A 70,571-nucleotide genomic window follows, 5' to 3' on the forward strand; every position below is an offset into this window, starting at 1 on the left:
TTCAAATACTTACTACAATGCAAATATCACGTTACATAATGCACAGAATAAAGTAAATAATGCACATAAATTTACAGGTTAACTTTATGCATAAATCATAGAGGACACATAATGCACAGAATGGCCTACAAAAATGCACAGAGTAATCTTAGCCATATTGCATACAATGAACCAAATAATTCTTACTGTCAATCCATATTGTAAAGAATCTATATTCAATCGTCAATCTGAATCCTCTGAAACAACACAGACAACACACCATTTTAACAGCAATATAATGCAAAGATAATGATACATAATGCACAGTATTGCCTTAAAAATGCACACAGTAATCTTAGCCATAATGCATAAAATGACCCAAATAATGCAAGCTGTCAAATCAATTTTTAAATAATATACATTTAATCATCAATCTGAATCCTCTGTAACAATACAAACAACACACCTTTTCAACAGCAATATAATGCATAGATAATGATACATAATGCACGATATGCCCAAAAAAATGCACACAGTAATGTTAAATATCTTATTCTCTAGCACGGTTAACACAAGCAACACACAGACCTGGGACCATTATTATACACAATAAACTAAACTGATACTGAAAAACACAAGATGCGACGACAATCTACCTGCATCCTGTGAGGCTTGCGAGCGCGGACGTCCTCTTTTAGGCATTTTGAACCTGGCATAAAACAGAAATATAAGAGACCTAAATCCATCCCCATTTAACACAACACAATATCTACATCAGGATAATCAGTTACAACCAATTGTCGAACAATTTATTTCGGATATTTTTGCGCCTCGTCGCATTCAAAGATTCAATTTTTACAACATGGGTCTGCCAAATCACTGAAAAAAGACGCCTAAATCACTGTCGACACATACAAACTAGAAATGAATTGGTGTTTCTGAGTATATGTTATCGGCGAGAGCTACTAACTACGAAATTCGGTCGACAAAATCACCAGTATTCTCCGGCGGCGCTGGGAGGGAGAATTTTAGGGTTTCGGCTGTTGAGAAAGTGGAAGGAGTGGCTTGGGTTAAGTGGGTAATGAATGAAGAAAGAAGTAGAAAGGGGTCGTTTCAAATCCCCCGAATTTCTCGACTACCAAAAATATGGCGGTTCATATTTGGTTAAAATGTCTAGATTAACCCTATACTGCATGTACCATCCTTCTATAATGCAACACGGAAGTAGTTTTATTGACACATTTTGATCCGTCGATTCCCTACATCTAACGGTTATTATTAAGAAAGAAAAAGGATGTAAGATGTGAAAAGGAGAATAAGGTGCCCCTATATATATATATATATATATATATAGGGGCACCTTATTCTCCTTTTCACATCTTAGATCCTTTTTCCTTCTTAATATTACGCGTTAGATCTAAGGCATCAACGGATCAGATTGATTCTATAAAACTGGTTCCGTGTTGCATTATAGAAGGTGGTTGTATGCATTACAGGGTTATTATTGACATTTGACAGAAAAGTAACTGCCACATTTTGGTATCTGCGAATAATGCACCACATGGTCACGAGTAATGCATATAATTGACTATATAATGCACAATATGTGAACTGCAATGCATACGAATAAGATGTACCATGTTATGATGTTTGGACACACGTTTCTTGTTTCCCCTAAGGGTTTAATAAGCTTAGGGGCTAGGGTATAGTACGTAGACACGTAAGTAATCTTCACATGGTAACGAGTAATGGATATAATTGACTATATAATGCACAATTTGTGAACTGCAATGCATACGAACAAGATGTGCTGTGTTATGATGTTTGACACACGTTTCTTGTTTCCCCTAAGGGTTTAATAAGCTTAGGGGCTAGGGTATAGTACGTACTCATTAATAACAAATTATAAAACGATACGAATAATTCACCAAATTGTCACGAGTAATGGATGTTATTAACTATATAATGCACAATATGTGAACTGCAATGCATACGAATAAGATGTACCATGTTATGATGTTTGACACACGTTTCTTGTTTCCCCTAAGGGTTTAATAAGCTTAGGGGCTAGGGTATAGTACGTAGACATTACTAACAAATTGTTGTTATTGGAATATACGTATGTGCATTATTTGGTTTAGGTAGTGCATTATGTAGCTGTTAATTATCATTATCTCAGTATATTATGCATTATTAGAGGTATTGTGTATATGGGTTAATCAACGGATTGAAGATTACATACGTGCATTTAGTAATGTCTACGTACTATACCCTAGCCCCTAAGCTTATTAAACTCTTAGGGGAAACAAGAAACGTGTGTCAAACATCATAACATGGTACATCTTATTCGTATGCATTGCAGTTCACATATTGTGCATTATATAGTTAATAACATCCATTACTCGTGACAATTTGGTGAATTATTCGTATCGTTTTATAATTTGTTATTAATGCGTACGTATTATACCCTAGCCCCTAAGCTTATTAAACCCTTAGGGGAAACAAGAAACGTGTGTCAAACATCATAACACATCACATCTTGTTCGTATGCATTGCAGTTCACAAATTGTGCATTATATAGTCAATTATATCCATTACTCGTTACCATGTGAAGATTACATACATGTCTACGTACTATACCCTAGCCCCTAAGCTTATTAAACCCTTAGGGAAACAAGAAACGTGTGTCAAACATCATAACACAGCACATCTTGTTCGTATGCATTGCAGTTCACATATTGTGCATTATATAGGCAATTATATGCATTACTCGTGAACATGTGGTGCATTATTCGTAGCGGTTTCCAGCCATTATTAGATTACTATTGTACCCTCATAATGCACAAAATAGGACAAATAATGCAACACGGGATTAATTACCCAATGTTGATCTTGACCGTCCATTTCTCTAATCTAATGGCTGATATTAAGAAGGAAAAAGGAGGAAATATAGGAAAAGGAAATGAATACATCCCTATATATATATATATATATATATATATATATATATAGTCCTATTATTTACATTTCCACTCTTAAAGACCGAACTAGAGACCAAATTAGGGCCCTTAGATCTAGATTTGAATGGATGAGATTAAACAATGTCTCATGAATTTTGCTACTTCATTATGTAAGCAATATACTTCAAATCAGGGGTATTTCGGTCAAATTACATCTAGGCTAAAAAAAATTCCATGCTGCTTCTCCTCATTCACGCCGCTCATCTTCTTTCTCATCTCTCTCGTTTTCTTCTTCTCCAAATCGAAGAATACTTCTCCAAATCAAAGAATTCTTCTACAAATCGATGAATTTTCTTCCACAAAGCGACGAATCTTCTTCTTCAAAGCGACGCTCATCTTCTTCTCAAAATCAACTCTCACTTCTACAGCAAATCGACGCTCAAACGCTGCTTCTCTGCCAAAATCGACGACTCCACAACTTCCTCTTCTACAATCGACGACATCTCAAGCTGATTCAAGTCGATTAACCACAGATTCAAAATGGTTGACACACGAAAGTCGTCGATCGATAGTCGTTGATTAACCACGGATTCAACATCTATATCCGTCGATCTCAGCATCTCTATCTCTCTATCAGCCGACGTCCACATCTCCACGCGATTTGAAATAGTTGACACCAAATTCATCAATGGAAGGTGAAGGTTTATATTATATTGTTTTTCTGAACTTCCTATTTTGAAGTCTATGGCTAAAATTGCTTCGATTTACTGTTTCAGATGGACGCCGATTGCGTTCCGGCAAAACGTTATGCCTCATGTAATACACTGTATTGAAGTTTTATATTTTTCAAACTTCTACTTTACTTCATACTTTCTTACTTTGGTTTCTGATTTTTGCGTAATTAGTTCATCAATCAGTGGGTAACAAGTTCAATTAGGGGTGAAATATAATCGTTTGCTGGTGGCTAATTCGCAACATCATTAGTATTACTTCAAGTCCAATTTATGTCTTCATCATGTTTCCTGTTACTTCATTTTTCAGACTGTTCATAGTACTTCATTCGTACACTTTATTACTTCATTCATGTTGCATGTTACTTCATTTGTACACTATATTACTTCAATCATGTTGCCTGTTACTTCATTTTTCAGATTGTTCATAGTACTTCATTAGTATACTTTATTACTTCATTCATGTTGCTTGTTACTTCATTCAATAGGTCTTGTTCCTCATATGTGCAAATCAGCATTATTATGTTGTTTGTTTTTGCTTCAAGAGAAATGCTATTGCTGTAATAGACAATTCTGCAAACGGGATGACAATGACCTCACAATAAATTATGGTCACATTCCAGAAACATTGGTTTGTATTCTTCTCTTATGATTGAATTTTATAGCACATACATATGAATACACATAACTATAAATGATATGTATTTGTTTTGTACATGCAGAGATCATACTTTTGTCACTTCCTCACCAATAATGGTCTCCATGCATATTGTAAGCTCGTGTCCAACTCCAAAATGCAGAGATTGAAAATGCCATGGAGGATAACGTTGAAGATTGTGGAGTATTTCTAATGCGGCATATGGAAACGTACAAGGGTGAGCGAGAAGGTTGCTGGAATTGTGACTTGAAGAAATTCGGGTGTGCTTCAGAGCTTTAGGGCTAAATATTGTTCGACGCTGATGTTAGCCGAAAACAGCCACGAAAGCTTCAACAACAAAATTGTTACAGCAGCGTATTACGAAGAGGAAAGCAAACACATTGAAATTGATGTTGAGAAAATGATTGCAACATATTTAAAGAAGAAATGATCATTTTAGTAGATCAAATTTTGTATTCGACATACATCTGTTATGAGCATTGAATAAAGTACCACGCTTTCTAATGTTGTTCATTATTAGCCTATACTACTGCATTTGGTAACAGATTTAGTCCATTTCAGAAATCTTAGTTCATTTCAAAGATCTATTGACAAATGGAAAACATTTCATATAAAGTAAGATTAATAATCTACTCCTACAATATATTTTGTCTATTCTCTTTAAGCTTGCAAAAAGTCTAAACAAATTCAAATTCAAAATGTAAATGAAGTAAGAAACTACATGATTGAAGTACAGAAGTAAGGGAATGAAGAACATAATTATCCGAATGAAGTAAATTTGGAACAGAACTACTTGAACTAAATAGAATAACCAGCCTTAACATCGGATTTTCCTCTTTAAATGTTGTTCAATATTAGCCTGTAATACTGCATTGGGTACCATATTTAGTTCATTTCAGAGATCTTAGTTCATTTTTGAGATCTATTGATTATTGATGAGTGAATGACAAATGGAAAATATATCAAAGTAAGACTAAGAAAAACATTATAATAAAGAAAAAATAAGTCATATAAAAACACTTCAGTCTATTATCTTTAAGCTTGCAAAAAGTTTTAACAAATTCAAATTCAAAATGTAAATGAAGTAAGAAACTACAAGACTGAAGTACAGAAGTAAGAGAATGAAGAACAGAAATATCCGAATGAAGTAATAAAACAACCAGCTTCAACATCCAGAATTGATCCAATACTAGCTTCTTCATTATTGGTCGATGAATATCCATCTTCAACCGCAGAATTTGTCGGTGTTTTTCCTACTCCATCTTCAACCGTAGAATTTGGACACTGCAGAAATGAAATATGCATAAAAGCATTTGATGTCCTACTGGAATGGAATGAAGTAAAAACCTAGTTCAATGAAGTAATTATGTTTTTGAATGAAGTAATAAATCTATTGGAATAAATTATACTATTGTTTACACTTAATAAAGTAAAAACCTAGCTCAATATATTACATGCTGGAATGAAGTAATAAACTTACTTGAATGAAGTAAAAATCAACTAAAATGAAGTAAAAACTAACTGGAATGAAGTAAAAACCTAGTTCAATGAATTCGAATGAAACATGTGTTAAATCATTTGAAAACCTACTGCATGCAATGAACTAAAAACATGTTTGAATGAAGTAACGACTCATTTAAATGAAGTAGTATTTAATGAAGTAAAAATCTGTTCATTTTCAATATATTACGTACTGGAATGAAGTAATAAACTTACTTGAATGAAGTAAAAATCAACTGAAATGAAGTAAAAACTAACTGGAATGAAGTAAAAACCTAGTTCAATGAATTCGAATGAAACATGTGTTAAATCATTTGAAAACCTACTGCATGCAATGAACTAAAAACCTGTTTGAATGAAGTAACGACTCATTTAAATGAAGTAAAATGGAATGAAGTAAATTTTGTTCATTTCAATATATTACGTACTGGAATGAAGTAATGAACTTACTTGAATGAAGTAAAAACCAACTAGAATAAAGTAAAAACATTTTCATTTTAAATTTATTAGATAATGAACTGAAGCAATAAACTTACTGTAATGAAATAAAAAACTACAAAAATGAAGTAATACCTACTGGAAATAAATTACTTCATATTGATCTGTTTATTACTAAAAGCGTGAAAAAATCAAATGAAACCTACTGGTGAAATAATTTACTAATGCTCTTCTTCTTCTTCTTCCTCCTCCTCCCAGTACTGCTAATATTACTTCATTCAATCTGGTGATTACTTCATTCAGATAATCTATTACTTCATACTGATATATTTATTACTACAAACGTGAAAAAATAAAAAAATATACAAATTGTTAATATGAGTTTGCATGAAGAAGAGTGCCAATTGGTGTTTGTAGATCATCCATAATCAGAATTCTTCTATGAGATTCTGAAGGTAAGCTTGATAAGTAATCGAAATTCTGATCTCACGAAGTAATCGGAATTCTGATCTCACGAAGTAATCGAAATTCTTCACGTTCGGCTTCATTGTGTAGATATCTCCAGCTTTATATTCAGAGATGAATCACGATTTGATGCAGATCGCAATTGTTGAATTGATGAAATTGCAAAACGATCGATGAAATTGATGAATTGATGCAGATAGTGAATTGATGAAGGCGAGGGAGACGATGGAGATTTAAGGAGATTACATTAAGAAGATCGATGAAGATCGATGGAGATTGAAGAATTTGATGCAGATCCAGAATTTGATGCAGATCACGATTGTTGAATTGATGAAATTGCAAAACGATCGATGAAATTGATGAATTGATGCAGATAGTGAATCGATGAAGGCGATGGAGGCGATGAAGGCGATGGAGACGATGGAGATTTAAGGAGATTACATGAAGAAAATCGATGGAGATTGAAGAAATCCGCAATCGAAGATTTGAGAAAGATGAAACACGTATTTTTGGAGAGTTAATAAATTGATTTCCTAAAATACCCTCAACAAGTTTTTTAAAATAAAATAATGAAATAATGGTAAATTAATCCTAACCACAAGATCTAGAAGATGGAGGGCCCTAATTTGGTCTCATATATATATATAGGTGTTTGATCAAAACAAGTATCTCCTTAAACAAAGAAATGCAGACCGTTTTTCAGCCTTTGGATTTGATTAGATCATCTGTTTTTAAAAAGATCTGGCGGCTTAGTTAATTCCAGGTTTTTTTTTATTTTAATCAACTATAATACGGTAAGGTTAATTAAGTAATTATATATTTTTTGTTGGTTAATTGATCTCCTATAATCTAACAATCTATATTACCACTATCAAAGAATACACGTCAATTCTGGTTTATATCTATTTCAACTGCATCTTCTCCGTGATTCATCATTTGTAGCCATTCTTACCCCAAATTTGCAGTGTAATACTTCCAGAGTATTATTTTCAAGCGTCAAAAATATATCATCATCGTTCGAAGAATAAATCTCCATTTGCGTTCCAGTTTAATCTGTTCAATTTGTGATTATATTTAATCATAGTTTGCAGTTTCCATACTGTAAAAATGGAATCCGAAACTCTTCCTACTTCGCATGTAGATAATCAATCATACTCCGATGACGATGTTGGGAATGCAGGTTATGGTCATTGTCTTCATTTTCATTTGTTCGCTATGCTCCGTTTCACATCTTTTAATCTGTTTATTTCTCCGTAGGCGTTTCCGTGAAACTTTGCAAATATATTATCTGATCGTTTTGTCCGATATGCTTCTATTTGTGTATAGTATGACACATTTTCATATTTTATTTATTTTTAGTTCTGTGCCAATATATAAGCCTATTATGACCTAATATCATCCTACCCCCAATGTATGATGGTTTTTTTGTTAATATCCATCATACTATGTTGACGTTTTTGAGAATACTGTTATCGTCATATTTTTTTATTTTCATTAGGTTGCTATGCTACTCTTCATATTTTCTAATATGTTTATGTCGTCGTCATTGTTTGTGTGAATTTTTTCAAACGGTTTTTTTGAGCGTTTTTCTCACTATGCTTTGATTTTAGTATAGTATGACTCGTATAAGATAGTTGTATGAGTTGTATGCCACGATTTCCACATACACACTCTCCTCTCAACCAAAATCAACAAAAAAAACCATGGCCTCCTCCGCCACCACCGTCGCCGGCGGCGAAAATCACCACCTCACAATCCAAAACATCAAGGTCCAGCAGCTCCCGCACCTCTTCCACACCCTCCCCTGCATCCGCAGCCACCCAAACCCCCTCTGACTCCAACCCCTTCTTCCACCTCTCCTCCGAATTCTATGGGGCGGCCGACGCGCCTTTAGGCGCGACGACCGGTGCCCTGCGCATCCTCGCACAAAACTCGCCGGAGGGCCTTCCGCCCCAAAAATGGCGTCCGCCTCGGGGCGGCGGCGGAATGGGGGCGGCCGGCGCGCCGCCCCTATAGTGGACACCCTTATATTAGACCATTAACTATTTTTTTAGGAAGTATTATATACATACATAATATTATAAAATAGTCTAATGGCCAAAAATATACTACTGATTGTAGGCAAATTCAAATCTTTACCACTAACTTTAAATATAGTGAAATATAGGAGTATGAATTTTTAGCTTGCAGTCAATTTCTTATAAAATCAAATTTCACCTAAATTAAATTCAAGGTGGCATGTTATAACATCCAAAACTATGTCATTTTGGTCTGATGTGTGGCTTGTTCGTAACTCCTAACTAGACAAATAATGCATCATTCTTAAAAAGTTACATAAAAAATCAAATTACATATGATAAGACTATCCAATTAATCTTTAAAATGGCATCATTTTAATGTGTTGACCCGTCAATTCAAAAAGAGGGAACATCTTTTTTGTTCCACGAACTTTAACAAAGTATCATTTTAGGTCCGTGAACTTTGAAAATATCATTTAAGGTCCACCAACTATGAGTTAGTATCATTTGAAGTACTTTTTACTATTTCCAAGTTTTTATGGACGAAAATACCCTCAATACCTTAAAAGGTGTATATTTTTAATAAATTTATTATATACTCATATTTTTTAAAAATATCTTTACAATATATTTTTGACAAATTTTCTAAATATAATTTGACCTTCAATATTATCATTTAATTTTGTGACATGCAAGAAAAGATCTTTATTCAATTTTTTATTATTAAAGAAAAGTTCTTTATTCAATTTAAAAAAAATAATATAAAAAATTGAAGAAGCAATTTTACTTGCATGCCACAAAATTAAGTAATATTTAAGGTCAAATTATATTTATAAAATTTATAAAATATATATTGTAAAGATATTTATAAAAAAAATATGAGTATATGATAAATTTATTAAAAATATACACCCTTTAAGGTATTGAGGGTATTTTCGTCCAAAAAAAATTGGAAATAGTAAAAAGTACTTCAAATGATACTAACTTATAGTTGGTGGACCTCAAATGATATTTTCAAAGTTCATGGACTTAAAATGATACTTTGGCAAAGTTCGTGGACCAAAAAAGATGTTTCCTCATTCAAAAATGATCTAATCATCTCATTCTCGTCGTTTGCAATTACCATTGAACTTGTCACTTATATCTCATTTTGCTAGAATACTTGATCATAAAAGAATTGAGTTTTCTCTCCGTCCCATTCAAGATATCCACATGAGTGGCACATTATTTAAGGAGAAATTGTTAGGTATAGTAAATGAGAGAAAAAATTTGTTGAATATTTTAATGAGAAGAGGGAGAATAATGATTTATTTCTATATATAAAAATTAAATATTTTGAGTGAGACAAACTAAACTAAAAATATAGACATCTTGAACTGGATCAAGGGAGTATATATTGAAAGTTTGTGCATTTTTTTATCACATTCAAAGTTGGTAGTACTGGCAGTTGGTGTATTTTTATTAGTATTCATAACAAAATATTTTATTGTATACTTTATGTAACCATTATATTTGAGCATTATTTTCATTTAGTTTATACTGATATTATTTTTTGTTTTTTATCTGATTTATATTAATATTTATAAATAATTATAAACATCATTAATATTCCAAATTACAAATAATATAAAAATCAATACCAGATGTGTAACTTTATTTATTTTGAAGTTATAAAACTGAACAAACTAAACTTTAATTTTTTTTAATTTGTAAATTAGTTATATTTCTAACAATTTTAAAAAATTAAACTAGATGGATAAAACGAAAAAAATAACTAATTCGGATACATCAGTATAACTTATAACATTTCTCAATCTCTAATACTAGTATAACTTATGACATTTCTCAATCTCTATATAGGAGTATTCCGAGTATATTATAATACTCCTAGTATTAATAATTATTATTGACTTTGGCTGGCCCCTACCAGGCACCAGCAATTAATTTTCAAGTGTGCATGTGTTAACTAATCGAAGTATGGAACTATTCAATAATATACGATTACGTATACAGTGGAGGTATTATTTTTTTGTTGTAGCACAGATTCATAATCGTTTTTTTATTTGGTAGATTAGTTCGATATCAAATAAGCCTTGAGCCTCGAGAGGGTCACTAATGAAATCTTAACTACTCTATTTACCTCATAAGCCATAAGAATTTCTTTTTGCCATAGTGGGTAGCTATTGGAAGGGGGTTCTAATATAATTTCACAAATAAAAAAATTACTAATTAATAGGACATACCAAATAAAATTATTTGATATACATAATCAAAATAATTATTACTCTAAGTATGGAGTTTATTTATTATTTTTAGTAAAATAAATTGGAACTCATATTTAATGGTGAACTACAATAGCAAACCGAGACTCATAATTTCATATACATAGAGTAGGCGATAAGATTCATAGTGGTAATATAGTAACTAACCCTTGTCCATAAGAATATACACTTTTGATTGAACATGAGTTTTAATACATAATTGATAAAATCAAAGAGAGAGATAAAAAAAATTAAAATATTGTTAATGGATAATAGATCTCATATTTTCGTAGGACGGAGAAAGTGTATGTTAACGATGAAGTTGTCATCACTCATCGTTAAGTAACACGGGCTCATTAGACGATCAAGCCTAAAAATACACATCCGATATCGCTTTAAACATATTGTCCGGTTTGGATTACATACAGTCCAACTAGTTTCAAAAGTTTTTGTTTTATGGCGAAAGTTAGTTAATGCTAAATATTCATACCTTATTTGAAATAAGTTGGATAAACAATTGACACAATCCGGAATCGAATCGGGCAGCCATGACCCGTGACCTTAAATCAAAATCAGGACTAATATAGGTTACTTGATTCGAAATTTCCCACTTTTTATCTACTTTTGTTTATAACCTTCCTACTTTAGAGATCCTTAACTGAATCAATTTATCTTCAAATCTTTTTTTTTTCCTCTTCATTAAAGAACTATTAAACCACTTCATATACTATGTACGCTCACAATTTTCGGCAGTTCAATGATTTCATAGAATCTTTTGATAATTAATGGTTATAAAATTAAACTTTAGTTCTATTTTTGACCAACTTTTCCGACATTAGCTACATTTATAACCTAAATTAAGATTATTTAGTCAAATTAAAATGTCATAATTAAGACTAGAATATGAAAGTTACTGAAAAAGACTGGAATTGAAATGTTAGAGGAAAAGATTAATGTTTAAAGTGTTATAAAGAGGAAAATATATCAAGAAGTTCAAAAGGAAAGAAAGAAAAGTGAAATGAAAATTGGAAAGGCAACATGAAATGGCAGATTAAAGTTTCAAAACGGCAGTTTAACTAAATTTACAGAAAGCAAGAAATAATTTTCTTATTATAGTAAGATAAATTTATGAGTGATGATAAACAACTAAATTTTGTACAACCAAAATAAGGTTATATTAATAATTTGATGTATTAATTATATATTTAAATAATAAATGTAGTAAGTGGATAAGTTAAATGATAAACCTATTTTTTCAAAATAAATTAGTTTTTGATGTATTAATTATATATTTAAATAATAAATGTAGCAAGTGGATAAGTTAAAAAGACTTATTAGCCTTTAACCTCATTTTTATTTTTATATTTGAATTTCCTTTCTATTGTTTTTAAAATTTGAATTAAAGTATACACTAATTACATTTATGGTTCCAAAAAAGTAAAAAAATTATACACAAATCATAAATATATGACCATAATATTATGCACTTTTCATGTAGTATATATGCATCTATATATTTTAATTAAATGCATAAATAAATTTATTTTTTTCAAATAAATTAGTTTTTGTGGTACAAAATTTGGTCCTTTATTACCTGATCCGCACGAGGAGGTTGCAAAAAAGGAATCGACCCGTGACCCGAATGCCACGTGGATCATGGTCGCAGCCTGACCCGGTTGTCCATTCAATATAGGCCCACGTGGGCGGGCGCGTTTAGATTTTCCCGCAATCTTGTCAGCTCCCACCCGCGCTCGACGCGTGTGTTCGCCACGCTCCACTTGTCCTTGTACCTCCCCCTATTTTCTTCATCTTCCCAATCTCAAATTACCCTCGCAAGAGAACCCTAAATTCCACAACAATTTGGTTATTCCTTGATTCCTCAAATGAACCAAATACTGTGATTTTTATTAGAGAATTTCCAAATTAGATTGTTCGAAGCTTAGGGTTTTTGGAGAATGGGCAAAAACGAGAACGATTTGCAGCTATCCATTTATAGGCCGCCGATATTCACCGGCGGGTGTCTGGAAATCCGCCTCTTCTACGTCCGTATCTCCCCCTGCGCGGTGGAGAATCTCCCGGAGCAGCTAAAGCTCCGCCACCTCAGGCGGGAGGTCGGCGTTTCGCTGGAAATCAACGGCGCGCGCGCCCCCTATTCCGACGCCGTCTCCATCACTCTCCGCCGCGATCGCGTCAACAAGGATTCCTCCGAGGTGACGTACGTCAGCACCGATAGCGTCAAGGTATCGGGCCCCGCGGAGTTCGAGGTGTGCGAGGAGAGGGATGATTTGGATTTGATTCTGTGTGGCTCGCTGGAGAAGGCTCACGCGTGGAGCAATGAGACCGCGCTGGATAACGATTCGAAATCGGGGTGGAGTATCGAGTGCTACGCGGCAACACCTATTACGAATAAGAGCTCGGCGATCCTGCAGCCGAGGAAAGGAGGAGGCTCTCCATCCATCGAGGTGTATGTAGCCGGGTGTTGTTCGGGAACGCCTGTGATTTTGATGAAGACGGTGTTGGTTAGCCCGCGCAGGAAAACGAGGCAAGGAATGATGCTTGATGCAATTCCCGAGGATGAGGTGATGGGGAAGGAACAAGGAAATTTGTGTAATGGGCTGGTGAGACAGCGAAAACTGCAGGTAATTTTAGATTTAGGCTTAATGTTTTGGAGTTGAGAGTCTCTTTTATGAAAAAAAATTGGTTGGGTATTTAAGCTAAAATTAATTTGCTGGTGTGAATCTCTGCTTTTATTCAATGATCTAGGATATCTTTTCATTTGTTCAGTGTGTAAAGGAATGTACTGTAGCAAATTTGATAGGCTGAAGCTGAAGCAATTACTTGCAAAGCAATATAGGGAAAACAAAATTAGAGTGGGCTGTTATGAATGAGTAGGGTATGAGTTGGGACTCTACAGTTTGATATATTCTCCTACAATCAGGTTATAAATTGTTTATTTACTTCCTGATGATGCATCTTAAGCGGTGTACCTCATGAAACTGAAACTTAATTTTGGGCTGAGCATAGGGCAGGTTATAACTATGATCCCGTGATTATGGCCAGCTTTTTTCAATTGGCAAGTCTTTTTGGATGTTCTTTCTGAAGGCAAAAATATTTTCATAGTATATACTACTGGTAATTATCTTAATAGTTTAATGTTGAAGGAAACTCTGTTTATGTCGTCTCTTAGTCATGATATATAATAAAAAAATAATTTTCAATATCTACTACCACGTATAAGAAAAGGAAGACAGAAGTTCATGACCCAACAGATAAGTCTTACTTTCTTCTTAGGAGGGGTGTACTTTGGTGATACCGTGATAGCATGGATTGAACCAACTTTGAACTTTTTGGACCATGTAATCCTTCAAATACCCAATCATATGTATTGTAAATCCAAGCTATCATCCAAAGTGAACATACTTCATATATCTTTCGTTCTGGTTTGTACTTTGCTGTTGCCGGGCTCTGAGAGACCCCCAGGGTAGGCGCCTTAGTCCCATTGAGGCACAGGGCATCCCTTGCCCATTCCTAAATTGTCTCGGACTAAACTTGCCTAGGTTGCTTGGCCGTAGCCTGTCACTAGCGCCTTTTTAGAACATTCCCATTGTTCAATGGATGTTTCAAGCGACAAATAGTTCTGTTGTTGAGACCTGCATGTACAAACTTTCTTTTTTGGCATTGTTACATCCTGGAAATAATGTATTCTTACAGATTGATTAATGGAAAATTTCCTGGCTATCAGCATAGCTGTAAGAGTAGACCAATATTTTTCATGATCCAATAAATTGTGTATTGGTTGCAAGAAGCCAACCTAGAAAATGAGCTTTGGATAAGGACAGTTGTTAAAATTTATTGATTTTAGGTAAAAGGTGAGTACAGCATCGAGCTTATGTGAATACTTGTGCTTTAGAGTAAAGGGTCTTCTCCCACAACCACTCTACTTATATAAAAGTTTTAGTGTATGCTCTATACCTTATCATTTTATCAGACTTTCCAAATGATTGAGGAACCCTGTACCTTTACTATCCATCAACAATGTGGTTCAGGATCTGCAGAACTAGTTAATAATTTAACGATTATTCGCCGCAGCTAATCAAAAGTGTAACTTATCTTCTATAGGTATCTTCAGGACCCCCCTGTCTCAAGATTCTGTGTACAATTTGTAATTGATTAGGGCTCAAAATTTTTGCTTTTATGTATTTCACACCTTTTTCCATGTAGTGGTTGTAATTTGTAAACTGGCCATTACTGGAGAGGGTAGTTTCTGGGTGATAATTTCCATTTTCCTAATAGATTCTTATTTTGTAGTACTTCCAAATTAGTAAGCAATAGTAATGAATTTGGGGTGGTCGTCTACTTTAAATTAAAAGGCAACTAGATGTAGAACTGTGCTCTTGTTTACAGTTTGGATTATCTCTCATACTGTCATACGTTCTCATTTACATGGTGCAATAACATCAGAGATCACATGAGTTTGAGCACAAATTTGTTAGGAATGAACATAAGAAATCTGGTCCCTGTAGGTTAATTATAGTCAACTCGTAAACCTTTGAATATATGCACTGCAAGTATCTCCTGCACATGTCCGGGCAAAATACTAGTAAGTGGAGCTGTGGAGTGAAATGTTGGACAAAACAGAAGCACATAGATGACTTTGTAGAGAGATTTAAGAAGAACTCTTGTCTTTACTCCATTCTTGTTTCTATTATGCCGCAGAACAGAAACCGTGTCTTGATATTATTCTTTAATATTTTATTGGTGGGTTTTGTTCTGCAGTTGATGGCGGCTAATATGGATGATGAGGAGTCAGAGGGGAAAGTTGCATACAGCTATTACTCCGAGGATATGTACCCTGGTGAAGATGGTCAGCTCTCGTGGTTCAATGCTGGTGTAAGGGTTGGTGTGGGGATAGGACTAGGGATGTGCCTTGGTGTTGGAATTGGTGTCGGGCTGCTGATGAGATCATACCAAGCCACGACTAGGGGTTTCAGGAGGAGGTTCTTTTAATCTGGTCATCCTCACTTAGGGAAAAAACATAGGAAATCAAATCATTGGAGATGGAAGCATACCACCGCCATAACACAGCTAAAAAGTAAGAAGCTCTATAGTATATAGCGTATCACAGGGTTGTTTGATAGTTGTGTCTTGTAGAAAGGGTGCTGCTGCTTTGAGAAAGGACGTCGTTTGACAATGTGTGTGCCACTGGGAAATGTTAGTGTAGCGAATGTGATATAATCGGGCCTTGTGTGAAGAAGTACTCTTTGTGTATCTTCCCTCTTGCTGTATATCGTCTTTTCCCCCAACAGATCATTTTTGTGTAGTTATTTTTTTTTCTTTTTTTCTCTCTGCAAATCCAGACAGACATGTTAGCAGATTTTGCGGTACTAGGTCGTTGCTGCTTTTGTTGTAGAGTTGTAATGCATTGGTGTAGAGTTGTTTGTGTTGTTGGAGATCATTGCCTTTTTACTTCATGTAAGGACCGTATAGCTATTGCATAATGATATTGAAGCGCTAGGTAACACTTATTTGTCTCTGTTGTTCATTTACTAGCGCACATTAAGTTTTTCACCGGATAAAGCTAACAAGAATAAGAGCTTGTAACTCGGATTTTCGAACCGGTGTTTGCTTTGGCTGGTCATAAATTTTGACATAGACTACGGAGTATTAAATTAACGATATAAATAATTGAATTTGTAAATTTATAAAATTCGAGCTAAAGAGTCATAATGGAGCCACAGTTTTGGCTATATTTAAATCTTGTGATAAGACAGAAGAGTCATGTGATTCGATTTAAATCCATATATATTTATCAACGTGATTTTGCTACAGTAAATAGTACTCCTACCTAGCAATGAACTCCACGTGAATTTTGCTACAGTTCACCACCCCGCAACACAGCCATGTTCGGGGTTGGGCCTCAAACCACATATGCAATACAACATTAGATCATCTACGAGCTGGCGGATGAGCGACCGGCGAGCCGCTTGTTCATCGCGCTCGTCCACTATTGCAACTGGCGTCCCGCTTACGGACAAGCAAGACGGATGACCCCTCATCCGTCGTATAAGGCGCTCGTCCGGTGTCCGTCGGCTCGTCCGCTATTGTGAGCTCCCGATGGACACCTCGACGGACTAGCGCCTTTTAAAAAAAAAAAACTCTATATATACGGCTCGTTTCGGTTCATTTTCATTTGCACCACTTGTATTAACGAGTTTCTCTTTCTCTACTCTCATTTCTATTCAAGATAAATGGAGCACCACGATAGCGACTCCCCAGTCACTAGTGAAACGCAAACTACCACGTTCCCGGTTGGAAGTGGAACAGGCGTGATGCCCCAGATGCCGGGGATGATGCCCCAGATAATGCCACAGAACTACAACATGTACTCTTGGCCCCAGATGGCAGGGATGATGCCCCAAATGGCGGGCATGAGTGCCGGCACGACCCGTATGAGTGGGATGATGCCCCAGATGATGACCCAAATGAGCGGGATGATGCAGGGGTCGCCCGGGGAGAATGTCTATCGCCCCACTATTGATTTTTTTACGGGGGCTTCCTAGACCTATACTCCACTGGAGTCTCAGTACACTTCTGCTGAGACATTCTCACTGGAGGAGTTGGGTCTATCTCCGGTTAAGGTGCCTCCCACTCAGAGTCCACTGGCTGCAGGACGTCTGGGTAGTTCGAAGAAGAAGGGCAGGGGCAGGGGTCGCGGTAAGGGCAAGGGGGTGGCGGGTGAGTCCTCGCAGGCGAGGGCTGGGGCGGAGGAGGCGGATGACGATGAGGAGGAGAAACGGCAGACCGTTTGGAGTGAGGAGGAGTATGTGGCGTTGTCGAAAGCTTGGATTAATGTCTGCGATGATCTCATTCGCTCGAGCAACCAGAGAATCGACAACATGTGGAACCTCATCTCCCAAGCCTACTGTGCGTTTAAACCGGCGGATGGAAGGTTTCACACGGCTGAAGAGTGTCGGAAGACATGGGACCGACTGAAGACTGTTGTCTCCCAATTTGCCGACCTATACGAGAACAACGGCCGCATGCTTAGCAGCGGCTATACCATGGAGGATGCGAAGAGGATGGCGATGCAAGAGTTTCCCGAGCGTGGCAAACACGGCTCGTTTAACCACTGGAACTCCTATGTGGTGCTGATGGAGTCAGCAAAGTTTCGGGCGGGTGTTGCCGCTGGCTGGCCGAAGCGGCAGAAGATCAACATCAACGGCGACTACAGCAGCAGTGCCGGTTCCACCGACCTCCCAGAAGATGCCGAAGATATCCCGACCCCTCCCTCGTTTAACCGCCGTCGTCGCCCGATTGGGCAAAAGACGGCAATGCAGATGTCTAGGGGAGGCACCAGCAGCGGGTCCCAGGAGGTCCAATCGGCAGCCCCTATAGCAGTCCAGTCGACCCCCGAGTTCTCCCGTATAGTGAATATCCAACAACATACGAACATGATAGAAACCATAAAGGAGTGGAGAGCGACCGATGACCCCATACACAAAGAGATGTTACAGGGTGTCATCGACTTGATTAGGCGTGATATGGGGCTCCCACCCATCGGCGGTGGGGGAGCATCTGGGGAGTCCGATGCCGCCGCGACTGGCCTAGGGGACGATGAGGAGTGAGAGGGGGGGTGCGTGTGTCGAAGCTTTGGGATGGTTTTTTTTTCTCTTTGAACTATGTATTTTTTTATTTCACTATGTAATTTTTTTTAATTATGGATGTTTTTTTATTCATAAAATGTTCGCATTTTATCTGTATCCGAGTTGAAATTTTAATTCCGTATTTAAATTCCGTATATAAAATGTGAATTTGTTTGTTGGGAAGTCCTAGTGCTTGTCCTAGTGATGTGACAGTGGGGTGAGAAGTCCTAGTGACGTGGCAGAAGGTGTTTTTGGAAAGTCCTAGTGCTAGTCCGTGGGGAAGTCCTTCCTATTGTGGATGCTCTTGGGCCTTGTGGCCCACTACATTACTAGAATAAAGGATTATATAGAGTGAACTACATAAAAAGTCTCTGATGTTTCCATTTGTTACTGATAAAAAAAATACCGCCACAAGACTCTGACCTTAAACATAATCACATATCATGTTTTTTCGGACTAAAAGACCCTTCAGCCCTAAAAGGACATTATGGTCATATCACATGGAGTTCTGCAGTGGCAGCCTGCAACCTGTCGCGATTTGACGTCTGTGCGTCAGCCGTCAGTTATGATGTCTATGCATCAGCGGCGGTTTGTATGCAGTTACACCACATATACACGCCACATATACAATACTCCATTTGTGATTTATCAAATAAATTTCAAAAAATTCACAACCCTTATTTTCGGTCTTCACTCTCCAACCCCGCCTAAAATTTCACAAAAAAGGCAGTTCACTCTTCACTCTCCCACCCGCCTAAAAATTTAACAAACTTTGTTTTCACTCTTCATTCTCTCTGCTCCCCTCTGTAAAAATCTATCTTGCGTGAATGGCGCCTAAACGGAAGCGCTTCTGGATCTTCAGGCGCATCGTCGTCACGAAATTCGTCTCGCCGTAAAAAGGAGCCCACCCCCCGCCATCGCCACCACACTGGCGACCACCACCGAGACATGCACCGATGGTCGTAGATGTGGATGAAGAAACCTGGGATATCCGAGATCCTCGGCTGGATTTTTTCGTCCCAGAAGATGAATATAGTAAGTTATGTTTTTAATCCTCAGTTTGTGATTTAGGGTTTAGGAAATTGATTTTTTGTGAATATTTTTTGGTCATCCGGAAATTGATTTTTAATCCTCGGTTTGTGATTTAGGGCTCCGGAAATTGAATTTTTTGTGAATTGTTTTTTGGATGTTTTGGTTTGATTTTTGATTATCCGATTATTGTTTTCCTTAACAGGGGAAGAACCTGGAAAGTTTTCAGTCGCTTTCCATCATGGAGGTTCATTCTTCTTTACCAAAGATGAGAAAAAAGTATGTTGGTGGGTATTTGACATACTTCGATTTCTGTAACATAAACCATTTCGAGCTCATAGACCTCTCGAGTATGGTGTTAAAGTTGAAGTATGATAGGAAGATGATATGTGAGTTGTATTATTGTGATCCAGAGTACAATCATGACTGCGAGGGGGTTTTAATTGGCGGCCCTTTGTTGCCCATTGTTGAGGATACACATCTAAAGGATTTCCTTAAAGTGGCGGCTACTACGACAAAGTTAGTTCACATCTACGTTGTGGAGATATCCCGGGCTGACGCTATATTGAAAAAAATGAAGGATGAAGCGCAAGAGCTTCTCAGATTCAGGGCGTCGAAAACCCCAGGAGTCATTATTGAAGAGATTGAAGAAACCGAGCCAAATATGCCAAAGCAAAAACCCAGAACGAAGATGAGGCAGATGGGTCAGTTTCAAGGGCACCGGAGTAAGTCTTTGATGGTTGGCTGGTATGATAGGGATGTTGAGTTCGAGGAATATCTTACAAAGAGTTTAGAAGATGATCGTGCTCAGAGGAAGATGGACGTGGAGGTAGCTAGTCAAAATGAGGCGAAAGCATTTGAAGCGGTATCATCCGAATCAGTACCATCCGAAGCCCCGATCTCTGAGGTTGGAGAAGTACCAGTAGCAGCACTAGACGTTGAATCTATAACAGAAGTTGGAGGAGGATATGTTGGAGAAGTTGGAGGTGGAGACTCCCATGCACACGTACCAGAGGTAATGAGTTGTGATTTACATAATTGATTTAGTACCTCATTTGTGATTTTGTGTACATTTTGTGTACCTCATATGTGATTTAGTCTCTCATTTGTGATTTTGTGTATTGTAGGATGTAGCCAGACCTTCATATGTGGACCATTCCAATCCGATTGGTCCAAGTGTCCATGTTGATGAACCTGCAACCGAATCTGAATCTGTAGTTCACCAACCAGATTCGGATAGGACAGGAGCATTTGTAGATGAAGACGTGTACCAACCGGTCATGGACGGTGGTTGTCAACCACAGCCGGACATACGGGTAGACAATGAATTCTTTCCAATCGTGGAGGACATTACCCATGAATTGTTCATGTCCGAAGCTGATACCCATGTGCAAGAGTCAGCTCCAACTGAAGCAGCGTCTGAAGAACCCGTACCAGTTGTAGGAGAAGTACCCCATCAGGTTGTTGAAGATGATGTTTATTGTCCTTCGTTCGATTATGTTCCCGACGGATGTCATCTTCATAATGAGGGGAGTAATGAAGATTATGATGTTGATGAGGTCGGCCATTTTATCTCGTTGGCCAACATGTGTCGCGATGAACAGATGTTTACCTCATACTACGAGTCATTATATAGGAAACAACAACCGGAACAGGAGCCAAGAGTGGAGTGCGGAGCCGGAGACCGAACCACAAGGGTCTGGACAGCAGTCTGGTGAAGGTAGCGGAGGACAACAGTGGAGTGCGGAGCCGCAACGCTGTGGCAGTCGCGAGGATCAGGATTGAATAATTGCGGTGATCAATGTTGGGAACCTTAAAAGTGTAAACAATGGTGTTGGTTTTTGTTAGTGTCTTGAAGCCTTTTTTTGGTCAAACATTATTCAGATATTAAATTCTATGCTTGTTAGGGATCATCATGGGAAGACCCTTGTATTCAGATATTAAATACTATGCCTGTTAGGGATCAAACATTATGACTATGTTTTTGTCTATGCTGTATGACAAGGCTCTTGTATGTAGTTGTAGTTAACTGTATGTTTTGTCTGTATTTTATGACTATACTTTTGTGTATGCTTTATTTGTTGATATCTACCTATACGTATAGTAATTGAGTACTGCATATTTTAACTTTGTACGTAGGGTGTTATTTCACAAAAAGTTTTGTGCGTCGGGTGTTATTCAACAAAAAGTTTTGTACTTAGGGTGGTATTTCACCAAAAAATGCGTGCGTCATTCGTGATTATAAAACTTCAGAGTGTTAGTTTAATGTACCTATTCGGGAACTTCATTCGTCATTGTAAAACTTCATTCGTGTACAATAATTAAAGTGTCACTTATTTACCCCTTATACTTACAGTGGAATTTCAAAGGGTTAGTACCTAAAAATCCCCTTTACTGATTGAAGAAGAAAAGTGTTACCATTACATTGGGAAAATAATTACGCATAACAACAATATTACAATCTTCATATTTCAGGACATTTTTTTGCTTTTAACAATTTCTAAATTAAGACGTGAACACTCCTCAGCCTTCATGCTCAATTTTAACTTCAGATCTTCACATTCGTCACTTTTCATGTGCAATTTATCTTCAAGAACACCTTCCACAATATTCTTGCATCGGAGTTTGATGTGTATTTTTTGAGCTTTTATATCAATGAACTAATAACACACAAGCTTAATAAATTAGCTCTAAAATTACAACCTTTCTGCAAGAGTACAAATGTAGTTGTAGTAAAAGAGTGTCGAACCACAAGGAGGCGTTTGATTATTTAACAAGAATTGAGAAGATTAAAAAACTAAATTTAAGAACTAAAGTACGAAAATGGAGAAACTCAAGAGATAAAGAACATTGCTCCCAACAACATTCGGATGAATCACTATTGTATTGATTCTATATTCAAGTTCATAAGCAATTGAGAACGATGACCAATTTTACACTCTAAAAGTATTGAACATACTTAAAGAATTATAGTACTAATGCTAGCTGAACACATAGCCAAAAGTACCTACTCATTAGACTATTATTCCCGCGAAAGCGCAGTAAATATTAGACTAACTTCTCAAAGCCAACAAATATTATGGTTAGCTGAACACTTAACACATAAACATCTTCTCACAAACTAAACTCCCACGGATGCGTAGTAAGTAATAATTCAACTCCAAAGACTTTTTTACATCAATATTCACTTATGCATTATCTCTGAACAAGGTAAAATTCATAAGTTCTTCATCTATGTTATCATCCAATTTTCAAGTTGAAGAGACATTAGAAAGAGGCAAATAATATACTACATTAGATGCATCATAACATAGCATATATAAAATGCAAACCATAGACGAAAACCAAAGCAAATAATTAAATATAGAATCTCTACAATCAATTCATCCTACTAGTGTTAGGAGCAATGAAGAAAAACTAGCCACACATGCTAAAGAAGAAAAACCGTAAGACTAATGGTGTTCTCCGATAGCCGGCGGTAGTCAGTCCCCGAGATGATGAAGATTGGATGCCGGATCCTCCTCCATTCTTCTTCCTCTTCTCCCTTCTTTTCTCTCCAATTACCCCTCTCTGTTCTCCCCAAACGTCCTTTTCTTTTTTTTTCCAGCAAAACTGCCGAGAAACTGCCAATTTGCAGTTGGAAATTGATTCACCCGGCTGGGCGAAATTAAAAGGGAAAATCGCCTGACCGGGCGTTTTCGTCTGGACTTCGCATGCTTGTCGAATCTCACCCGACCGGGTGTATTTTTAAACCAACAAATCCACCCGGGCGGGTGATACTCTCTGGAGTCTCCACGCCTTACAAACCTCACCCGGGCGGGTGTTGGAATATCTACTCGGGCGGGTTAGTGGCTTTGCCGAGTGAAATTGCAGAAGGTGGTTCTGTTCGGAGCATTGGGCGTCATTTCCGATGGATTTCTGGTGAACTTCTAGCTTTTTACATCCTAAACAATGATGGAAACACGATATGATGAGTCGTAATTAACATAAAGATGTATAGTCTAAGGGGGAAAATGTAGGAAATATGCTTCGCATCAGAGTTGTTCTTCAAACTTGTCTCGTTCGAGCTTGATTCTTTGAAAGTAAGTGTCTTGGCTTGGCGATAGACCCGCATCAAACCAACGGAAGAATCTGCAATCATCTTCCTTCCATATTGGACAACGATAGTAACGTCGACCAGGATTAACAGCCGTCTTAGATGTCACAAGCTCAGCCTCAAGATCATGAATACAGTTCACAATCTGTGGACGAGGCCAATCCCAATTGAAACTTGACCCGAACGATTGAGAACTTGAAGAAGACATTGCAACGACCTGAATTGGAAATTAAACCCAAAACATATTAAAAACTTATACGTCATTATTTATGAAATGAAATCCCCAAACAATTGCACGACACAGCCTAACACACATAAACCCTAAATTGAATACAACCAGATTCAGCTGCAAAATCCACCCAAATTCAGCTACAAAATCGACCCAAATCGGTCAGAGTGCAAGTTACCTAAATTGCGAGCTCAAGCTTAGCTATAGAGAATGAATTGAAAAATGAGTATACGGCGGTAGGGATCACACGCATTAGACGAAAGAAAATGGGAGGATGAATTGAAGTGAGAGAAGAGAAATTAATTTCATACCCTTAAAATGTAGAGGGAAGTACACAGATTAATTCAAAGATCAACTTTAATTTGAAATGAAATCCCAAAAAAATTGCACGACCCAGCCTAACACACATAAACCCTACATTGAATACAACCAAATTCAGCTGCAAATTCCACCCAAAAAATCGACCCAAATCGGTAGGGATCACACGACGAAAGACAATGGAAGGATGAATTACAGTGCGAGAAGAGAAATTACCTAAATTGCGATCTGACAACAAAGTATACGACGGTAGAGATCAAACGAAGAAAGACAATGGAAGGTTAAATTACAGTGAGAGAAGAGAAATTAATTTCGGACACTTAAATTATAGACACTTAATTTCAGAGACTTAAATTAATTTCAGTACACAGCCTTGGGTAACATGGGAAACATCAACTTTGATTTGACAAAAGTGCAGAGCTAATGTCTGCAAAAGAGCAGCTGTGTGCAGAGTAGGCCTGCAAGAAAGAGTAATATGACTGAAATGCCCTGCAAGGCATAAGGGTTTTTTAGTCCAAAAATTGGCTACAAAAATATGATATGTGATTATGTTTAAGGTCAAAGTTCTTGTGGCATATTTTTTTTGTCAGGAGCCTGCAGTGTAACAAATGAAAATGTGAGAAACTTTTTTTAGGTAGTTCACTCGATTATTTAAACGAAAATTAGCGGAAATTGGGGGTGAAGTGGCAAAAGTGAAAATACACGCAGATGGAGTGATAGTACTTGAGTGGGGTCTCTCCCAACTGGAAAGAATCAACTCTTCTATAAATAGCTCCAACTGCTCATTTTTCCCAAATTTTCGAAAAGAATATCTGAAGCTCCCCCCTTTCTTCACGCATACCAGCCAAAAATTACGCCTCCGCCAAATTACTATACTTCAGATTGACTGTCTCTCAATTATATGTGTGTGTGAGAGATCTCCGGCAGTAATGCCTCAAAGCGGCGGCGCAGCCGCCAAATCTCAGCCGCTCCCTCTAGTCGTGACGCTCAATTGCATCGAAGACACACTTTTGGAGGAGGAATGCCTCAGCTGCGTGGCGGAGGTGGAGCACGTGTCGCTCAGCCGGCTGGCGGAGTCGCGGATCGAATCGGCCACGGCTGTGCTAATCCACTCGCTCTCGTTACTTCCACGCGCCGCGCAGCGCCGCTTCCGGCCGTGGCAACTGATTCTGTGCCTCGGATCGTCCGACCGCGCCGTCGACTCGGCTCTGGCCTCGGAACTTGGGCTGAACCGGCTGATCCATGTGGACGTGAGCCGGAGCGAGGAGGTGGCGGACACTGTGATGGCGCTTATTTTGGGGCTACTGAGGCGGACGCATCTCCTCTCGAGGCACACGCTCTCGGCTTCCGGGTGGCTCGGCTCGGTACAGCCGCTCTGCCGTGGAATGCGACGGTGTCGTGGATTGGTTTTGGGGATTGTTGGTAGATCCGCCTCTGCGACGTCGTTGGCTAATAGGAGCTTGGCGTTTAAGATGAGTGTGTTGTACTTTGATGTTCAAGAGGTATGCTAAGTTGTAAACATATGTTTCAATTTCAATAAAATAAAGCTTATGGACGCAGCTTTGTATTGTTTGTCAAAGTTGTATGGTTGGCATACAGATGGAATTTGGAAGATTGTTTTTCATACTGACATATAGTACTTATACATAGTTGGGGTTTTATATGATTTTGGTTTCGAATTATGGAAATTGTAATACCCCCTATTACTGAGCTGTGCTGCTATTAGAAGATTCTTAAGATTGTAAATTACTTAAAATGTTTTGCTGTCTCTTCTAGATAATGTTTTTTGCTCTCTGATTCTACATGTGCTTCCAGCGACTAAGTTTATACTACTCCATGTTATATAGTTGTTGTGTGTTTCTCTTTATCAGTGTTATCTACATTGTCGTAAGCACTAGTCTATGAAATTAGTCCTGCACTTTGGAGAGAATGTGTTCCATGATCAATTAGCTGATCTTTTTAGACTGTTCAACTTAATAGTAGCATTATCATATTTGGAGTCTCAGAGTTCCACGGCACTTTTTTTATGGTTAATTAAATATATTGGTGGTATTGATTTGGGGTAGTTAAAGTTAACTTGTGACATAATGACATATGGTTTAAATATTTGATCAACCATCTGTTCCTGACATATGTATGTAGGGAAATGGTAAAATAAGTAGATCTTCCTTAACATTTCCCGCTGCTGCTAGAAGAATGGATACACTTAATGACTTGCTTGCTGCAAGTGACCTAATATCCCTTCACTGTGCTCTGACTAATGATACAATTCAAATCATCAATGCAGATTGTTTACAGCATATAAAGCCTGGTAAATATCAATTACTGTTCATGAGGCTTTTTCAGAGCTTTGTTTTTGGAATATCTCTCTTATGAGTTAATACTTCTTTGAAGGGGCTTTTCTTGTAAATACTGGGAGCAGCCAGCTGTTGGATGATTGTGCTGTGAAACAACTTTTGATTGATGGCACGCTTGCAGGCTGTGCCCTTGATGGTGCTGAAGGTCCACAATGGATGGAAGCCTGGGTATGATGAATAATGTTATAGGGTGGTTCAGAAGTTCACTACATTTTTCTTATTTGCTTGCTTGCTTTTATGCACGATTCCTTTTTCTTTCAAAGGTCTCATCTTCATTTCCTTGTAGGTGTTGATCCTGCTAGAAAAATTACTTCCAAGATCCTATCATTACTGTTTTATCTCTGTTTAATGTCCAAACTGATACTTCTATGATCTGATTTCAGCTAAGGGAGATGCCCAATGTTCTAATACTTCCTCGCAGTGCTGACTACAGTGAAGAAGTGTGGATAGAGATTAGGGAAAAGGCAATTTCCATACTACAGCAATTCGTCGTTGGTAATGCCATTCCAAAGAATGCTGTATCTGATGAGGAAGATGAGGAGGAAAGTGAGTTGGAGAGTAAGAACAAACATAGTCCCATGCTGGAGAGCGAAACTTCATTCCAAGGTTCAGCGAGTGAGCTACAGGCAGAAAGTTCCCAGAAAAAAGTTTTGAATCAGTCAAAAGATAATTCTCCCCAAAATCAAAGCTCTGTTTTGTCTCAAAGTAATATGAATAGATCTGAAACAAAGCGAAACAGATCAAGTAAGAAGGCTAAGAAGAAGCATGGCCGGCAAAAATCTCAGAATAAAGCAGATGGCGCATTGACATTTGAGAAAGAAAGTTCTTCATATAGAGAAGATGATGCTACTATGAGTGGCACAGATCAAGTTCTGAGTTCTAGTGAAGATTCAAGGAATAGGAAAACACCAGTTGACTCAAAAGCAGAATTAACTCCAGAGCTGCCGCTAAACTCAAGCCGAGAACTTGTTAAAAAATCGGGTGAACTGCTGAAAGATGGCTTCATTGTATCTTTACACGCAAGAGACCATCCTGCACTTCATGTCTCAAGGCAAAGAGTCAAAGGTGGTGGGTGGTTCCTGGATACATTGTCAAATGTCACAAAAAGAGACCCTGCAGCCCAGTTCCTGGTTGTGTATCGAAACAAGGTACTTAGATCAAAAGCTACATTTTTTTACTTTATCCCATTCATCAATTATTCATTTGCTTTGTTGAGATTCATTAGTGAAATAAAAAGGGAACTAGTGCTAGTCCTAGGTTGATATCAGGTGAGAAAAATAACATGAAGATGGCTCCTGAGTTTCCTCGTTTGCTCTTAATTGCAGGATACGATTGGGTTTAGATCATTTACTGCTGGAGGAAAGTTATTACAGGTAGGCTCCTTGATTATGTCATCCACTTTCTTTAATGGTTGTTTTAAGTGGGAAGGGTTTGAATTATTAAATATATAAAAGATTGCAGCTCTATGCTACTGAAAATAGTTCGTGTGTTGGTTTATCAACAACAGCAGTGTCTGGTACAGTTTTACAGGATTTCAAGCAAACCATGATTGAATATTCGGTTCCATATCTTTGTTTTTGAAGTGCTTATGTAAACTAGGCTGTGGTTAAGCATTTGATGTTTTAATATAAGCCAAATATTCTCTCCTGTTATTACATTGGCTACACATTTTGTAAATAGATGCAGTTTCTGTTGCTTGAGCTTTCATGTTGACTTTACAGATAAATAGAAGGATGGAATTCGTATTTGCCAGTCATAGCTTTGACGTGTGGGAAAGTTGGACAGTTGAGGGTTCTCTCGAAGAGTGCAGGCTGGTGAACTGCAGAAATCCTCTGGTACGTCCGCTCTGGCTCAGTATAATTAGATTTATTAATTGTTGCAATGTAGAGCCTTTGATCAATAATCTCAGTACCATAACTGCAATGATCCAACTCCAGGCACTAGGATATTTAGAGAGCTTATTGCGCAAACTTATGCTGAAAATTTTTCTTAAAGTGAGAAGCTGTCAAACCTGGTTTATCTCTCTCCCTAAGATATATAGCAAATATGGTAATTTGCAGGCTGTGTTGGATGTGCGCATTGAAATCGTTGCTGCTCTAGGTGAAGACGGCATCACTCGCTGGCTCGATTAGCTGTTGGACGTACAAATGTTAAAAGTCCTTTAACACATGAAAGACGCATTACATGGATGCATTCCTTTTTACGAATCATCTTCATGAGACAATATTGTTGTAGTTGGAAACATAGGCCTATTGCAATTCAATTCTCAAGTATTTGCATGCTTATTTTGACGTCTAATATACTGAGTGATTTGTCTCAAAGCTCATTCAATCACATTTTGGTTTCTAAAACCGAACCTTGTGGATTAGACACGGGATTTTAGGAAGTTTTATTTTGTGTATTAAGTAAAGGGGGAAAATATAATTTCATATTAACACAAGAGAGAACTTGTTTCAAAAGTAAAAATGTGATATTTTTAGTAAGACAAACTAAAAAGGGACCTGAAACCGGAGGGAGATAGGAGTTCTACCTTTTCAAGATTTTTGGCGTTAGGAATTTTTTAGGGAAAATGACTTGTTGACTTGAACCCCTATAATTGACTTCGTGATATATCTAGTTCGAGTTTTAATTAATTCATGTTCTAATCCTCATTGATTAACTTAGTTATCATTTTGGTTTGTTGGTGAATTTGAGCATCGAATTAAAGCGTGGCCTTTTGATGTATGCTATAAATTTAATGATGTAAAAAATTTAAGATTTTTCCTGTCTTCAAATGATTTTTACTATACACAATATTTTTTTTGGTTATGAGACAAAGAGTATCTACTGATAGATCTAGTATGCTCCATAGCAATGTTTGATCACTTAACCATTTAATTAAAAATTAATGAGTTCCATGCCCTATTAATAATAGTAGTAGTACTACTTAATATTTTTATTAGGTAACTAGATATTTGAGGTTTTGGTTTCAGTTTCCAGTCATGCTAGAATACTCATTCTATTAATGTGTATACAAGTACATGTATTGGTATTTATTTATGTTTCTTGTTTCTTTTTGAGGAAATTTCCAAGGATTAATGGAGTTAGGTATTCAGCCAACCATGTTGTTACATTTATTGCTTCTCATGGATGATTATACAAATAACACTCCCCAGGTTTGGTTTAATTACAAAAATACCTTAATAACTATAAAAACATCACATATCAATTTAATTACGAATATCCTTCAAAGAATTTTAGCCCAAGTGACTTGCTTAGTAGCATCATATGCAACGTGCTTTGGTATTGATATTTTATTTTTTATAATTAGGTTGAGTAGCGTACATGTTTTTTGTATTCTTAGTTAAAGATTTGCATTTTATTTCATTTATACTTTGGTGAAGGTGGTATATATCGTGGATTGCATGTTGAAATAGAGCTTTGAGTTGTAGGGTTTCTATTTTGGGAGATCTGTATCTCATTTCTCTCTCTTCGACGGTGGATCTATATAATTTTGGATGAAGCATGGAGTAATTAAAAATAGTGAACGAATAAGAAGGGAATGAGACTCGTTTTTATTAAAGCGTTGTCGTTTCACATTTTCTTTTCCCAAAAAAAAGAACTTCATATATTGGGACGACGGCCATAATGTTTTTGTTGACCAAAAAGAAAAAAAATGTCCAGTTTAAGGTGACCATGTCTGGAAAATTACATTTCATAAAAGTTATACTATGAATTTTACTATACTCCAATATGAGATTAATGTTACATAAGAACATAGAAGCAAAATTTATTTGTGAATACCTAATGAATATCAAATTTAACAAGTCCTATATAATCATTTTCTAAGCTTGTATCATGAATGTTAAACATATTTTTGTATAGTAGTCTATAGATCATAGTCACTACACTGTTGATTAAAAATATTACTACTATTACATCAATTTAGCATCAGATCAAATTAGTTTAAGAAAATTACTTCCTTCGTCCCATTAAATACTACTTTACGAAATATATGGTTTTCGATACGAGATTTTATGTAGTGTTATTTTGTGCGTTAATGAAAAGAAAGTAAAGTAAGAGAGAGAGAAAAATAGAGATGATGTTATTTCCAATTTAAAAAACATTTTTTTAATAGAACAACCAAAAAAAATTTATTTCCGTTTTTTCATTTGTACTACTCTCTCCGTCCGAAAAAAACCTATAAACTTGTAAATGATAATCGTTTTAATTACAATTGGTAAAGTACGAAAGATGGAAAAAAACAGTGGAAGTAGTCTTAGTGGACTGTGAGATTCACATTATTAGTGGTGTGTAATTGGTTAAAAAATTTCATGTTTAAAATTGGTCTAATTTTAGTGAATGACCTAAAATGATAAAACTAATCCATTTTATAAAGAAAGAAAATATATCTTTTTTATCAAATATAATTATTTTTCTTTATTTTAAGTTTTAAATATCAATTTGTTAGAGTGTCCACAATAGGCCCGCCGGCGACGGTCTATTGCTGGACAAGGGGCGCCGCGGTGGCTTCGGTGGTTCTGCGATGGCCTACTGTGAGTTGCGGCCTCCACCGCTGCGGTCTTCTTTTTTTTTTTAAAAAATTTATTTTAGGTCATCCACTACGCTGTCTCTATACCGTCCCTTAAATACTATTTGACCACTATTTGAGGGCCCCACTGTTCTTTTTTCCTCCATCCCTTAACTAAGGGACGGAACCTGCAACGCTCCGTCCCTTAACCGTCACTTATTCCGTCTCTTAATTACTATTTATTCAATTTCATTTTTTATTTTTTTTCCCAACCCAATTCAATTAAAACAAACACACTTTATTAAAAACACACTTTATTAAAAAACACACAACATAATTTAAAATACAAATTTAAAGAAAAATAAAAAAACTACTCCGCCGGCTAATCATCCTCCGGAGGCGGTCGAGGTTGAGGGGGAGTCGGAAGGCCAAGTTGTGCTGCCATATACACAATTCCGTTCCACCAGGCCGTGAATTGGGCGTACGAGAAGCGGGAAGTGTCCGCCATTGTGGCGGTCATGTACGCCACCATAAGTGTGTCCGAGCCTCCCCGCGAGCCCGATCCCGAGGCCGGCTGGCTTGATTCGCCTCGGCCCTTCCTTGCTCTAGCCGCTTTCGCCGCCTTCGTCCCTTGCGGCCGACGGCGCCCACTCGCGGATCCTCCAGCATCGCCGACCGTACCCGCAAACTCCTGGGATTCAGCCTCAGGTTGGCTGATGCCCTCAGCGGTGTCACCACCAGACGAGTATTGGCCACTCGCCGTATGCTTCGTGCGCTTCGAGGTTGAGCCCGAGCTGGAGCGAAAACCGCCGGCCCACTGTTCCTCATCCTTGACGGCCTGCCAAACATCAACAAATCTGAATTGATGACGTTCGTCCTGGTAGTAGGCGCGCAAAGCGGACGTCAAAATGTCGGTTGCCGTTGCGCCGCTTTGGTAGCGCGCCTCTTCGGCCGAGTAGATGCCGCAGAATTTTTTGACCTATCGGTCGACTCGGTCAAAGTGAGAGCGGAGCATTTTAAATTTGCGCTTGCGGGAGCCTTTCGGCTTTATCTGGTGGTAGACCTCGCAGACCTTTTCCCAGAAACACTTCCGAGATTGTTGATTCCAGACGATGGGATCGTACGAGACGGTGATCCATGCGTTGTACACCGCCAGCGTTTCGAGGTTGTTGTACGGATGCCGGCTTAGATCCTCTTCCTCTTCTTCCTCGTCCTCGCCCGCCTGGGGTTGTACACCGCCTCGGCCACCTCCACTGCCTCGGCCTACTCCCGGCGTGGGATCAACGGGAAAATCCTCCCGGATCTGGGATAATCCCTGCGAATACCGCGGGGCGGAGGGACGGACATATGCATCAATGTCAAAATTGGGTGGTTGGTACCCCCTGGCGTCGCCGAACCCTAGGTCCCCGGCGTTGATGAACCGGAACCGCCCAATGTGTTGATCATGGTCTCCCAATCGCCGAACGCGTTGAGATCCCACCCGCCGGAGCCGGAACCGCCGTAGTTGCCGTCGCCGTCGCCGGACATCTTGAGTTGTTATATGAAAATTTGAGAGAAAATTTAGATGAAAGGAAGAATAGATGTGTAGTTGTGTGTGAAATGAGGATGAGTTTAGGAGTATTTATAGAGTAAAAAAATTAATTAAAAATTAAAAAATTAAAAAAAAAACAAAAAAACGGTATTATTACCGTTACAAAAAAATTTTTCTTTTATTTTTTCTTTTATTTTTTTTAAAATTCGAATTTTTTAAAAAAATATTAATTGCGTCAGCACGTGACGACGCCCACTCGCGGGCCGGCGAGTGGGCGTCACGCACGACGCCGGGTCGCGCCACGTCGCTTAGGCACGTGGCGAGACAGCCCGTCTCTTGGCTCGACGGGACGCGACGTGGGACGAGACGCGGGACGGCGAGCTGCAACGCGTCGCGTCGGGGTCCCGTCTCTCCGGGACGGGACGCGAGACGCCGGCGAGACACGTAGTGGATGGTCTTATGATGATGTGACGGAAGAATTTTTTATGAATGTGGACAAATTTTTATAACTGTGACGTGACTGTTCCGGACGACCATGTACCATGTAATCCCTGCCTAATTTTAATAGTCCTTTGGATGGATGGAGTATAAATTTGTGAATTAGGACATGTGCGGCGTTTTCAAGAATGACTTTGAGGATGGAATAGCAGTGTCCAACGAAATAGAGGCTGACACCTCATCGCCTAAAAGTATCAACCCATCACCCCTTTACCGAAACGTGTGCGGCTCAGATCTTTTCCCTCTTCTCCCCCCTACAAAGTTATTTCCATAAACCCGTCGCAATCGCAATCCATGATTTCCATCTCCCCTCTCACCACCTAAATCCCAACCCCCAAATTTCATTTCAAATCCGATTTGCTGAAACCAGAGCTTGGACTTCTCCTTTATACAATCCGCACGCTGTCATATCTGCTTTCCTCTTCTGTTTCATTACTCTTTTCTGCGTCTCTACATTTCCGGAGTTGAATTTGAAGTGTGTTTGATCTTACATGGTGTCGGTACACCGGAAACCACCGCCGGATCAGGACTTTTCGCATTTGTACATGAGCGGTGATCACTAGAAAATTCCGGCGGCGGATAGTAATCTACTTCCGATGGCCGCTGAAGCGAATGCGTCCTCGGGTTTGGATGATCCGAATAAGAAAATCCGAAAGCCTTACACGATCACCAAGTCAAGAGAGAGCTGGAGTGATCAAGAGCATGATAAATTTCTCGAAGCGCTTCAGTTGTAAGTGTCCCGTCCTTGTGTGGTTTGGTTTTTTATTGGATGAGTGACAAATATCTTGGCCAGCATCCAGCAATGGCGAAAATTAATTGCTGTGCTGAGGATAATGAGATTTAAGAAGAAATTTTGTTTAATTGTTTAAGATTGATAATGTTTGTATGCCGAAATTATTGAGGTTCTCTTTTCGAAAATTTCAATGTAATTTATTGTTAGACTAAGGCTGAAATGGAAAATGAGTCTTTGATAAATTATTGAGTACATTCTCTTACGATATCTGATTTTACTTTCTTCAATTTTAGATTTGATCGTGACTGGAAAAAGATTGAAGCATTTATTGGGTCAAAGACAGTTATCCAGGTTAATTTTAATTAAGTTTTACACTACACTTTAGATGATATGTTGTAATTTAGAGTTCATCAACTTTCAAATTATTTACCTGGATAACCGATATTTTGAGTTATTGTAAATGATTTATGCTCTAAGGTGAAGCATAGGAGACTCCCTTGAAAAAGGAGGTTTTGCTCACTACTTTGTTTTCCTGAAACTAAACAGAGGTCATCTTTCAGATACGTAGCCATGCCCAAAAGTATTTTCTGAAAGTCCAGAAGAATGGTACAAGCGAGCATGTGCCTCCTCCGCGTCCAAAGAGAAAGTCAGCTCATCCTTATCCACAGAGGGCCTCGAAAAATGGTTGCCTATCTTTGATTTTCCTGTGAATTTTATTCTCTCCTTTTCCTTTGGAGCACATCCAGTGACTTATTGGTGCCCCTATGTTCTGTGCAGTTCTACCTCGAACAGCAGGTCCTGTGCAATCTTCGGTTGCTAGAGTGGAGACTGGATACGCTGTAAGGCGCCATCCATTTTCAACTCCCAGAAATCCTATCAGTGGTTCACCTTTGTCTTCATGGAACTACAATGTTGTGCCAGCAGGATGTTTGTCAAATGTTGCAAAAGGTGATTTTTTTATACTGCCGAACACCTTGATCTGCCATTTGTTTTAAGATGTCACTGATGAAATATGTCTTGGTGTTTTAGATGATGTCAGATTAGCCAGTGCTGCCAATAATTATTGCACCAGCAGCAATGATAGCAATCCGTGCATGTGGAAATCTAATGAGATGGATCATGAATTAAAAGCAACATTGTGCAACACAAAGAGAGGTCTGTACCCTACAATCTGTAACTTTACTTTTTAGTTTGAACGTACCTGAGAAAAATGTGGCAAATAAAAACATCATACAAAGATTTAGTTATGCACCATGAAGTGAAGATGATAATGCAGCAGAGCACGAGTTCTGTTCCTCACGTCTGTTATTAGCATTTGTAGTCTGTGAAATCAACATTACTGGTTAAAAATGCAGAAAAACCTGTTTTGTTTGGTTTGAATCATCCATGTTTAAAGTTATGTATGCTGCACTTGTGTGTTCCATGTTGGAAGCGTTGGTATTAGACTACATGAGTGTTGTTCTTTTTTACTACAGTATTAAGACTAAAGTCCAATTTTGGTTCCTTACATTTGCCCTAAAATTCTTTTTGGTCCCATACATTAAGTTTATGACCTTTTAGGCCCTAACATATTGTTTTGGTATATTTTGGTCCCAAACAAGGTCACAAACTTAATGTATGGGAGCCGAAAAGAATTTTATGAAAAATGTACGGGACCAAAATTGGACTTTAGTCCTAGATTATAATTAAGTTATTAAATTGATCAAACATTTTGACTGTTAATTTTAACAGAAAATGGTTAGTTTGGACCAAAACAATATGTTTGGGACCAAAAAGTACCAAAACAATATGTTAGTTACCAAAAGGTCACAAACTTAATGTAAGGGACCAAAAAGAATTTTTGGGCAAATGTAAGGGACCAAAATTAGACTTTAATCTAATTAATATTAATTAGCACCTGAATGTTAGTATTACTATTAAGACTCTGAAACAAAAAACAGACTATTGTTTCTGTTGATACCACATAACTAAAACTTATCATTGGCTTCTTATTAGTGCAGCTATGCCGGATTTTGCTCAAGTTTATGGTTTCATTGGTAGCGTCTTCGATCCGACCACAACTGATCAATTGCAAAGGCTAAGGAAAATGGAGCCTATAAATGTTGAGACGGTGGGTTGAACTGCTCTATAACTGAACAAGTGTTTTGGACAATTTTATGCTTATAAAGTTGATCCTTAGCCTTTGTTTACTAATTTGAATATTCGAGGGGATATCAACTATATCTATTGTTAATCCGATACACTCAGATAGAATTTAACAACCGTTAATCTTGCAGGTACTGATGTTGATGAAGAACCTCTGCGTCAATTTGGTGACCCCTGAATTTGAGAATCATGTGAGTTTCATGTTCTCTATTTGCAGTTCATATCTTCAGCTTTTGCGTACTAAAAACTCTAGGGAATTTTTTGGGTTTTATTTTAAGTGGATTGAACTTTTCCCTCAATCTTGGTTACAAGCACAACATCATACGTCTTGATAACCCAACAGTGACCTGCTAGCTGAAATTCTGAATGAAATCTTCTTGTCTTGGATATCACAGATTAACTTCTAATTAGTCGTTTTACTCTATCGTGTCCTTATTATCGTATGACCTTTATTGTTGACAGAGAAAGTTGCTCTCTTCATATAAAATAGCAACTGAAAATGTCCGTGCTGGGAGTGAGATCCCGTCTGCATAGAGTCCTCAAAAGGCATTATCTGAAGAACCTTAAGAGCTTGTTATGTTCCAAGATTGGTTAGTGTGGTAGATATGTTTTTACTTGTTGCTTTATGGTGATGGCAACCGCTGCAGCCATGGGTGATTGTGTGGTCTACTGCTGAATATGTTGATCAGTGTATTGTATGTATATAACAGGCATGTGGTGATGGTTTTGAAACGCCTAGAAGTTTGTTAGCTTGAGAGAGACAGAGAGAGAGAGTGGTTGATTTGAGTAGTGTTTTTAAATGTTAAGAGAGTAGGTTTTCTGATCTTGTACATTCTTGGCTTCTTTTTATGATCTGTTCATGTAATGTTTTGGTGTTACTAAGTGACTTTGAGAGTGACAGTATGGAATCAAGGTGAAACTGTAAAGCAAACGCCTATGCAAGATGGTAGGAGACATTTGGAATTAGTTTCACATGATCAATATTGATATCGATCTGATTGTTATTTTAAAGGGCAAAATGGGTGTTTTGGATGACTGGCAACTACAAGCTCTCATGCGGACAGTCGCTATGACCCTAGTGTGTTATGGGAAATCAAGAGAGGATCAACAACAGGGACGTGATGGAGGAGAATATCCGGTGATGGTGAAGAAGGCCAAGAAGTATCTGTGGCCGTGCAGTGCAGTGCAGTTGAGAGGCTCACGAGTGTAGTCTGCTACCCGATCTAGAGCTGAAAGGGCGCTCCTACCTGAAGAACTCCTTGTAGAACTCTAGTTCTTAAAGACTATGATCTAATTAAATGAAACTAGCAATGCATATATGCACGATGATGTTATTCAGATGAAATTTTTGACATAGCGACGAGAAATCTTGAATTTTACAGAAGACACAAGTCAGTAACTGGTGGTAACAATATGACCTAAAAAGAGTTGTCTTCATGGCGGCATATCTCCACCTAAAGGGGATGTAAGTTGGGATTCAATATCACAGACATCCTCCACATGAATTCCTTGATGTTCTCTTGAGTAACTGTCGGATGCTCATAGTCAAAGGCAAGCGGTTTAGGGCAAACAAGTTCACTGTTGATATCACGACAGGGTGCGAAGTACGGATGACAGAGAGCCTCATTGACTGCAAGTGATCAAGAATATAAGAGCATTAATGCAAAGAGAGGGGGGCAAGAATAAACAAAAACATGACAGGGCATAGCATAAAAAAGTAGAGCTTTCAAGTTGCATTAAAGCATGCCAAAATGTTTCGGGCAAGATGTCTCCATTCAATACAAGTATATAGTAGAGAGCCAGAAATCACAGAACATGATTATGAACAAAACTTTAGGAAAAAATCTGCTATGCTACTAGCACCAGATGAGGGGCTTCTTTAGACTACACAGTCATTTTTCAAAATTGAGAAGAATATGCCATACTGATGATTTGAAGTCTCCTGATAGTCTTAGCTTCACAAATGCCAAATATATCTCTCGATGAAGGAGAAATAAAGCTATAATAAATTTTCTCTGAAAATTCAGAAATCATAGGACAAAAACAATATTTAGATACATGAGGTATTACATAACGAAACTTCTACCGATAATACCTGTAATGCGCCTGTTTGGGTCAAACACAAGCATTCTCTCTAATAAATCCAGAGCTCCAGGAGCAGCTGTATTCGGGAATCTGGCAGAAAATTGTTGCTTTTGGTACCGTGGGAACTGCCTAAGATAGCGTCGTTGATCATTGCTTCTAAGAAAGCCAAGACTGGCATCATCTGGAGAGCCAATTAGCTTCACAAGATGAAGAGAGACAGACACAACATCAGTACTAAAACAGACACAGAACTTTAAAGACATACTCCCTCCATCCCATTTCAAATGTCTCATTTCTTTTGGGAATGTTTATTTGGGAGAGAATGTTAGATAGGTTATTAGGTGGTGTCCCACCACATGTGTAATGTTTAAAAGGATGTATGGGCTCACAAATTTCAGCTTGAAATGGAAATGAGACGACCCAAAATGGAATATGGAGCATTCCAAATGAAACTGGAGTATAATATAAGTAATTTAAAAGAAAATTTTATGAGAATGAGATAGCAAGGTTGCAGTTTCTAACTCCATACTCGATCTTGCTATATTCACTGCCGGTTTTCCAAACTATTGGCAGACTACCATATCAACGTAAATTAACTGAATTATACTTAATGCAGAAATATTCAGAAGCACATCATGCTTGTGCTACCAGGATTTGTAGAGACGAGCATAACCTCCAGTGTTATTTGACAAAATATTGTCATGTTCCTCGGATGATGTAAATAAATGAACAAGGACGAGTGTACGCATAATATATTTTTTTCCTAATAAAGAATGAACATTGATGCTAACAAAATAACAGCGAATATTGTATCAAAACATAGTCAATTTAGATGGTATGTGTGTTTGGACTGTTTGATCAGAAATACCTCTGTGATGAGCATAAACTGCTGACCAGTATCTCTTCCGGGAAATAAAGGTTCTCTTTTCATCATCTCGCCGAGTATGCAACCAAGAGACCATATATCAATTGCAGGAGTGTGTCCTGAACAATTTAGGAGCACTTCTGGAGCTTGATACCAATGAGTAGCAACATTCGGCATGGAATAAGTACCACATACGATTTTCAGTTTATGATCCCAATTGAGGCACACCATATGCGGTTTAAGAGGACGACACAAGATGTTTGCAGAATGGAGATACTTAAGTCCTCGTAGAATTTGGTAAAGGTAACACTGCAAATTTTATACGAGAATCAGTTGAGTTCCCAGTACTGAAGTCAAGTTTGACAAAATAAAAATACTGAAGGTATGAGGTGTTGTTGGTCTTGTGTTTGTACGATACAGGACAAAATAATCGTGTCCACGACATAAGAAAATGAGGCCAAACCCGGTAATGGTCATCTGTCAATGGTTGGCTGGACTGAATTATCTGGTGAAGATTGGTATCCATGAGATCATAAACATAGTAGACATCTTCGAAGTTCTCTCTCTGTGGTGGCCGAATTATGTCTTTACATGTGATAAACTGTTAAAGAAGAAAAACACAAGATTTAGATGCTGGATGATAGTTGTACCAGAAACTATTCGTCAACACACGATGACACATTAATATAAATTGTAGAAAGATGTCCTGATTAAGTTTTTTTAAAAAGTTATAGCTTAGGTAAAAACAATGGTTATGTGGAGTGAAGTCTGTAATTTTTCGATACATACAAAAAAAGTTGCACAGAATCAATCAAGAGAGAAGATATAAGAGATGACAATCTATAGGATTTAGGTGAAAATGCTCACATTCTGATGATCCATGTCAAGTAGAAATCTGATTTCATGTAGTGTCCTCCTTGCATCATATATGTTACCAAATGCATTGCTAATCTTCTTAATGGCGACTCTTTCACTTGTCAGAGTGTTTTGAGCCTCACTGAAGCAAGTGAAAAAGATTCAATTCCCCTTGATCATTGGAAATACAGAGAAACATTGCAAACAGGATGACAAACCAACATTTTCATATTCTAATTCTAAGACCACGTCTAAAATCTTCCAACAAGCTTCAAGGTCAACGAGCTAATATAACAAATGACACTGTCAAACTATACAAACATCTGCAAAATAATATTTGGAGAGAAACCAAGAACTATTATGTACTAGTATTAGATAAATCGAAATAAACCATAAACAGTAGTTACAAAATGAGATGCATCCTCATTCTCCATCACATCCCCCTTGCCTTGGTGAAAAGAATGATATACAGGGAAGATTCAATGATGGGATAACACTAAAAATCTATTACGATTATAAACCAAAGCTGACAAAGTTAGAGCATCAGATTGAACTCTAAATTAGTAGGAGTATGCTTTTTTGGGGATTGAACATCAAACATTAGTTATTTACTCTTTGAAAAACCTAAGTTTCCACACATTGCCATGTCCTGTGAATGCAGAATTATGCAAGTATGATCATTTAAGAGACTACCAACTTGCCCTTCTCAGTCATCCAATTCCACAGAAATTTGGTGAATAATTTTATAGCAAAAATGATTATCGAAAAGAAAAGCTGGAGTTCCTCGTTATATAAATCCGATCAGGTAAAATATGAGCTCTCTAATTTCAGGAGCTCATCTGAAAAGAGACTCTGGCATAAACATACTTGTTCTAGCTTCATGACCAACTATGCATCACCATTTTTAACTGCAGTGGTTCAGATGCATTCAGCTAAAACAAAGGAATGAAAGTAACAACTATACTGTTGTAAATTAGAATTGAAAGAGAGCTCATGAAGTTGAATACTCCTATATTGTGGTTGGATCACTTAAAACCATTACGACAAAATCCAGTTATACTGGAGAACACAACTTGTAATCTTCCTATTCTAAGAAGGCATCTTGCCTAGATTGATTTTACATTAACTCAAGCATCTAATAAGGGAAAGTTGACCTATTCTTAATCTTTAGTTTTGCATCATTGAGTCAAGATTCTCTTCAATTGTCATCTTCCAACACATACTCAACTCCAAGAACTCGAGACCTCACAATCACAACCCCCATTCCTTTCTCTTACAAATTCCCTTCACATTTTTATCAATTCGAAACACCAGTAAGCAGAAAACAGCCAAGGCAACTCAATTCCAAACATCAAACATCACCAGAGATCTCAAATTCAATCCCCAAAAATTTAACAACAAACTAATCAACATTTCCAAGGCAACAACAAAATAAAGCACGAATTCAATGCTCAAGAAACAAGAAATGAAGATTCTTATAGCAAATCAACTGAATTGAGAAGAGAATTGGCGCGATGATTACCATACAATGCCATTATCCCCACGGCCGATGAGCCTGAGCAGGAAATACTTTGAATAAACTTCGAATAGATTTCCGTTCACACTCCACTGGTTATATCTCCTGCCATGCGTGGGGGTAACAAATAGAATTCCACCATCATCACCGTACTCCGCCATCGCCAGAAACACAAGGCGCCTTCAACAATCCAAATTCTAAAGAGGAAATGAAGCAGAGACGACGGTTTTGTTAGGTTGTTGGATTTGTAACAGTTTCTGCCCCAACTTTTGAACTTGTGAATTCTCTTCACTCTTTTACTTGAGCTGTATCCAAATTAAACGCTTAAATAGCGCAAATATATACTAATAATTTTAGTATTAAAACCGTTGTTGAATATGAATTTATATCAGAATCGAAAATAAAACATATTTCGAAAATGCTGCGATCTTAGCTGGATTCGAGCTAAGAAATGACAACGTACCCGCAATTCACCACACCCACTCACTCAAAGAGCAAATTAACACAATGAAATGGATAATAACTAGAATTAGATGATAATCAACGAACAAGATGCCCGGGAATCCAAAAAACACAATGAACAAAACGAGAGCTGAAGCAAAAAGATCCTACATCCTATCCAAGCAACACACATTCGACTTGAATGAAAAATGCTAGCTGCACTCAAGCTAAAAACTCTCTCTCTCTCTCTCCTGACCGTTGGCGCTAGCCTTTTCCCCCCAACCGAGTTTTGGTCCACGTGGAAATCATTCTCTGCTATACAAGCTCTTATTCGTCAACTTATGCCACGACACATGGGATAGATGTTGCATGGCGATCAAGCATGCAACCAAAAATTTACAAATTAAACAAGAGCATATTATAAGTTTTCTTGTACTGCACATAATGGTCAAAACTATGGGTGGGTGCTACAATATACCTTACCGAAACCACAGACTACACAAAATTTACTAGTACTTTTTAAGGATGCAAACATCGAGACACAATTATACATTAGAAAATTTTTAAAAAAATAACAACAATTTAGGATATAAAAGAAATTGTTCTTAAATTAAGGACAAATTAACTTAATCTTTTGTTATTTTAGGCGCTCCACTGGTGGCATATTTAAAAACACAAATTAACGTTCTTATTTGCATTAAAAATGTCCTTAACGTTTTTTTGTAGTGACCATGTTGTATACCTTACCGACAATTCGGCATGAGAAAAAATCATACTTTTACCTAACTAAAATTTTCGGTATACCTTATTTTCGGTATAACGAATTTCAATACCGATACTATGCCTCATTGTCGGTATGCTGTACCGAAATTCGATATATAGTATTTTTGCAGTATACCAGTTGAACATCAATAAAAATAGAGTATTTGGATTTTTAGAACATTAGTACTCCATATTTTATAATTCAAAAATCATGATATACCATTTTATATTTTTCCGATACAATAACACGGACATTTCAATATTTTTCTCCATAACTAGTCAAAACTATTCTTGCTCCTTAGAAAAAAAGTCCACACCTGCTAATGAAAATTGCTGGAAGCACGTCTCAAACGAAATTTCCATCAGACTTTCTTTTCTTTTTATCCATCAATCTAAATTAACTAAAAATCGAAACCACATAGCTGCAATACAAGAGACAAAACACAATCTTCTTACTACAATTTATGTTTGTATTATATACAATATATAGAAGTTCAAACATTAACCAGTAACTTTCAATTTGACAGACCACACATACACATACATATGCAGGTAAATGTACAGAGACATTAATTAAGCATGCAATATATACTCGTAATTTGAAAAACTCCATTTGCATTGATCTTCCGTGTATACAAGAGCTTATATATAGATATTCTTTTCCTTCACCTAACTGGTGGGCCTTGTACATTGAGGCTAGTTTCACCTTGCTCGAACACATTACCAACAAGCCTAAGATTGCTAAGTAATGCATCGCGTCCGGTTAAAACTACCTGGAAGAAACCATCGACCTCCTTGGCCACGAGCTCGAGTCCTTGACAGAGTTCTCCAGCTGCTTTCTCCAGATCCGACTTCGACTTCTGCAACACTTGAGCTTCAACAGGGTTCTCCACGCCATCTTGCACTATGGGGTATACCTTCCTCACGACACTATCGACAGATTCCACCTCTTTCAAGAAAACGAGGACGTTGTCCGGGTCCGAGTTTCTGATTTCGCTGTTCACACAAGTCTGGAGATCCAAGAAAGCCTGCGCCCACAAGCAGGTCTCGGGAACCGGTAGGTCCATCAGCTTTTTTGCAGAACCGGAGAATGCAGCAGCAAACACACTGCAAATGAAGAGAGTGACGACCTTAACCCCATACATGGCCCGCATCAAGACTTTTCCCTTTGAAGAGTTCTTGATCTTTGGGAGGTCTAGTGTTTGAGCGAGGCTATCCATGACGGAGAAGATGTTGTCGAGTCTGGGATTCTTTGAAGCCATATGCTGCTTCCATCCATCCAGGGAGGAACGTGCCTGAATAAACTTCTTTGGGGATGCACTCTCCAAATCGTGCAGGAGGCATCGGAGGAAAAGGTGGCCCTGTTTCAGTCGGGAGATCTCGGAGCTGAAGGCGATGCAGATGTCCAGCAACTTCACACTATTGTCCAAGTATACATCGATCCACTTGTCCTCCCAGTCGCCGACAGGGAGTTCGAGAGACGTAATCAGAACTTTTATATCGGCGTGTATTTCACACAGTAGCTCCATGGCACTCCTCATCCATGTCAAGCACAGAATATCTTCCTTGCCTGGAGGCTTAATCTTTCTAAGCCTCTCGGCCATGTTTTCCTCGAAACTATTTAACAAATCTAGCATCTTTGGCGACAGCGAAGATCCCTTTGGTAACATCATGCGAAATGGATTTCCGAATGGGAGGAAACTTCTGTGAGGTTCCTGCGCACGACTCATTTGATGCACTAAGTCCTGAGAAGAAAACATGTGTGTGAGGATACTATATCTTAAACAAATCATAAGTTAGATGAAATAAAATAAAGATATCTGCTGCCACATAGAAATACACCATGATATTACTTCATTAATTGGGTTCAACAAGTAGAAAAAGCGTGAGACTATATATATCAATGCAAAAAATTAGGCCCTAGAATAGTAAAGATGATTCTATGCAGAAAAAAGCATATAATGTAACACCAAATAACATGGCCATCCAGAATAGGGAAAAAGTCGAGAGAAATTACTGAAACTAGGACATGTCTCCAATTACAGTAGATTGAATTTTTTTTTCCAATTTCCTCAACAATAAAAACATTTCAACGAGATCAAGCACAAAACAACCAATAATACCATGAAATCAAACTAATAATAAAATCAACATCGTTAAAGCGGCCAATCTCTAAACAACTCCAGATTCTGGCAATTAAACCCCAAAATTTATAATTAAACCTAATAATCAAGGAAGTAATTCCATCCAACCAAAAATGAACTGATAATTCTTCAAAGGAAAAGAGTAAAACCAATTCGAACAGATACTTACCAAATTCGTCATATTTTCACCTATAAAAACAGCGAAAGCTGACAAATTCGCGGTGACCTCAAAAAAACTAAGCTAAAAAGGTTTAAAAAAACTACAATCGGAGAAAATAATACACAAACAGAAACACGGCTGCAAAAATAAGCATATATATACCGATTGTAGAAGAGGGAAGTCATACCTGAAGGCTGAAAGAGTAGTAAGAGAGACGCGTCGAGACATGGTGAATGAAATTTCGAGGAAATTAAGTTTATGGAATACAGAGGTGTGGGATTGATTATATCAAATCATGTACGCGCCACGCGGCGAAATGCCATTGGAAATTTGATTTTTGACGGTGCAATTTTTCTAATGGTGGGATGCCTGTAGGTGATACTGCCCCGAAACCGACCGTTGCGCATCAACCGTGGATTACATGGTGACGTCAGATTATAAAATAAAATATTTCTCTATAATATTTTATAATCATGAGAACATTTTTTTTATTATAAATTCATTATGTTGCATTTTCTTCGTCAAAAAATTCGTAACCCCTTCGAACTTCGTCTACGAATTAATAGTATGTAGTCAGGTTGATTATGATCGCGATTAAAATTTCACGTTTATAAGATATTTATCTGCATAATTTATAAACTTTAATCAAATTCTAATACTATATTTGTAAATTTCCAAACAATTAATTTGATATAATTTTACAATTAATTAAGATTTTTATTTTTATATGATTTAAAATAAATTATAATTCAATTAATAAAATTACTGTTTAATTTAGGATAACAAAATGTTTTAATATGTAATATAAATATATTTTAGTTTACTTTCAATTTAGTTAACTTTTGATTTTCAGTTATGTTCCGAACAACAGAAGGAGGCGGAGTCGTGCATGGTTGATTGAGTCCACGTCCACCTACTAGTACCGTCTGTTGCAAAAAGTAAAGAGTGATAGTCGGTGCATAGACATGGACATGGATGGAACACCGATGCATAGAGCACGAAGTATGAGAGTCTCCTAGTTTGAAAACGGAGGGAGATATTGAAGAACTAAAACACACCAAAGAGAGAGAAATTCCAAGAATATGTATGAAAGTACATATTTGAGGATATCTCAAGTCTTTACAAATAAGTGTTGCTCATGCTAACAACATGCATCTTCTGCCGAACAACTATCAGTACGTGAGTCTGGTCGTTACACCACTAGCATCAGAAAATTCTAAATTTTGATTATTTCAGTTCGATTTGTTTGGGTAACTTAGTCCTGATTGATTCCTTTTCAATAAAAAAAAAACAAGCACTAAAATGATATGGTTCGGTTTTAGCTAAAATCTGAACGAAAAAACAAAATACTCGCACCATATTAATGTTTTTTTCATTTTTGTTGCTTATGTATTGATTTTACGATTTTCTTATACTAAATTACATATCCTTTTGTACATTTCCTCCTTTTCCAGTCCACCACCATACAATAATGCAGAAAAGTCATTTTCCAATTGTTGAAATATAAACCATAACATGTGTAGGTTTGGAAAGAAAGAAAACGCAGCAAAACCCGCCCTATAAAATCCATTTGCCAGCTAGTAATTTAATTCCTATAAATATATATATCCTCATTTAGTATGAGACAGAACATGTGAATGCATAGCTAAGATTGTCGTAGATCAACAAGGGCAAGAACTGGCTTTATGACAATAACATGTATGGAACATTCAATTTTTTCTAAAAATATCTCACCTAAATTAGTTACTCAGTAACAGTCATCCAACATACTACGATGCAATAATACACAATATTTCATCTACACTACTACTAAGATGTTCTCCTTAATATAATCCCACAAGCAATACCAATACACTGCCCAATCATGATACGAGCATCGTCATATTATGCATACCTTACTTGCACGTCTCGTCGAGGCTGAGTACGTATTGACATTCTCGTTGTCTGAAACTTACATCCTTAGTTAAGCCGAAAGAAATGTGAAACAAACAAATTGCCACGGTTTCTTTCTATAAAGAGTCAAGAACAAATCATTCATTTCACAAGTGCTAGTTAACAACGCTTTAGGCACTAACTATAGAAAAAATTGGTGATAGAGGATAAGAATGGAACTGATTAAACGGCATAAATAAGCATGAGGAATTTTCATACATAGCAAGTACCGAATCCGCGTACTATCTCCAACTAGTTGGTGCGTGATGGTTCCTACTGCTGTCTCCTTCAACATTATCAGATGTACCTTTGCTGCTTTGTTTGTTAGTCAGCTCTGAACCTTGATGACTTTCTTCCCGGTGAGAACTCAGAGATTCACGAGCAATTCGTTTCTCCTGAATTTTCAGGCAACAGTTCAATAAACACAGGAAGATCAACATTAGGACATAGGACCATTTCTTCCTATGCGTCTAACTTGAGATGTTTTTTACGGCATACCTCACGAGACAGCAAGTCCTCGGATTCCAGCATGTGTATTACATGGCCCATTTTTGGCCTCTTCTGGGCATCCGGGTCTACACACTTAAGGGCAATCAAGATCAGACGTTTGAGAGCTTTTGAATCAGGTCTTTCAGCCAATTTGGGATCCACCACCTCCTCTGACTTTCTGCTTCCAACCATCATTTTCAGCCAATCGACCAGATTAACCTGTAATTATGTCCTTACTCATCAGCGAGAGTAGCAAATAATAGTCGTTTCTGATAAACAATAATCGCAAAACACTAGACATTTCTCAGGATTTTGTAAGGACTAACCTCACCCTGCGGCCGGCTATAATCAACAGGAGATCTTCCAGTAATTACCTCCATAATTAGTATCCCGAAGCTATATATATCACTCTTCTCATTTAGCATACCAGTGCAAGCATATTCTGGAGCAACATATCTAGTAAGAATTTCAAAATCAGCTTAGCTTCATCTCATCTAAAACATAAAAAGGAACGAAAAATAAATAAGCTTAGTATAGTTAGATGTAGATATATCAAGAAATGTTTGCTAACCCAAATGTTCCCATTACTCGAGTTGTCACATATGAGCTTTCTGAATTCAAGAGCTTAGCAAGCCCAAAATCTGACAATTTAGGATACCATTGACGGTCTAGCAATATGTTGCTGGACTTGATATCACGGTGAACAACCTTTGGTTCAAGACCTTCATGTAAATAAGCCAAGCTGCCAAAGAGACGAGTTGAAGATTGGTAAATAGTCAAAACCAAGCTGCACATTGCAAGAGATCATACTAATCTCAGACCAGATATGTACCCTTTTGCAGTTCCTAAAATTATATTCACACGGATATCCCATGTCAAGGGGCTGACTTCCCCAACATCTCCGTGAAGCCACTGGTCCAAATTTCCATTATCTACATATTCATAAACTAGCATCCTGTACATAGAATATATGCATTACAACAAAATGATGCTCAAGTGTAAATCAACAGTTGACTAGCAAAACGGAATAAGTAATGATACCTATAAGCCCCTTCCACACAGTAGCCAAACAACCTAACAAGATTCTTGTGTCTGACTCGCCCAATTGCTTCAACCTCTACCTTGAACTCTTTCTCAGCCTGACCCCTGTTAAGAATGGCTAACTATGGCTTAGCTCACAGGCAAAGTGATATAGCACATTCACATCTTGGAGAAATTAAAACTTCAAGAGCTACAACTGAAAAGTGATCAAGATTTCCGATAAAGGTATCCATGACAGTAAGCTTAGAAAATCTCTACCCCCAACGATGAAGATAAACACGACAAGTGAAATTGCAGGAAACATCTCAATGCTCAAGCGTTTACTTTCCATTATAGTGCACTGTGCAAATACGTTCAAGAATAGAAGCAAACAGAAGTATACTCTCACCTGTTGTTCAGCAAGTTCTTAATAGCAATTTTCGTGTTATCAGCCACTACACCGTAATACACAATACCATATCCCCCTTCCCCGATCACATTCTCATCTGCCAATCCATTTGAGGCTGCCTCGAGTTCTCTTAAAGTGTACCACCTTCCCCATCCCAAATGTGACACCTCTGGCAACGACCCACTACCTCCACCAAACGACCCTGTGTCAGCTCCACTAGTGGCCCTGCTCTCGCCACTCGATGCTCCTCGATCAGAAAACACCACCCTGTGCTCCACTTTCCCCATATCAATCTGTATTTCAGGGACAGCCTAAAAATGAACACAAAAACCAGTCTAAGCAACATAAAGAAGCTGTATTTGTTTCATAATAAGTGGATTAGAAACAAATAAATCCGCATTCAATTTCCCAATCCTGTTGCTTGAGCATAATAACTTACTAAAAGAAAAGCTAAGTAACTCACTTCATTAAAAAATATACATTTCCCAATCCAACAGTAAGATATAAATTTTAAGGGAAAGATAGTGAAAATTAAAAAATACCGTTGTAATTAAAGCGCATAGAACAAATTAGATCTCGTAATCATTATACCTGAGGACCTATCGGGCGGTGATCGGCGGCGGCAGAGACGGAGGAGTTGTGGACGATCTCCTGGATTTCCTTGGACACGACGGGAGTAAACTCGGCGGCGCCGGAGATCTTTCCCTTCCGACCACCCTTTCCCTTGCGGCGGCGAAAGGCGGTGATGCAGAGCGACAACAGGAAGAGGATCAGCACAATCACAGCTCCGACTACTATCCCGATCACCACCCATAGGTGTAGGCCGAAGATCGAGGTCTTCTTCGAGAGCTCCGTGTTCACAAACGCCGCATCGTAGACCGTCATCTTCGCCGCAGTGCGTGTTTAGTGTGAGATTGGTGAGAGAAGTGGAGAAACCGACATGCACAATGAGAACAGAGCAGGAGCGCGGAAATCTCGATTTGCTAGGTTTAAGCTCAATTGAGTGTTCATAAACGTAGATTTCGGTTGAGAATTGATTCTCGGCGGCTTCACCCGGAGATTTGGCAGAAATTGATTTCGGAAAGCCTCCCGCCGGTGAAGTAATTCGCCGGCGAGCTTGTGTGTGTGTGTGTGTGTGTGTGTGAGAGAGAGAGAGAGAGAGAGAGAGAGAGAGAGAGAATCTATAGCTACACTGTACTTGAAATTTGCGTGTCTGTCCGAGTGAAAATTCTCACTGTCGAAAAGGAAAAGTGGATACTCTAATTCTCACTTTATGCTATCAATTCCTTTTCCTATTTTTATAAATAAATCCACCGAATTCATTTATATATTCGTGTACTAATTTTGGTATTTATCAATTTACAGAGCAAAAAGAAACCAAATTAAATCTGACATTTCTTTATAGAACTTACTTCCAGAATAAGTAATTCTTTATAGGTGGGGAACAATCACACTATAATCTAAACTGGAATTATGAGCATTATTTTATAGAAATAAATGTAGAAAGATGAATTATATTATAATTCTCGAAACTCTATAAAATCAAATAAATTTGTATGGTTAATGTATTCTGGTTTATTATCATCTTCTGTACTTCGAGATAATCATCTTTTAGTATTTATTTTAGAATAATTTAGCAGTTTTCATTCACCAGCTAAGTGCAACATTCATTAATTACTCATGAAACGTTTGGAAAACCAAAGAGTATCTTCATTTATTGTGAATTGGTGTAAATTTACAGTTAATTTTTTTTTGCTCACAGCTTTGGAGAGAAAAGAAAGAAGAAATTTAAAAATGTGAGGTGATTTTTCTGTCATTCTGTCATGATAAATTTACAACAAAACACGCATTGTAAAATGATAATGGTTTTTTCTTAGAGTGGTGCTAAATGGCCATATTATGGCCAGCCATAATATTAAAAAATTATTAAAATTTTGTGTAATTAATGTAGAATTGATGAAATTTATGCATCTAGAGAGTAGCAATTCTTTAAAGATTAATATACCCTTAAATATTAAATACTACTTATGTAGAAGTAAAATAAATTGTAAGGACATTATATTTATAAATATTATTAAGTGACACAATATATTTAATTTTACTAATTTTTATTATGTAGAAGTAAAATAAATATTATGTAGAAGTAAAATAAATTTAATTTTACTAATTTTTTATTTAAAATACATTTAATCATAATATTCAAGCAACATATAAATATTAGTATCAACAAAAATATTATTTTAATATTTTTCGAAGAAGTGTACTTCAATATTAAAAATTTAATATCATATTTTGATACTATGAATCAATTTATTATATATGTATAATATTCATAAATTATAGTATATAAATATTATTATTGATTTTTGTAACAAATTACTCAAGAAAAGAGTGGAATAAATAAATTAAAAATAAACTACAATTAAAGACTAAGGGTAGTATTGTCAACTGAACTAAACATTAAATGAGACAATTAAATTATTAATATCCAAAAATACATATATTTACTGAAATGTCATTTATGGCCAGCCATATTATGGCCACATAGTATGATATCTAAAAGTAAAAAATCGAAACTACCCTATATTGCACAGGAATAAATTTACTCAAAATTATGGGCTAAGGATTCCCATACATTTTAAATGATTGAATATTCAAGTCTGACATGATTTAAGTGTCAAGAATAAATTAACTAAACTTATAGTGTCCGATAAATAATTTGAGTTCGTGTTCGAAGTTACTTATGTAGTTATCTTTATCTGTTAGTTTAAATAAATTAAACTCGAGTGCAAATAAATATTCAAATTCATTTGTTTTTGTTATTGACAAATGACAAATCTACCATCAACGGTCGAGTAATGAATTGACACACTGTTCCAGTTACTTCGGGTATGGTTCATTTTATGCCAATGCCAAAACATTAAAATACACCCACTTCTATATAATTATTTATTTGTCGTTGATGAAAAAAATTAGCATACCAACTTTGGCTTTTGTAAATCTAGTCACTGGTTGGAGGGATGACGACTCAACAGGTCGCTGGTTGGAGGAATGGTTGGCTTCTGTTTCAATTTCGATCTCAACTTTTGGGTTTTACATTCCGTACTCATTTAAGCTATTTTCTACAAGATCTAAACATAATAGTCAAACTATCAAAATATAGAAATGCAATCAAACTTAATTCAAGAAATATGTTATTACAATAGAGAAGTCTAACTATAAAAATATTAGTAGGCCTGTAAATTCGGGTACCCGTGGGTACCCAAACCTGAAAACTCGGATACCCGAACTCGAAATCTAAAAAATATCATACTCAATACCCCATCCGTATGAGAATTCGGATACCCTAATACCCGATGCGGGTACCCAAACCCAACTAATCGGGTACCCATAAATCCGAAATTATTATATTTCAAATTTATTATTTTATATAAATTATATTGTGATGAGAATAGAAATTATCAAAAATAACACAATACTACTATTTATTGACTATTATTAAAAGTGTAAATTTCAATTATAAATTTCTACTTTTTTTAGCTTTCTCTAAATTTCTAATATATATAAAATAGGCATTAGACAAATAGTCAAATAGACACTACTTAATTTTAAAATAAAGAATTTTTTGGCATAAATTGAAACATAAAAGAGATTAAATAAATTTACCCTACTGGCCTATGACCCTATACTAAATAAAAATATTTATCTCAAATACCTAATTAATCTGGTATTAGTCGGATACCCTAATACGGGTTTCGAGTACCCTAAACCCGAAAAATTATAACATTAACTACCCAAACCCGTACTTGAACCCATAATTTCAGGTTTCGGGTACCCAAAACCCGTCGGGTATTGGGTCGGGGTCGAGTATACCCGAAAGCCGCGGATTAAATTTGCTGGCCTAAATATTAGACTCTTTTATTTCATTAAAAAATGAAACCTTTTTATTTTTAAATTGTTCTAATAAAACTTAAATATTTTTTAAATAAAAACAACATCTTTACTTTTTTTTTTATCTTTCTTACTTTCTCTATTTACTTACAAAATAATACTGCTAATTCTCAAATTGAAAAATAAATATTTTATATTTAATGGAATAGAGAAAGTATATATCATCCATACAGATCAAAGAGCGCTTGATTATTTTTATGTATATAAGGGCATCCACTACAGGGGCGGTGCGCTGGCCGCCCCCATGCCGCCGTCGCCCCGCCTAACTATAGTGCGGGTAGTGTCCGCCCCGAGGCGGACGCAATTTTTGGGACGGAAGGCCCTCCGGCGAGAAGAGTGCGAGGGCGCGCCGGCCTATAGCCCGGCGCGGCGGATTGGGGCAGACAATTTTTTTTTCGATTTTTTTTATAAATGCAATTTAATTTACCTATAAATACACCTCATTCCCTTCATTATTTTCACACCATTCCAACTCTTAACTCATACTTTCTCTCACTAAAATTTGTGGATTCAATTGGTATTAAAAATGGACGATTTGTGGAATGACGAGTGGAATTCTCTGATTCAAGAGGTGCATAACCAAGCCAACGAGGAGGATGCGGCACGCGCGGCGGAATTGGCTAAAATAAATTTTAATTACGTATAGTCCGATAATTTTAATTAAAATAAATGAAAAATTAAATAAAATGAAAAGTGGCTAAAAAAAGTGTTCACTATAGCTGCGGACACTTTTTTTTGTGGGCGCAGACAAATAAACTGGGGCTGTGGACAAAAAAAATGGCGGGACTATTGGAAGTGTCCGCCTTATAGTGGATGCCCTAAATATTTGCTTCGTCCCATAAAAATATGGGCGGATGAGATGGCACGAGTATTAAGATAAAATTGACAAAGTAAGAGAGAGGAAGATAATTGTATGGTAAAGTAAGAGAGAGGAGGAGAATGGTAATTAAAGTAGAGTTAGTGGATAGTGGAACCTACATTATTAGATATTTACTTTCCAAAAATGAAATGCACATATTTTTGTGGGACGGACGAAAATTGTAAGTGGACATATTTTTATGGGACGAATGAAGTATATATTATAGTTGTATAGTATAATAAAATATTATATTCATCTGTAAAATTATATTTTATGGCACGGGAGTACTGAATAATATTTTCCTAGTTTTCATAAGTTGATTTTTCTCTATTTGATTAAAAAGCAAATAAACACTAAAGTTTAAAAATCAAGGAAATGAATTGTTTTCCCAATTAAAATCTTGACAAACAATGCACATTTAATACTCACTTGGTCCCTAAAAAATAAAAACTTTGGAATGTCACGGGTTTTAATGCAAGTTGGAAAGTAAGAGAGAGATAGAACGAAAAGTCTGTTAGTGGAAAATGAGTCACACCATATTAGAAAGACATAAATTATTGTAAATGAAAAGTTTCTATTTTAAGGGACGGTCTAAAAAAGAAAGAATTTATAATTTGAGATGCGAAAATTTTTAATACTATAATTTTAGTTAACTCCTAATGATCATTTGTAGGGGTGGTGAGTCTAACAAAACATTAATATGTTAAGAAGTTTTTAGATTGGTCGAAGGATGTATCTTTCCACCTATGAACCTATAAAACAAAATGTATTAATGTAAGGTCATCTATACATGTTTGCTGTGGAATAATGATTTACCATCAACATATGTTTGTTTATCACTGTTAACAACAACGATACTATTACTAAAACGAACCAACTAATTTTTTATTAACATCCTTGCATTACATATTTTTGGTTAGAATTTTAACCAAAAAAAAAACACTTTGAACAGTTTTCTTTTAGTAGTCTCCAAAGTCCAAACTAATCATATTACTTATTTTCAGAAATTATACTCCTATTGGTTTAAAAATTGTGAAATAATATCTTAAATACTTACCTAAAAATAAATTACAATTATAATGATCAAAATTAAAAGAATTTGAACTATTACTTAAACTCATGTGTATCCATAAGATCCGCAATTTTTTTTTAAATCTATATACTTCTTCACTAATTAAAGAGGTACTATTATAATACTAGAAATTAAAAACTTCAACTTTATCGATGGACCGGAAATTATATGTTGAAAACTAATTATCATTATGTACTTAGGCTTATTAGTATGTTTAAAATTTTTGGCACTAAAGTTAAATAAATACTACTTAGATACATGATCTAATATTTGGAGGCTTTATTATATAGTGCATTTTCTAATTTTTGGATATATGAAGGAAAGAAACACAATACTAATATTATTCCCCTAAATATCAAAAGCATGACCTAACCAAATTACCTAATACTATAAAATGCAATAATGCAATAAATACTCCGTCTATTTTAAAATTAGGGAAAAAAAATCATTAATCTACTTTATTTACAACTTGAAAATTTGTTGAGTCATAAATATTGGAGCATAATTGTTGACTGCTAAACCCTATCGCGTCTCTGTCTATCTCCTTCCCCTCTTCTCTCCGTCGATATCTCAAACTCACACAGTTTCCGATTCCATATATATATATATCAACATCTCTTTCTCTATCTCTCTCGGCTCAAGGACTCCCACCATCCCGCTGCCTATCGCTATCCCGCTGCCTATCGATCCTCGCGGCGTGATTCCTCCTGCCGCGCCACTGCTTTTCAGCACCTAATCCCTCTCTGTCTCTCTCTCTCGGTGTTGAATAGTAAAACAGAGGATATCATAGTCTGCTAATTGATTTCTGCTTCTCTAAATTACTAATTCAAAGAGATAATAAAATTGTTGATTGTTATAATCCGCTACTGCATCTGTTTTTTCTATTTGTTTGTATCCCCACTAGAGAAAACAATTCCCTGACGCTTTGACCTGATTTCATTACTCATGTGATTTTGTCGAAATTGCTCAACAGGTGGATGCAATGGCTGAGGATTTTGTGGGGGCACTGGAACAGGAATGGTATAAAGAAGATATGAGAGTACTAGCTGATCAAGTTGGGTGGCATGAGGCTGCAGCGCAGGTACCTCAATCTTCTGACTTTCTGTTTTCTTTTGATTGCTAAATTAATTTCTTAAACTCTATTATTTGGCAGGTGGTTGGTGGATCTACCTTTGTCCCAATCGGAGCAAAAGAGGATTGACAAATTACTGCCTCCCAATGATATGTATGTAAAAGTGGCAACTAAACCTCGTATGTCTTTTCTGTCTCCCTCTCCTGCCAGAAAATCTAGCCACATTGAATATAAATATGAATAAGCTACAAGTTGCTCTCCGGGAACAACTAAAAATGGATTTTCTGACATCAAAGTAGAAGAAACAGATATTGTTGATCAGCAGAGCAAGTCAGTTAATTGATACCTTGAGCTCCAAGAAGCATGTGATGCTACTAGTATTGCAGCCTATCATTTTTGTGGGTTACATGCTGGACACACTAGCCAAGACAGAAGGTATAGAGCTGCACGAAGATGATAGATTGTATCTACGTAGCCATACTCCAGTCCTTGAAGATACTGAAGGTAATGTTCTTTCAGTCATTTCTGCGCCATTAAAAAATAATGTTTGGTGTCATACTTTATATTATACTCCATTAATTTAACTCTCTGCTAAAGAGCGTGTCGTTGGATTTCTATGTACATTCGACAGCCCTTTTCCTCATCAACTATCTTATTATTATATGTCTTGTTTTTCTTGCTTTTTCCCGAGTCAGAAAATCTACTTGTTCAATTGGCCTTAGTGGTTCTTGATCCTGTACTCTTATGATTTTTGCTGCAGAATTTTCGGACTCTGTGGTGTCCAAGTTCTCTGAAATGTAGAAGAATGCGCTTGAGTTGTAGGCCTTTACAAGTCTGTCAATCACAAAATTACCCATGAGGATACCAGGGCATACATATCAAAGTAATCAAATGACTAGCCAGATGCCCAAGTTGCCGCTTTCATTTTCATTTCCTTGTCAAATCATGGTATATATAACATGCCGCGTTCTTCATTTTTAAGGGCTTATGTATTGAAGATAGTGCCAGATTCTTACATAAAATGTCAATTGGAAAGTAAAGTTTGTGATCATTTGCAGGACCAGGGTCTAATATGGAAGCTGTGAAGTTACGATCCTGGGAGTTTGTTAGGATGCAAGAACCATGGTAGAACGATCAGAATTCAGACATTTGTGTAATACTAGTCATTTGTAGATTTTTACATTTAGATCTCCCTGAAAGCATGTTCCATTTGGGTGTTAGTTTTAGCCTCTTTCAGTACACATATTATGGCTGTCTGATTCAACAGGAAATCGATTATGTTGTACCTTGTAACTTGATTTAGTTGTACCTTGCAAGTATGATGGAGCTTTGATGTAACTTGGAACAGAAATGGTATAAGCCATTTTGATTCATTATTGAACTTGCATCATAGTATATTTTTAAAAATTTATGTAATTGTGATATGCAAAATACTGTTAATCATTGGCAATATTTTTAATGTAATAGTAAATGGATTGATCCGGTTGGTAGAAAATCACCTATCTTTATATTGGTGTGAATGTGAAGAATGTTGGTTTACGAATTACGATAACAAATTAACTAGTGCCACTTTTGTTTTTCTATCCTTCGTGGTAAAATTGAATTTTATGCACCTTATACATAATATTTCAATTGTTTGTTTATCAAATTAAATCAATAAATTGTTTTTTTATAAGAGGAGAGCCAACCCTCTACAGACACAAAGCTTAGGCAACAATAGATTGTGAATACTCTCATCTATCTTTTCTAGCTGAAGTAGATCTATAGATGACCAACGCCTCTTGGAGGACCATTTAGCAGTCGAAAGATCTCGTGCATCTTCAGACCATAGTTAGATATAAAGTCAGCCACTTGGTTTTCTTCACGGTAGACATGCTTAACCTCTACATGCCACTGTTTATCTATCAAGGACCAAATGTGTCTAAGAATGTCATAATTAAAGGGATTACTAATGCTAGAAAAATCACCTATCTTTAATTATTGGTGCCATAATTAAAGGGATTAGTTTAGGATAACTAATTATCCAGTGCCACTTTGTTCTTTCTCTCTTTCATGGTTTTATTGAATATTCTTTTGCGTCTTATAGTACATAGTCTTTCATTTGCTTGTTCTATCATAAAAAATTAGTGCATTGTTAGTAAAGTCATCATAAATATGTTAACAATCTAATCATTTACTACAATAATTGAGTACATTGTTAGTACATAGTTTTTCTTTTGCGTCTTATAGTACTTAGTTTTTCATTTGCTTGTTTTATCATAAAAAAATAGTGCATTGTTAGTAAAGTCATCATAAATATGTTATACAATCTAAATGGAACATATTTATTTTGGCACGAGATTTTATGTAGTGTGATTTTATAAGTTAAGTGGAGAGAATAAAGTAAGAATGTCTATCGAATGTGGTTTATTTTTAAGAAACGTAAGGAGTAAATACCTACCGAATTAAATATTACTATGAAATGAAATTTCGTAAACAGCGTATAACATACAAAGTTATAACGACCCTATTTTGAACTAGTCATTTTGAAGTTATGATCACACTCACACCACACTATTTAGCAGATTAATTGTAGTATATAATTATCATGTAATTTAATTACTCCTAATTTATGGAGTACATAAAAACTTAAATGGGCTAGTATTGATTAGTATGCGTGGGTCACTCATTGGGCCGACCATATACTTGTATTATACCGCTTATTTATAAGTTTCATACACAAGTTTAGAATCAAGCCCACAAAAACTATCCAACTATATTGTTATTTGGGTAGTGATAAAATGCAAACTCATATATTATACAAATTTAAAATTATGATCTTGACCATTAAAAAATGTCAACAAATGATAAAATAGTAGCAACAAAAAATCAATACAATGTTAACACAATATCAACACAGCATCAACCGTTGATACTGTGTTGACATTTCTGTTGCTACTATTTTGACATCTGTTGACATTTTCTAATGGTCCAGATCATAGTTTGAAGTTTGTACAATATTTAGAGTGTGCATTTGATCACATTCCGTTGTTATTTATTTTCTCAAATTCACATTTTTAGTTTAACACCAACAAATAAACTTATACTACTAAGAAACATATGGAGTATTTTAATTAACATTTTTAGTTTTGCAACAACAAATAAACTTATACTTACAAGTTACAACTAAGAAACATATGGGGCATTTTTTATTCACATTTTCTATAACCTTGCAGCATATTTTAATTATGAATTAAATTTATAAAACAAATGGCTACAATGAGTTAAGATGGTGGCTATGAATAGAAATATAGAATCTCATTATCCCAATTTGTCAGTTTATGTATGGACATGGATGACCCGACTCAATCTATTTGACAACTCTATTTTATGATTTAAACTATCTTTTTGTGCACTCAATTTGCTTGTTTTCACGATAAAATCGCTTACAAATTGATGTCGTAGAGAAAATTAAATCATGTAAGTACAAAAAGAAATTAAAACTGATTTGGCATATTTGTCCCTAGAACATTTTGATAGTAGACTGGCCTTTTTATGGCACTAAAAGTGCTCAAGAAAATTTGCTACATTTAATCATAATGTTTGTGAATCAAACTTTGCCACTTCTCCTTCCAAAGGCAATCTCTTTAAATTCACTATGGGTATGTTCGGTACATGGAATTGAAATTGAATTGGAATTAGAATTCTATAAAATTGAATTGGAAGGAATTCAATTCCAAATCCTAAATTGAATTGGAATTAGAATTCTATAAAATTGAATTGGAAGGAATTCAATTCCAAATCCTATGTTTGGTAAAATGAAGAATTAACATGAAATTGAATTGACATGTTTGGTAAATATACACACAGTGCACACACTACACACACTTCACATATTTCACACACTATACGCACTTCACACATTTCACACACTACACACACTTAACACATTTCACACACTTCACACATTTCACATACTACATGCACTTCACACACTACACACATTATACACACAAAATACATACATTGCACACAAAATAAACAATATACACATTGTACACACATTACACACACTTACAAATTTTATACGAGATACATACACTACACACACACACACTTCACACGAACTAAAATTTCAAATTTAGTTCAGTTTTTCAGTTTGATTCGGTTTAAACTTTTAAAAAAATTTAGTTTTTCGATTTGGTTCGGTTTGAATCGAAAAAAAAAATCTAAAAGCTGAAAAAAAATAAAAAATAGGATGCTTAAAATGTGTGAAATGTGAGTAGTTTTTGTAGTGTGTGAAATGTGTTTAGTGTGTGAAGTGTGTGAAATGTGTGTAATATGTGTAGTGTGTGAAATATGTTTAGTGTGTGAAGTGTGTGTAGTGTGTGAAGTGTGTGATGTGTGTGAAATATGTGAAGTGCGTGTAGTGTGTGAAATGTGTGTAGTGTGTGAAATATGTGTAGTGTGTGAAGTGTGTTTAGTGTGTGAAATGTGTGTAGTGTGTGAAATGTGTGTAGTGTGTTTAGTGTGTGAAATGTGTGTACTGTGTGTAGTGTGTGAAATATGTGTAGAATGTGAAGTGTGTGTACTATGTGAAGTGTGTTTTGTGGATATATAGTGAAATATTATGACTATTTGGATTTTGGAGTTACAATTTTCTACTTTTGATATGGAATTCAAATCGTGGAATTGGAAAATTTGGAATTGTAATTCAATTCCAAATCCAAATCCAAATATTTTTGTGATACCGAACAACGGATTTGAAATTGGAGTCTCCAATTCCAAGCCCTCAATTTCATGATACCGAACGCACCCTATTGGAATTTGGAATGGTCCACTTAATTTTTTTTGACATTTTCATCTCCCTTTTGTATGCATATTATGGGGTAGGGAATATTCTCTTCCCTGAATTGTGGGTACTTTTTCTCTATACTTAAGCTAGAAAATGAGAAATAACAAAAATTGAAGTCTCATTATTATTCATTTGAGAACCTTATATTGATATTTTAGAATCAGTAATATCAAGTTTTGAACATGATTTTTTCCTTCCGAATGTCTCATCTTACTTTTATAAAAAAAATCATTCAGCTCAATACTAAATCTCACACATTATTAAATATGGTACGGCGACTTTTTATGGCTGAGATTTTAAGTTCTAGAAGAGTGGATGCATATGGTTGCACAAATTTTAAACCAATGCACAATTCATAAAATTTTTTAACTGAAAATTGTTGTATTTATAGACCAATAACCGTTATTATTAATATTTTCCTTATAACTTTGTAGCAAATACTTGCTCTTCTAGTGTTCACAGGTAAATAATCATGGTGTTCGTTACTAAAAATATCGAGTAAGTTCATCCGATTCACTTTTAATAAACTTTAAAAAATAAATAAATTGTCTACATGTCTTAAATCCACGATTTATGTGCAATAGTTGCAAATTACACTGGGATGAACACCACACTTTAAAATGAGATATTACAAATAAGCTTAATTATTCTATATAAATATAATAGTGGGTCAAACACGTAGCAAACACATGTAGAGCACACGAACGACGATTCTTGATTAACAAAAATACACTCCCCTTTAATTAGCAAACAAACTAATCCCACCATTCCTTAGTCAACTTCTACTATCTTACGACACACCCCAAATCAAAATAAAACAACGCATTTCTTTTAAATCAAAGAATTTAAGAAAATCTAAGCAAAACTATGTATTTCATTTTGCTAATTAAAAAAATTAAGTAGGACATTTTAATTGGTTTAGATTGCGTTATAGCTAGTGACGTACAACTTAATGTTGCATGCTACATGCAATTATCTTCTTCCAAAAGCTTAATATCGCCAAGATTGTTACCTTAGAAAAGAATGTCAACCACTTCCATGTCACACCCAATTTTATTTTTACACTTGATCATTCTTCAACTACGTCATTCCATTTATTTATCGAATTCATCAATCACTACTGTGAAATAAAAATACGAAAATCAAGAAGATCACCAAGGTTCTTGCTGGATGATTAAGTCAACTATATATCGGTAGTGAACAAATCTAGCAAGCCGTTGTCACACCTTTATATATATTCCTATTCCTCTAGATATACCTCACATTCCCTTTACATTCTCCAATCCATTTCAATAACATTCTACACATCCCCTACTTACTATATAAATCTTCCCTCCCTAAAAAAAAGACACTACATCACATATATAAGTATATCTCAACAAATTGAACAAGAGAGGGAGTGGCTTTATATAGATTCATACAAAATTAAACAAATACATATATATGGCTATCCGGCCGGCGATAGCGGCGTTGGCGGTGGCTGTGTTTGGCGGTTACCTGGTTTTGCTGGTGGGGATGCCCACAAACGCCTATAAAGTGACGTGGCTGCCGGTGCTCCGAGCTAAAACCACCACCACTTACTTCGGAACTAACCAAGGTTTCATAAAACTCTCATGAAAATTAAAAATATGCATCATATACATGGGTGTAATTTGGTCACTTACTCCTATATTATGTGACTAATATTGTTGCTTTATTTGCAGGTGCAACTTTCTTGGTGTTCACATCTCCACTTCTATTAATTGCACTATTGGGATGTGTGTATCTCCATTTAGGCAAAAAATCGGAAATTAACAATATTAAGAGGTGGGTATACTTAATTAATTTCATTATTATTGTATAATACTACTATGTACTAGAATCTAATAAGTAAGTTATGACTATGACAGTGGAGATGGAGAGAATCGGCTAGAGATATGGAAGAGGCCAATGATCATTAAAGGCCTAGGAATTGTTTCCAGAATAGAGCTTGCTTTTTTCCTCATGTTTATTGCTCTTCTTGTTTGGAATTTGGCTACTTATTTCCACAATGATTTTGCCCGAATTACCACCAAGTCCGCTGCACTAGATGGTGAAAAAGTGTAAGATATTTCATTAAACCCTAATTCACTAAACACAAAATTTATTTACTTGTTTCACAATATGATGATTATATGATAATATTGATTGATGCAGGTGGGAGGCTAAGCTGGACATGGCGGCGCTCCGGCTGGGACTGGTCGGAAACATAGCGCTGACCTTCCTATTCTTCCCGGTGACACGTGGATCATCGGTGCTCCAGTTTTTAGGCCTAACATCGGAGGCTAGTGTGAAATACCACATATGGCTAGGCCACATTGTCATGACCTTCTTCACTGCCCATGGCCTTTCTTACATCATCTTTTGGGTTTCCACTCATCAACTATCTCAGGTACTTTTACTTTATTTCATTTTTCCTATATAATATATTGGAAACATTCAACTTATTTTTGGTAATCTTGGTGCACAATTTTAGATGGTGGAATGGAAGAATACAGGAGTCTCAAACTTAGCAGGAGAGATATCTTTGCTAGCTGGACTATTCCTATGGGTGACAACATATCCAAGGATTAGAAGAAGAATGTTTGAGCTCTTCTTCTACACTCATCATCTCTACATTCTATTCGTCTTCTTCTTTGTTCTTCACGTTGGCATCAGCTACGCCTCCATCATGCTCCCCGGCTTCTTCCTCTTCATCGTAGACCGATACCTCAGGTTAATGCAGTCCAGGCGACACGTCCACCTCGTCTCCGCTAGGGTTCTTCCATGCCACACTGTTGAGCTTAACTTCTCCAAGAGCAAAGGTGCTACATATATTTATTCTAACAAATATTGATCATGTATGTTTTTTGATTGATGGGTTGTTTCAGGTTTGAATTACAGTCCAACTAGTATCATGTTTGTGAATGTGGCCAGCATTTCTAAGCTGCAATGGCATCCATTCACTATTAGTTCAAGTAGTAGTTTGGAGAGTGATACAATAAGTGTGATCATCAAAGGGGAAGGAAAATGGACCAGTAAACTCAATGACTTGGTTGCTTCCCCCTCTCCACCCCCTCGTCTAGATGTCTCCATCGAAGGCCCTTACGGACCTGCCTCAACCGATTTCCTAAGGTACGACAGACTAGTCTTTTGAGATGGGTTTTTCTGTTTGTTACGTAACACATAGTATAATCCACTACATATTTTTCGCAGGCACGACCTTCTGGTGATGGTAAGCGGGGGAAGCGGCGTGACGCCCTTCATCTCCATCATCCGCGACCTCATCCACACGGCCGAAACCCTAAAAAACCAAACCCCGCAAATCCTCCTCATCACCGCCTTCAAAAACTCAACAGACCTCACCATACTCGACCTCATCCTCCCCATCTCCGGCACCCCCTTCCCCAACCTAAACCTCCAAATCGAGGCCTACGTCACAAGAGAGAAGCAGCAGCCACAACAGGAGAAGAAATCCACCCGCACCGTCTGGTTCAAGCCCGGCCCGGCCGACGCGCCCCTCGCCGCAACCCTAGGCAACGACAACAAGTGGCTGTGGCTCGGCGCCGTCATCGCGGGATCATTCATCATCTACCTCGTCTCGATTGGGATCCTGACGAGGTACTACATATACCCTATCGATCGGAACACGAATGCGATATTCTCCTCCGCCGCGAGAGGCGCGCTCCACGCGCTGTTCATCTGCGGCGCGGTGGTAGTGGCGGCGACGGCGGGGTTCGTGTGGAGCAAGGAGCGGGGGGCAAAGGAGACCACGCAGATCCAGAGCATGGAGACGCCGACCGCGTCACCGTGTTACGTGGGTGGGAGGGAGATGGAAAGCTTGCCACAGCAGTCGCTCGCGGAGTCGATCAACGTGTATTATGGAGAAAGGCCCGACCTCAAGAGTGAGTCTGGAGAAATTTATTATTATTATTATAGAATTTTAATAGTAGTACGTACTCCTAGTTTATTCATTGATTTAATTTATTTTGAGATAAGTGTTGGTGATGAATGCAAATGTAGGATATTTGTTTGAGCGGAAGGAATCAAGCGTTGGAGTGCTGGTTTGTGGGCCGAAGAAGCTGCGGCATCAAGTTGCCAACATATGTTCTTCGGGCTTGGCGGAAAATCTGCATTTTGAGTCCATCAGTTTTAGTTGGTGATCTCATCTTCAACCAACCTTTCTTTTCTTTCGTATTTTTGTTTTTAATGCTTTCAAGTTTCGTGTCAGTATGTAGTCGAGAGAAGAAGCCTTGTTTGTCTGTGTGGAATAAAATATTGCAATAAAGCCAAAAATGTCAGCTTACAATATTGCATAGAGGTTTTCGTGTTGTTATGTTTTGATTTTCTCATTTATAAACAATTTATGAAATTCTTGACGCCAGTTATAAATAGTGAAATTCATTTGGTTTTATATTTAGAGAGTACCATAATCTACTCCTTATTTATGAAGAATTATGGGTTCTCTGTTTAGAGCTAAAATGGTAGTGTATGAGTTTGCAAACAAATACTATTAACTTATTAAAAAACGCTATTAAGTGGGAGTCGCCAATGCCTTTTCGTCTTCTTAATGTTCATGCGCCAATATTGATAGTTATATACTCAAAGTAGATATAATTAAACTCACCTTACACACGTCTTTAGTGGAAGTAGTGCCAATTTCCACAATGGCTCTGTATTCAAAAGTAAGTTTTTTTTTGGAAAATTATAGTTACTGTAGATGGTTTATAGCCCAATATTTTACCCATTATAACAACTACTCCAATTTTTTTTCATTTAATTTCACTTTTAGTACTCAAAATAAACCAGGAGTAATTGAAGCTGATAAACCTGAAACTACTAACGTATATATTTTTATAACTTTATATTTAAAAAAAATAAGTTACATATTAATTCGTAATAATATATATTTATTTCTTTAAATTATTAATAAAATACTATAGTGGTATGATATGTTGAGCCTAATAAAACAAAGTGATAAGCACCACTCAAGAAATGATTACGTGCATCTCTAATATTTCTCTCCATTTTTTCATTTTTGACTTTACCCCAAATATTTTCCCTTTTGCTCCTCACTTTGTAAGTACTTCCATGATCACCCGTTATTCTATTCCCAATGAAAATTTCGAAATTGGAAGTTATTTCTGCAACATGTTGCTGCTGATTCATCGTCTCTTTCTTCAAACTTCAACCCGCATGTTATTTTGAGGTGAAATTTCTTTTCTATCTTCTTCCGCTTCTTTTAACTTTATCGTGCTTGTTTTGTTATCGAAACTTGTTGATTTAGTGTTTTATTATGTTGTTGGTGAACTGAATTTACTGCACATGGAGTTTCTGTGAAAGTCTGGATAAGGATTGATGTGGCTGATTAGTAATTTCTTTCAAATTATGGTTATGGCACTGGAATTTTGACTGAGAGATTGCGTATAAATGCTGTGACTGTATATTTGAAGCTTTTGTTTGTGTTAGGTTTGTAAGTAGGTCACTGTGAAAACATTATTTCCTGATTTTGGAATAACTAGAGTTGTAACAGAGACAAGTTAGAATATTTGATTCTAGCATAACTGGTGAATGTAACTAGAGCAGCATAATGTATTCAAATTAATATGATACTGTAGTTACTTTTGTTGATTGTAATTTTTGGTAATTGGCCTTCATAATTTAATACTATGATTTTGAATTTTTGCTAATTCTATGCTGCTCCTGTAATTATGCAGAGTTCTGTATGATTGTGGCAGTCCTCTGATTCCACAGTGCACAAAGAGGCTTGGAAAATTATAATTTTAAGTTGTTAGGTAAAGGACTTGGTGAAATGGGAGGTTGTTGCTCATCATCCAGAAAGCTGGAGCTTCGTGGAGCGCCAGTATATTATTATGTTAGTGGCCACACTTGTTATCTTTAAGTTTTAGCGCTTTATCCGTGGCCAATCTCAGTCAGCAAATAGTCTTTCTGCTTATAAATTTTATAAGTTATGCACTACAAAAATTCTTTAAATTTGGAATCTGAGTTATAACTGTTGTCCAATATTATCATATCCAAGTCTGAGACAGATGTAATTTTCAAGTCTCTAGTTTACTCAAACTGAGGCTGTGGTAGAAATTACACTTATACTGGACAGATGGATAGAACAGTAATAGACTAACAGATACAGTGCCATATAAATGTCTTCAGCACTGCCGTTTGTCACATTAAAAATGGTTACAAACCTAGAAAACTATTTTGCCTGCGGAGATCTAAAGGTGTAATGGGGAGTCTTTTGGTCAATACATGGACCTTGATTGAGATAAATGATGTGAAAAGGGGTATTTCTGTTAAGATGATAAATAGTCTTTTATACTTTAGTAGTACTAATTTTTAATGTATATAAGGTACTTCATCTCGCTCTCTCCCTACAGTCTTGACTATTGAGCATTTTGAAATCCTTCACGGGTATAAGGAGTTTATTTTTCTTTGCATTTGAGTGGACTATCTTTGAGTTTTTACCATTGTGTAATTAGCACTCTTTCCTTATGGCCACTTAGTTTTAATATGTCACATCACTATTCAGTACCAACCATCTCCAGAAGAGAATGCATTCCTCAGTTCGCGCAGTAGTGGAGCGTTGCTAGATTTAAATCTGAACATGTCAGCTCCTGACACTTATCGATCTCCTCCTGCACCTATACCATACGATGTGGTTCTGGGGCGTCCACTTGTTGGTTCGAGAGACACGGCTTTAAGTGGCCAGTTTTTAGGAAAACATATTTGCAAGGATATCCAATTGGGCATTGTTCCACTCTCTCCTAAGAAGACAGACCTTGAGCTTTTGAAATCTAATCCACTTACAGTAGCAGCAACGGATGAAGAAGATGCCTGCCCTACTTGTCTAGAAGGTAAAATAGTTTGCTCACTTGCTGTATATTTTTTATTTTCTCCCTTCTTTCCATATTTGCTTTACTATCTATTTCCTTTTACAATACATCACAGAGTATGATTCAGAGAATCCAAAAATAATGACCAAGTGTAACCATCACTTTCACCTTTCATGCATACTTGAGTGGATGGAAAGAAGCGACACCTGCCCTATCTGTGATCAGGTTAGCTCGTTGCCTGAATATACTCAACATTTCTTTTCTGTTTAATTTATTCTTTCTTTAAGGTTGTAGCTTCTCTTACAAAATCATGAAATAACATTTGTATCCACTTTTCACTTTTCGTACTGATTTTATGCAAACAAATTTTGATATTTACTTAATTTCTCCAAATTGCAGGAAATGATATACGAAAGTCCTGTGGGCGTGGCAAGATGTGATTAGCTTGGCTATTATGTGTATAGCTCTTCTTTGTATATAGATAGGAATCCATGCAGTTCATCATTTTCAATCCTTTATGGATCAACATTCATTTGTACAAGATCATTTCACTTTGTAAATATTTCAAATGTCTCGACCCAGTTCAGCCCTGTTGAAGCAGATTAGTTTCAGTGATGGCAACGTTGATAAAGAAGGGCATCATCATTCGTTCATCAGAAGGGCTGTCGCCACAAACCTAGGTGTGAGATGCATATAGACAGGGGATATAGTTACCACAATTCAAGATTTCTCTGTATGTTCTGTCAAGATTTAAGGTACGAAACAATTTATATAGCTTCTCCCGTGTTGAATATTTTCAGGCTTGGTTGTAAATTTCTTTGAATGTGCTGATCTACGTAATCATGCACATGTGATAGAATTGTTCTTGGCTTTGAAATTTAGTGATAGATTTATGTACAGATTAATGAACTACTATTACAAAAATTTAGTGAGACAGATGTGCAGATTTATGTAATCATACACATGTGATAGATTTCCTAGAAACATTGAGTAAATTTAGTGAGCATGTTTTGGAATGTCATAGTGAATTCTGTTCCTTTGCCATCTAGAATGATTGGTGGGTTTATTTTATTTTGAGGTGGTGGTTAGAATTGGCACTATACTATTGATTGATTGATTAATTAAATATTTGGCTAAAATTAAATTTTGGTAAGTGTCACTATTACATATTGTGCTTCCCTAATCATAAATTATTGGACCTAAAGAAATGGCATTTATTGTGGTGAGAGGTAAAGTTCATAATTATAGGTATGGGGCATGATTTAAATGAGTGTGTCTGGATTATATTTAGTTAAAAATATGTTGTGAGATTCAGATTCATATTCCTTGTCAATCTTACCATTTTCATGTATTTTCAATCTACTTAATTATTCAAATACTTTATCATGTGTGTTATTAAAATATTAAGGACTTGTTTTGTAGCGTGGATAGAATATAATGTGATAATTAATTTGGGATAAATTTTTTGGGCCAGAAATATGATAATATCTGTATACAAGGTTTTTGTAATGTTGTTTTCTAGAGTACTATGTACTCCATTTTAAATTAATTGTACACTAAAAATATCAACTAGTCGCTTAATAACTAGGGCAGGGAACAAGAGTTAAGCCGAATACTCAATGAAAGCTCGACTCGAGTTTATATCTTATTGTTCGAGCTCATTTCACCACCCAATTACCAAGCTCGAGTTTGTGTAATGCTTGATAATATTATACTCCCTCCGTCCCTCATAATTCGTCACTATTTGAATCGGCTTTTAAGAAATAAAATAGAAAGTGAGTTGAAAAAGTTGGTGACATATGAGTCATACTTTTATATATTAGTTTTATAATAAAATGTGAGTATGAACGAGTTAGTAGAATGTAAGGGTCCACCACCAAAAATGGTAAAAGTGAAAGGTATCAATCTTTTAGGGACGAACGTAAATGGAAATAGGTGACAAATTTTCAGGGACGGAGGGAGTATTACTTGATAATGATATTGAATTCGAACTTGAGCCCTCTCTCATATTATGGTATTATCCGTAAATGCTCATCCAACACCCACCACAACTTTTAATAGTAGAAACAAAAGCTTTAAAATAAATTTAAAATAATTATTGAGTGTCGTCTATCCAAACATAAAAGGCGGACCACATGTGTATTAGGCGCCACCTACCCAATAATAAAAGGCAGTCTCAAGCAACGATACGTAAAAATAAGCACAAAATCAAAAAGAAAAAACACTTACGAGCACAAAAAGCAACTAAAACAAGCATGACATTTTTAGAATTTAAATGCGTCTTATGTTTTACTGGTCAATCATTCTTAGAGAAATTAAAAGTGAATACGTCTTATATTGATAGTGAGTACGGATGTGAGGCTTATATAGTGGTAGAATAGAGAGAGCTAGAAATCAGACTCAAGCTCGCCTTGCTATCTCCGGATCGAATTCTGTACAAGATCTTTTTTAACTGAATCTCATATAGCTCATGTATATCTTTGGTCATATATATAGAGGTAGAACTCGACCTAATGTCATTTTTAGGGAGGGATGAAGATAATGTCATTGTTTATCCTACTATAGTACTAGTATCTTTTGCTCATTTTCACCACCTTCAAAATTAAATTTATACGGAGTAATACGTAGACAACGTGTCACTTTGCTTGTCGATTTATATATTGTTTGTGTCTTGTTTTTCAGTCGACAGATGCATTAATATTTAATAGTGACGCACACGAATAGCCAAAATTTTATTTTTGGAGCGGAATGATTTCTTCATTTTTATTCGATTGCTCTAAATGTATGTAGCAACGGTATACATTTCTTGTTAATTGTTTGTGTTGAAACAATGGTGATTGATCGACAAGAACAAGAACTAGAGAGAAAATAGAAAGTAGGGTTTTGGGAGAAAAATTGTAGAGTCTTTTATTGCTTCAAGAATGTGATGAACAAAATGAATTAACTGCTAACTACTCTACATCAGCTATTTATATACATCAGTAAACTAATGAAGTGATCGAGACTTCACTTCTTGAACAGCAGTTACAACAGACGAGCTTCAACCGAGAGCTCAACAACAGTCACTAACGGCTAGTAGCCGTTTCTAACTACTTTTTGAATCTTGCACTTCTTGATTTGGTGTGATGCATCTCCACACTAATCTCCCATGCACATGT

The 70,571-nt window shown here is 36.6% G+C and overlaps 8 protein-coding genes across 9 annotated transcripts; 5 read left to right on the plus strand and 3 right to left on the minus strand.

The window, feature by feature from the left end:
• Positions 1-12,743: 12,743 nt before the first annotated feature.
• Positions 12,744-16,535, plus strand: LOC121792504 (uncharacterized protein At1g01500-like). Its single transcript, XM_042190483.1, has 2 exons — positions 12,744-13,649; positions 15,787-16,535. Exons 1-2 carry the CDS (start codon positions 12,966-12,968, stop codon positions 16,015-16,017), a joined length of 915 nt encoding a protein of 304 aa, XP_042046417.1. The 5' UTR covers positions 12,744-12,965; the 3' UTR covers positions 16,018-16,535.
• Positions 16,536-25,126: 8,591 nt separating this feature from the next.
• Positions 25,127-29,050, plus strand: LOC121792465 (C-terminal binding protein AN-like). Its single transcript, XM_042190422.1, has 7 exons — positions 25,127-25,827; positions 26,468-26,636; positions 26,720-26,850; positions 27,066-27,830; positions 28,008-28,055; positions 28,404-28,517; positions 28,743-29,050. Exons 1-7 carry the CDS (start codon positions 25,255-25,257, stop codon positions 28,812-28,814), a joined length of 1,872 nt encoding a protein of 623 aa, XP_042046356.1. The 5' UTR covers positions 25,127-25,254; the 3' UTR covers positions 28,815-29,050.
• A 4,413-nt stretch (positions 29,051-33,463) lies between these two features.
• On the plus strand, positions 33,464-36,981 carry LOC121792510 (protein REVEILLE 6-like). The gene is made up of 8 exons (XM_042190491.1): positions 33,464-33,951; positions 34,248-34,305; positions 34,515-34,638; positions 34,732-34,902; positions 34,984-35,109; positions 35,955-36,064; positions 36,231-36,290; positions 36,562-36,981. The coding sequence occupies exons 1-8, from the start codon at positions 33,818-33,820 to the stop codon at positions 36,631-36,633; spliced, it is 855 nt and encodes a 284-aa protein (XP_042046425.1). The 5' UTR covers positions 33,464-33,817; the 3' UTR covers positions 36,634-36,981.
• Positions 36,982-37,491: 510 nt separating this feature from the next.
• LOC121792498 (mitogen-activated protein kinase 4-like) lies at positions 37,492-41,714 on the minus strand. Its single transcript, XM_042190475.1, has 6 exons — positions 41,427-41,714; positions 39,917-40,046; positions 39,513-39,650; positions 39,053-39,358; positions 38,195-38,381; positions 37,492-37,729 (listed from the first exon to the last, which is right to left on the minus strand). Exons 1-6 carry the CDS (start codon positions 41,579-41,581, stop codon positions 37,554-37,556), a joined length of 1,092 nt encoding a protein of 363 aa, XP_042046409.1. The 5' UTR covers positions 41,582-41,714; the 3' UTR covers positions 37,492-37,553.
• Positions 41,715-43,058: 1,344 nt separating this feature from the next.
• Positions 43,059-45,250, minus strand: LOC121792497 (protein BPS1, chloroplastic-like). Of its 2 annotated transcripts, none has more exons than XM_042190474.1 (2): positions 45,115-45,250; positions 43,059-44,368 (listed from the first exon to the last, which is right to left on the minus strand). In XM_042190474.1, the coding sequence occupies exon 2, from the start codon at positions 44,351-44,353 to the stop codon at positions 43,289-43,291; it is 1,065 nt and encodes a 354-aa protein (XP_042046408.1). In that variant the 5' UTR covers positions 44,354-44,368; positions 45,115-45,250; the 3' UTR covers positions 43,059-43,288. The 2 variants fall into 2 exon arrangements, with proteins under 2 accessions (XP_042046408.1, XP_042046407.1); XM_042190473.1 differs by lacking the exon at positions 45,115-45,250 and adding an exon at positions 44,937-45,094.
• Positions 45,251-46,905: 1,655 nt separating this feature from the next.
• LOC121792479 (probable serine/threonine-protein kinase At1g01540) lies at positions 46,906-50,043 on the minus strand. Its single transcript, XM_042190440.1, has 8 exons — positions 49,369-50,043; positions 48,778-49,088; positions 48,390-48,494; positions 48,181-48,303; positions 47,920-48,090; positions 47,675-47,804; positions 47,358-47,567; positions 46,906-47,254 (listed from the first exon to the last, which is right to left on the minus strand). The coding sequence occupies exons 1-8, from the start codon at positions 49,660-49,662 to the stop codon at positions 47,102-47,104; spliced, it is 1,497 nt and encodes a 498-aa protein (XP_042046374.1). The 5' UTR covers positions 49,663-50,043; the 3' UTR covers positions 46,906-47,101.
• Positions 50,044-62,008: 11,965 nt separating this feature from the next.
• Positions 62,009-64,725, plus strand: LOC121779368 (ferric reduction oxidase 2-like). Its single transcript, XM_042176701.1, has 8 exons — positions 62,009-62,162; positions 62,269-62,371; positions 62,455-62,646; positions 62,741-62,975; positions 63,060-63,387; positions 63,454-63,697; positions 63,779-64,467; positions 64,586-64,725. Exons 1-8 carry the CDS (start codon positions 62,009-62,011, stop codon positions 64,723-64,725), a joined length of 2,085 nt encoding a protein of 694 aa, XP_042032635.1.
• An 847-nt stretch (positions 64,726-65,572) lies between these two features.
• LOC121792531 (probable E3 ubiquitin-protein ligase RHB1A) lies at positions 65,573-68,457 on the plus strand. The gene is made up of 5 exons (XM_042190512.1): positions 65,573-65,771; positions 66,280-66,437; positions 67,110-67,434; positions 67,529-67,638; positions 67,813-68,457. The coding sequence occupies exons 2-5, from the start codon at positions 66,375-66,377 to the stop codon at positions 67,855-67,857; spliced, it is 543 nt and encodes a 180-aa protein (XP_042046446.1). The 5' UTR covers positions 65,573-65,771; positions 66,280-66,374; the 3' UTR covers positions 67,858-68,457.
• Positions 68,458-70,571: the final 2,114 nt, after the last annotated feature.

The sequence above is a fragment of the Salvia splendens genome, chromosome 2, assembly GCF_004379255.2.
Source record: "Salvia splendens isolate huo1 chromosome 2, SspV2, whole genome shotgun sequence".
Classification (NCBI taxonomy): domain Eukaryota; kingdom Viridiplantae; phylum Streptophyta; class Magnoliopsida; order Lamiales; family Lamiaceae; genus Salvia; species Salvia splendens.

What these genes read in the sequence shown, in the direction of transcription:
- LOC121792504 (XM_042190483.1), top strand. Translation starts at nt 12,966, where the DNA reads ATGGGCAAAAACGAGAACGATTTGCAGCTATCCATTTATAGGCCGCCG. An exon ending in TGAGACAGCGAAAACTGCAG is followed by an intron (nt 13,650 to 15,786) that starts GTAATTTTAGAT and finishes TTTGTTCTGCAG; the next exon opens with TTGATGGCGGCTAATATGGA.
- LOC121792465 (XM_042190422.1), top strand. Translation starts at nt 25,255, where the DNA reads ATGCCTCAAAGCGGCGGCGCAGCCGCCAAATCTCAGCCGCTCCCTCTA. An exon ending in CACAATGGATGGAAGCCTGG is followed by an intron (nt 26,851 to 27,065) that starts GTATGATGAATA and finishes ATCTGATTTCAG; the next exon opens with CTAAGGGAGATGCCCAATGT. An exon ending in CTGGAGGAAAGTTATTACAG is followed by an intron (nt 28,056 to 28,403) that starts GTAGGCTCCTTG and finishes TTGACTTTACAG; the next exon opens with ATAAATAGAAGGATGGAATT.
- LOC121792510 (XM_042190491.1), top strand. Translation starts at nt 33,818, where the DNA reads ATGGCCGCTGAAGCGAATGCGTCCTCGGGTTTGGATGATCCGAATAAG. An exon ending in TTTGTCAAATGTTGCAAAAG is followed by an intron (nt 34,903 to 34,983) that starts GTGATTTTTTTA and finishes TTGGTGTTTTAG; the next exon opens with ATGATGTCAGATTAGCCAGT. An exon ending in ATTGTGCAACACAAAGAGAG is followed by an intron (nt 35,110 to 35,954) that starts GTCTGTACCCTA and finishes TTATTAGTGCAG; the next exon opens with CTATGCCGGATTTTGCTCAA.
- LOC121792498 (XM_042190475.1), bottom strand. Translation starts at nt 41,581, where the DNA reads ATGGCGGAGTACGGTGATGATGGTGGAATTCTATTTGTTACCCCCACG. An exon ending in GGGGATAATGGCATTGTATG is followed by an intron (nt 40,047 to 41,426) that starts GTAATCATCGCG and finishes CACTTGCTTCAG; the next exon opens with TGAGGCTCAAAACACTCTGA. An exon ending in TGACAGATGACCATTACCGG is followed by an intron (nt 39,359 to 39,512) that starts GTTTGGCCTCAT and finishes TAAAATTTGCAG; the next exon opens with TGTTACCTTTACCAAATTCT.
- LOC121792479 (XM_042190440.1), bottom strand. Translation starts at nt 49,662, where the DNA reads ATGACGGTCTACGATGCGGCGTTTGTGAACACGGAGCTCTCGAAGAAG. An exon ending in CGAGTAATGGGAACATTTGG is followed by an intron (nt 47,805 to 47,919) that starts GTTAGCAAACAT and finishes AATTCTTACTAG; the next exon opens with ATATGTTGCTCCAGAATATG. An exon ending in AGGACTTGCTGTCTCGTGAG is followed by an intron (nt 47,255 to 47,357) that starts GTATGCCGTAAA and finishes CTGAAAATTCAG; the next exon opens with GAGAAACGAATTGCTCGTGA.
- LOC121779368 (XM_042176701.1), top strand. Translation starts at nt 62,009, where the DNA reads ATGGCTATCCGGCCGGCGATAGCGGCGTTGGCGGTGGCTGTGTTTGGC. An exon ending in GCACTAGATGGTGAAAAAGT is followed by an intron (nt 62,647 to 62,740) that starts GTAAGATATTTC and finishes TGATTGATGCAG; the next exon opens with GTGGGAGGCTAAGCTGGACA. An exon ending in GCCTCAACCGATTTCCTAAG is followed by an intron (nt 63,698 to 63,778) that starts GTACGACAGACT and finishes TATTTTTCGCAG; the next exon opens with GCACGACCTTCTGGTGATGG.
- LOC121792531 (XM_042190512.1), top strand. Translation starts at nt 66,375, where the DNA reads ATGGGAGGTTGTTGCTCATCATCCAGAAAGCTGGAGCTTCGTGGAGCG. An exon ending in GAGCGCCAGTATATTATTAT is followed by an intron (nt 66,438 to 67,109) that starts GTTAGTGGCCAC and finishes ATCACTATTCAG; the next exon opens with TACCAACCATCTCCAGAAGA. An exon ending in CTGCCCTACTTGTCTAGAAG is followed by an intron (nt 67,435 to 67,528) that starts GTAAAATAGTTT and finishes AATACATCACAG; the next exon opens with AGTATGATTCAGAGAATCCA.